Consider the following 72,089-nt stretch of genomic DNA (forward strand, 5'->3'; position numbering starts at 1 on the left):
CAAGTGGGAAATTTATTCAAGAGTACACTGATCAGTTCTACTAATTTGTCATTAGAACCAACCATGTAGAAGATGATAAGGAGAAGGTTTCTCATTATGTTAAAGGGTTAAGACAAAGAATTTTGGATAATATGAGTCTAGTTTGCATGACTAGTATTGAGGAGGCATACTAGTTCCCCCTAAGAGTTGAGGAGAAATTGAGCAAACATTTTGACAATAAGAATAGTGGAAGAGGTTGCAATGGAAGATCTAGCAGACGATCTTATGGAGGATGAAATGATGATTAGTAGTAAGAGGGAGTGGCTAGAAGTAGTAGTTAGAACCATAGGGAAAATAATACCAATCATTTCAATGATCAGAACAATAGAGATCAGAGAAGAAGATGTTTTGATGTGGAGCTTAATTAGATTGGGAGGTTTATTTGGTGTAGTTTTCTTCCCAAATTATTTTTGTGGGGGTTTGGGGATAGTACCCTCAAGATGGGGTCAAGGGGTAGTGCCCCTACAAGATTTGCTGTTATTTTATCTATTGCATGACTTATTCTAGCCCTAATTTTGTAAGTGGAAAAAACTTGTATAAAAAGGCTTATGGTTAGGGATTTCAAAATGTAATGGTGATATTGTAGCTTCTTGTGGTAATATTGAGTTGTAAGGGATTGCAGATTGTAACCACTAAATAATAGTAGTAATATTGGATTTGTTGTTGGTGGATGTAGCCTAGGGATTGGGTGAACCACGTTAAATCTTGGTGTCTTGTGTTCTTTTCTATGTAATCTATTATTTTTTGATATCAATTATATTTTCATGTAACTATTATTTATGTTTGAGTTTAATACTAACAAGTGGTATAAGATCTAGATGCTTGTCATTTTTCTTTTAACAATCCTCTACAGGAAGGTCTCATAGTCAAGTGGGAGTTGTTGAAAATTGGCTAATAGTGATATGTAATTATTTTCATTCATGGAAACACATGATGTATATGTTCATAGGAAACCTTAGAAATAAAGATACTTAGTGTTTTATAATCATAAAATTGCCTAAGTATAGAATTTGGTTTACAATAGTGTATTGTTTTGTTTATAACTTCTTGTTGACATCATATTATGACTAGAAAATTTAGATGAAGATAGTATACATGTTGGTGATTATCTATATAACCACAAAAGTTAGAACAAACTGTACATAATAGAGATAATCATGTTTGATACAAAACATGATAGCAAAATTGAAGGAAATAATTGTTTTATTTACAAAATAATTACCTGTCTAATTAGGGCCGACATTTTAGATGTTAACTCTAATCTTCAAAAATGGATTGTGGTCTTAGATGACCCTAAAACAATTTGTGAAAAGGCATGGTATTTATGCAAAAGACATCTTGCGATAAGAAGTGTAATTGTGATTTAAGTTGTGTGAATCTTGTGATGTGTGAACTTACTATGAAATCGAGATATGTGAAGTTCTATATGAGCTATTTGACAATCTGAGATTGAGCTAAAGATCAAAGATCAGTCAACAAAGAAGATAACAATACATTAATTTTTTGAGTAGTGAGCTCTTCTTGTAGTTGAAATTGCATGTTTGGGCAGTGGGATCTTCTTGCATCTACTATAACACAACTCCTACCTAGGTTGGTATCTCCTAACAAGTATTTAAAGTCTCCTAATAGGGACTCCTTATACTAAATTTTCTTATTGATTCCTAATAATGTCCATCCTCTAGCAAGGAACTTATATATTAGTATATTATCTAGTAGGTATCATCCTCACTAGGGTTTTCCTTTGGTCAAGGTTTCCCTAGTTAACAAGATATGCTGTTATGAGTTATCTTTGTGCATTGTTACTATTACTATTCAACATTACTTTATTGATTTTTTATGTATGGTTTAAAGTAATTAATAATATCCATATGGTGACTAAAGTTTTTAGATTACTAATTCACCCCCCCCCCCTTTTAAAAATCCCTGTTTCGAACAATTGGTATCAGAGCATAGTTACTTTGAAGAGGCTTAACAACTTAAGTAAGATCTCTATGGATATGGAATAGTTTATGAAGAACTTTGAAGAAGCTCTTGAACAAATTGATCTCCTTACTAAAGAAAGAGATAAGTTGAAGGATAGATATGAAGACTCTGAAGTATACATTGGTCAATTGAAGGAAAAGATTGAACATCTCAAATCCAAGCCTAGATCTACTGATTCTGGAACAAGTGATGATGATTATTCAAAGTTGAAGAAATAGTACAAGATATTGAAGCATGAATTGAAGATTACAAATTTGAAGTTGACTTTGAGAAATGATCCTAGCAAAGTTTAATCTCATTTGAAGAATGAAAATGCAAATCTGAGAGAAAGTTTGGCAAAGAAAACATCTGAGTTTGAAACATTGAAAGAAGTTCATGAAGAACTCCATAAGTACAATACTATTGTGAAAGGTGAATTAACACAGTGCAAGCAGTAGCTTGAGAAGCTTTATTCTAGTAGAGAAAAGCTTGATTATTTAATGTCAATATGGAGACCTACTTATGATAAGATTGGTCTTGGTTATCTAATTAACATGTCTATGAAGAAACCTAAGATTAGACCAGATTCAAAAGAAAAAGACAAATGGAAGAAACTTTGGAAATATAAGGAATGATGGAAAGAATGTCAGAAATGATAGAATGAACTCTAGAACTAATAGAGACAATGAGGAACATAGAAACATTGTTAGTGAACTTTGAGAAGAACTTAATAAAGCATTTGTAAAAGGAGTACTATCTCAAAAGAAAAGCTAGATGATTATGAGATAGGAAGATTGAAGTTAGTGGTTGAGTTTGATTCAACTAAGTTGAATTAAGCTTGTTAACAACATCAAAATTTGAGAACCTCATTCAGAGATTGAATTAGAGGTAGTGAAGTTGGTAAAAGATGTACACAATTATGTTTAGATGGTACCTAAGCTTGCTTGTAATTTGGATCTCATCTAAAAAATTTATGAAGAAATTTATAGTTACTTGTATTATAGAAAAGGTTAATTCTATAGCAGAAGATGAAAAGTATGTTTTTGCAGAGAATTTTGTGATGTGAAGTCTTGAGGTGGTTTTCCATGATGAAAGGAGGCTATAGTAAACCTTAGGTGACATATGAAGATCAAATATATGATCTTGAGTAGTTATTTGATTATAGAATGTAATTGACAACTCTTTCATAGTTGCAAAGTATGCAATTAATGCAAGTTCAAGTTGATGGAATAAATGGAGTACATAATTGATGGAAAAAAGATATGGAATTGGTTTTCAATCATGACATGACTATGAAGCCCAAATTTGAACATCTAAAGGAATTAGACTTGTTTCAATATCACTTCTACCATGAGTTAGACAGAGATGAGTGGACACAAATCATATTGAGAAGGATACATGATGGTAAATTATGGATGCAAGATAATGTAGTGAATATTTCTATCAATCTTCTTCATGAGGTAACTGATCTTTGTAAACAAGGAAGTGTACCTATAGGTGAGAAATTGGTCAAGAAGAAAGTTGAGAGCTACACTAAAGTAGTGTATAATGGAAAAGCTATGATGATCAACACCATCAAGCAAGATGATGTAATATTTTGAAGTAAAATTATTGCCTATTCTATTTGTGCAAGTTCTAAGATTGATGAAATTTTAGCACGATTCATCTATATAGCATATAAGATATGTGTAGAGAAAGAACAAGTGAATCTTAGTGAAATTCTAAGAATGAAACTCTTAGAAAACCTAGAAAAGATCAAGAGGACAAAGAATGATGTTTTTAGATTCTATATATTGATCAATCATATATCCTTTCATGTCCTTAAAAGATTTCCTTACTTATCAGTTACAAACATAATGAGTAGTGATAGATGCACAATGGTGACGATTATAGAAGTATGCATAAGGAATCCTACAGATAAGATATTAGATAGTGGCAACTTAATAATGAGGACATTTAAGAATGAAATGAAATAAAGATTCAAAATTTCACCCACAGTTGTTGACAAATTTAGGGAAGACATTTGTATTAAGGCTTAATGCAAATGATGAATCAAGGTATACTAAACATTAAACCTTTTCTAGTATTATTTGTAGAGACATCGTTGAAATAGAGCATTTCATATGCAACAGTGTCTGATGGTCAACCTAATTAATTGAAAAGAAAGTCTAAAAGATTGGTTGAAGGAGTGTCTACTAAGACAAAGAGAGTCAAACAACAGGCCATCAGACTAGGAAAAGACAAAAAGAATTTTTGATAATTAATTATAGTGATGAAGAAAAAGTGGAACAAGAAACCAAGCAAGTAGAAAAGGTAAATCCAACAAAGCAACTAGTAGGAAAATCTCAACAACCTTGGAAGCCAAAGATAGAGAGGATCAGTACAACCATTGCTAATAAAGGTAACTTTGTTTAGATGAAAAAGTTTTATGATTTGTATAACAATTTTGAGAAAGACGAGATTGATATATCTACTATGAGCTATACTGTATCAAATAGTCTAAAATTGAATGATCTTGAAAGCATTATTAACTATAAATTCTATGAGGGACTCATTTAGAAGAATGCTTCTATAAAAGATGAAGATCTAGAACTACATAAGTCTATGCTTAGAATTATTTGCAAGACTAATGATGAAGAAGAAATCAAAAGATCATTGAATAAATTTGCATCATATTTGAGGAATAAATTGAGACCATTTCTATTTACGATTGGTGAAAGGGTAAAATAATAAGTGAGACTATAGTAGAAATCAATAAAATGTTGATAGAGTCAAAGGAAACATCTCCTCCAACACCTAGAACATTGGAAGTGTCAATAAGCATTGACACCATACAAATTGATCAAACCAATGTTACCATTAATATTGATGATACCAATCTATTTGGTGGTTCTATGCCTAATGAACCAAACACCAAGGATATTGAGGACAAGTTGAGACAAATTGAAGAAGAGAAGAGGCTACTTGAAGAAGAGAAGAAAACAATAGAATAATACAAGTAGAAATTTCTTGAGAAAGAAAAGAAAAGAAAGGAAGAGGAACAAAAGAGAATAATTGTAGAAGAAGAAATAAGAAAGAAGACTCAGGAAGATAGAAGAAGAGATTGGAAAAGAAAAGAGAGATAAAGGAAAGAGAAAAGAAAGAAGAAGAAGAGAGAAGAGAAAAAGAAGCAATGAAGAAACAAAAGGAGGATGATACTTGTAAGAATTTTCCTAAGGGAAAAATTAGCCAAGATCAAGGAACTCAAGCACAAGCACAAAATTGACCAAAGTATGATTAGAATAATAATATGATATTCAATTGATGTAATATATATACACATTAAGAGTACTTGAATATAAAGGCTTCTAGAATTCTTCTAGAATGTCTAGGAGTTTGCAATATGATAAGCCTCACAACTAATCACATGTCCGCCAAGTGTGGATTATCCTCCATTAAGCATAGGAGTTAGTACAATGATGAGAGGATAAGCTTACAAAGGTGTGTCACATGAAATTAAGTTGTAGACACCATATGCTTAATTAAGAGTACAAATAACTGTGTTGTCAACATGACAACTTAGTTGATTATGCAGACTCCAGTATTGTAGACACCATGTGCTAAATTAGAGTTGCTTACTTCTATGTTGTCAACATGACAACTCATAAGAGTACACAAACTCCTAGGTTTTAAACTAATAAATAATAAAATAATGCATTGACCTAAGTAAACCTAAGCGTAATAAGTAAATACTTATTCAAACCAACACCCCCCTTATGTGCAACTTAGGGAAATGCACTTAAACTTATGAAAGCTAGGATGAAAATGCATGATGGGTCCCAGTTACTAGGCCATGTTAGATATCCATGTACAAAATGTAATGAAATCTCTCATAAAGTGGAGTAATATGGAAAACCTCATGGGAAAAACCCTCCCCCAAAAAGAGAGATGAAAAAAAAGATGCATGGATGGATGGAGTAATCAAGAACCCCCCATTATGACATACATCAAGTATATACAATAGAGAAGTATGAGAAGAACATAATCCCAAAAGAGGAAAAGGTCCCACCATAAGAGAGAAGAAGAAGAAGAAAAGAGAGAAGGTAGTCCCCCCCAAAATGTAGAATTTTGATTAGTGATAGATGCTCCAATGCAGAAATTGATCCATGATTGTTGAATAATGTTCCTCCCCTTTGGAAGAAACAATGTCAAAGGTACTTATGAGATGCTTCCCCAATGTGTAGAAAGAATCTTGATGATGAATGGTGTATCTTAAACCTTATCAACAATCCTTGTGTTAATATTAATTATCACCCCTTCCAATACTTCTGAAAAGAACAATCTTAGATCTAGCAAGGATGGATGTAGAACATATCCCAAAGAACCAACTATCTCCTCAAATGATAAAGAGACCTCTTGCAACTATTGTACATAAGGATCCACAAACATATCAACTTAGTAAGACTAATCATGTAGAGAATGGATAAGAGGGTCAGAGTGAGCCCTTACAACAACTGGAGATGGATCTTCTTCATCAAAGAGAAGATGTATATCATCAATGATGTCTCCCAAATCTGCTATGTATGACCGCAAAAAAACTTGAAATATTTGCTATGTAGTCATCCCCTAATGCTGGAATTGGAAGACAAGGTGTACCCAATAGTGTTCGATTACATGGACCTATCACTGTAGCAATGTATGCATTTGGAATTTTTTGCTGCTATGACCTTGTCCTATATCTATCAATAGGATCCCACATATCTAAATCTTATGAATCACTATCACTGTTGTCACTATTAGTTTCCACAATATATGAAGTATGGAGAGGATTAGAGGATAAGCTTGGTGCACTTTCCTCAAATTAAAAATTCCTCTCTATAAAAATATCATGAGTCTTAGGATCCATAAGTCTATATGCCTTAACACTATCTTCATATCTAATGCAAGTACAAGGCCTTGGTGGTGGTTCTTTGCATTCCCTTGAAGATATTGTGCCATGCTAGACAACCAAATATACTGAAATGTTTTACAACTAGTTTTTTACCACACCATTCCTCAAAAGGAGTCTTTCCATCTAGGACATAATGAGGAGACCTATTAAGTATGTGATTGGCACTGCTTATAGCTTCAAGTTCAAGTTATGGATCAAGAGACTTGGCTTGAATCATGCAACTTTCCATTGACTTAAGAGTTTGAATCTTCATTGTTCTAACATTTTTCTTTTGCAGACTAAATGCTACTAGATTTTGAAGATGAATACCCTCAAGTTCACAAAAGTCTTTAAGTCTCATGTTAGCATATTTTCTTTCATTGTCCATACAAAGAACCTTGATGGCTTTCCTTGATTACTTTTCAACACAACTCTTGAAGGCTAGAAACTTACCAAACACTTCATTCTTGTGATCAAGAAAGTAGACCCATGTGTAGCATGAAAAGTCATCAATGAAGGTGAGAATATAGAGACCCTTGCTAACTGATGTTATTGAAAAAGGACCTACTAGAACTATGTGAACCAATTCAAGAAAAAATGATGCTCTCCAAGAATGCCCTTTGTCATACTTTTCTTCAAGATGTATATCTATTGAATAATTTGAACATTCACCCTTAGAAAATTTTATCATAGGTAGACCTTTGACCATATTGTTTGAGAAAAGTTGATGAAGATAGTAGAAGGCAAGATGTCCATACCACTCATGCCATAATTTTCTTTGTGATTGAGATTCTGTCAACAAGGCATGCAAAGGTGACTTAGGCCCAAAGTGGGTGTTGACTATAGGTAGACCTTTGACCATATTGTTTGAGCAAAGTTGATGAAGATAGTAGAAGGAAACATGTCCATACCACTCATGCTGTAATTTTCTTTGTGATTGAGATTGTGTCAATAAGGCATGCGAACAAGACTTAGGCACAAAGTGGGTGTTGACTATAGGTAGACCTTTGACCATATTGTTTGAGAAAAGTTGATGAAGATAGTAGAAGGCAAGATGTCCATACCACCCATGCCATAATTTTCTTTGTGATTGAGATTGTGTCAACAAGGCATGTGAAGGAGACTTAGGCACAAAGTGGAAGAAGGAATAAAGCCTTTTGTCATGATTGAGTTTATTCACTACAACCAATGAATCATCTTTAAGATTTTGCACCATTACTGAATCAAGAAGGAACTCAACTTTATTGCCATCTCCATAGTGAGTGATTTGGTAGATTGAAAGGAGATTAGAGCTAAGGTTGGGAACATAGAGAATTTCTTTGAACTCTCCATTTTCCATCTCAACTTGTCCTTTCCCTTTAACCTCCATTTTTGTATTGCTACCTACAAAGATGTGAGTTACCTTAGACTACTTCAATGAAGAGAAGTCTCCTTTTGAAGAACCCATATGATATGAGCCACCTGAGTCAAGAATCCATTCCGCTAAAGAACTTGAACCAGTCATAAGTGCTTGCCCTTTTTCCTTTGAAGTGGATGGAATTGAATCCTTGGAAGCATTTGGCACATTTATTTTGTTCTTCCTAAGTAATTTTTCTAACTCATCTATTCACTTAGTCTTGCAATGAGTCTCATCATGATTTGGTTTCTTTCAATATGCACAAAATAGTTTTTCCTTCTTCTTGTTGTTTACATTCTTGTTGGAAGAAGAACTACCATGCTATGAGGAGGAAGATTGTTGTGTCTTTGATTGTGATTTTTGCTTCCACTGCTTTTTCTTGCTATTGGTAGAACTTTTTCCACTTTGATTTGATTGGTTCTAATTTCTAGCCACCAATGCCTTGGTCTTTGATGACTTGATAATTTTCATATCTATCAACTTTTATTGTTCCAACATTAACATTTTTGCAAATTCATCAAATGAAGGCTTAGTGAAGGCACTTCCCATGGTCAACACATGTAACTCAAAAAAAAAGATGCATACTCTAAAGGTAGCCTCTTAAAAATGTGATGAATCAATTGATCATCCTTCATGGGATTACCACAATCCTTAAGCAGTGCTCTCAACTCATGGCTTTGTTGATATAGTCTTGAATTGTGTCAAAATTCTTAGGATCTAATAGAACTAGGTCATTTTCAATCTAGAATCCCTTTTCCTCATCCACCTTACCATACAACCCTTAAAGTTTTTCCCAAGCACCCTTGGCTTCCTTTAAGTTGGAAATGTGGAAGAAGAGATCTCTATGAACACAACTTCTAATAATTCCTAAAGCCTAACTGTCTTTAATTTTCCAGTAAACTAGTGTTGTAGCATTAATGGGTTTGGTAATTGTATCATTAAAATATAGATTTAAACTTTTTTCCATTAATCTACTCCATACAATATCTTTCCATGTAGTATAATTATGTGAAGTTAGAAGTGGAGTTTTAGGTGAACCCATGATGCAAAAAAATAAAAGAGCACACAAGAGAGACACAAGAACACAAGACACACATCCCCACATTCACTCAATCAAAGAATCGCCCCCAAAAATGATGTTTTTGGTACTTTATATGTAGTGCATTTACAATAAGCCACTTGTCAAAATGGAAAAAGTGGACTTCTGATTTTGCTATTTATAGCTACCTTTTGAGGTTCAAATTTGACACTAAGCACTATAACTCATATGTACAACACTTTTGAAGAGTAATCAAAGCAATACAATGTAGAAAAGGACCTAATTCTGAAACTGATATTTTTGTCCACACAAGCCTATATTTTGATTGTATATTTGGAAAGTAGACAAACAATTAAGCACTTAAAAAAAAAGAACTTGAAAATGTGTCTAGATGAGCTTGTACAGAGCATTTTAAGTTGCAAAATGTAGGATTGGATAGGTATAGTCACCAAAAAGTTCAATTTCTAACAAATCCATGCACCAAAACTAGAAAAGAACAACACCACTAAAAAGTTTAGGAAATTGTACCCAAAATATAAAAAATTGCACCTAATTTTTGAGATATGGCCTCCCAAAGTTGAACTATCAAATCAAAATTGAATCTGGAGAGGGGTCTAGGTAACAAACTATGAGGTTAAATTTGATGGTCAAATGGTCATCATGGTAGTGTATTATGGGTTGCCAATGGCAGTCAAATGATCATCAATTTTAACATAGCAAAAAGATGACATCAACAAAAAATTGGTCTCCTAGCTAATGTGCTAGTATGGATGCTAATGTTAGCTGTATGACTAATGATATCATTAGTACAAACAAAGGTGATGTAGTGGTTGTGCTAGCAGCTATGGTGCTAATGTGGCTTAGCTTGTGTGTCACAAATGATGTGGCATTAGGTTGATGTGGTAGGTGAAATATTTTCTTGCTATAGATGTGGTGGGTCTATCCGCTAGCTTAGTTGGTTCTAAATGGTGTGCTCTACTGTCACTTACATGTCACGATAGAGGGCTCTATTGTGCTAGTGTGTGTTGATGTAAAGAATTTTAGTGACACTGACGGAAAGGTTCACATGCCAAATTTGTAATGCATAATCCATTGAAAAATGAAACATGATTGGTGTCCAAAATATAGTTAGTGATGAGAATGTGAATGGTGGACGAAGCTAGAATCACCGAGATGTCAATGTTGTCACTAGAGAGACTATGTGGTGGGAGGGTGAAAAGTTTGATGATAGAGGAGGCTCAGAGCTTAAAAAATGGTGGCCACAAAAGCCTTTGCTAGTGCTGGAGGGTGGGATCAATGACCCCACATGCAATGTGCAAATACCATTCAAGTGAGTTAAAAGTCAAAGCCTATGCTGACAATTCAAATGCAAGGTGCCCACTAAGTTTTTTGTATGGATCTGCCATTTTTTGGTGTGTGCCCAAATTGTGTGACACCATCAATTTGTGTTGAGCTACTACCACTGTATGTTGATGGAATATTTTGATAGTACAGAGTATATTCCCTATAGGGGCCATAGTTTAACCACTTGGTTCCTACAATTTTTTTCTCTACACGCCTAGTAGGCCAAAAAAAATTCAAAATACATTCCAAAAATGGAAGAATAATGTAGAGAAAATAAAATATTTATTTAAAAAATAAATTTGCACATCCATAAATGATCATACCGAATTTGCAAATTAGGCCATTGGGTGCTGATTTGCAAATTTTTTCCCTCAAATTCAACTATGGCCTAGGGTAGGCAAGTTTATAGTCAAATTTTATTGAATTGATGCTCTAGACATAATGGTGAGGTATGCTTTGGATCTAGACACTCCCAATGTTTGCAATACTCCAGATCTGGGTTGAGGTCCTCTAAGAGGTGAAGCAAAAAAAAGGTCTCCAATGGCTATGTGAAGAGAAATTCCATCAGCTTTGATACCATATAAGAATTTTCCTTAGCGAAAAATCACCCAAGATCAAGGAACTCAAGCACAAGCACATAACAGACCAAAGTATGATTAGAATAACAATATGATATTCAATTGATGTAATATACATACACACTAGAAGTGCTTGAATATAAAGGCCTCTAGAATTTCTAGGATTTTTCAATATGATAAGCCTCACAACTAAGCACATGTCCACCAAGTGTGGACTATCCTCCATTAAGCATAGGAGTTAGTGTGATGCTGAGAGGATAAGCTTACAAAGATGTGTCACATAAAATTATGTTGTAGACACCATGTGCTAAATTAGAGTTGCTTGCTTTTGTGTTGTCGACATGACAACTCATAAGAGTACACAAACTCCTAGGTGTCAAACTAATAAATCATAAAATAATGCATTGACCTAAGTAAACTTAAGTAAAGTGTAATAAGTAAATACTTATTTACACCAACAATACTAAACCATCTAGTTCCTCTACTCTACTCTCTTGCCAATTTATCTACTGATGATGATGATCGAATAGATATGATCTCATCCCTAACCAAGCTTATTAAGAAGAACATGAAACTGAAGAGTTTATAGAGAACTTTAATGGAAGTTATAGACAAACTACACAATACCTTGGCAATACAATACATAGAATCAAATCCTAAATAGAGGGCACAAGTAGTGCTAAAATCATTTGATGAAGAACTTACCAATTTTTTGAATGTTTTAGAGGCAAAGGCATGGATTTACCATGACACTAACTTGTTTACCACCATCTATCAGAATATCAAGAATGATTTGGTCAATCTTGATACTTGTATAAAGGAACTTCAAAAATGCCAACATGATGGAAAAAGTTTGTATATTAAGTGTACCCTATGATACAAACTGACTATATACATTGATAGTTAGATAGAAGTAAAGATGAGTGAGCTAGAGGATTTATTCAACCAGATCTAGCATCCATCTTTCAAAGTAGATGATTTTGAAGGACAAGTGACTAGTATTCACAGTGACATCAGAAAACTAGAACTTCAAAAGGAACATATTTTGAATAGGATATTAGATTTCAAAGAATCTATTGCTTTGAAATTATCTTTTGTTGCAAAATAGTTAGAGGAATGTGTCAAGGCCAAGGACACATATTCTAACTTTTTTTTATTCAGATCTTAATGTAGTTGAGATTGCATCATATGCTTTATGTGCAATACTCACCTTAGTTGAGTCTACCAAGGAAACATGGACTAAGGATATGGATAGTCTGAAGGCTAATTTTGATGATTGCATGAAGACCATATCAACATAAGGAAGGACAACATTTTTGGACAAAATCTTGACAATTTGACCTTTGCCATTGATGTCAAAGGGGGAGAGATACAATGTGAAAATTGTAAATTAGGTAAGGAGAAGATAATAGTGTAAATTATATTGTAAGGGGGAGCATATGTAAAGTTGAATAAGTTGTAATACATGAAATGTAAATATAAGTTTTTTATGTTAAGATTTTTTTTGTCACTTAGCCAATTTTCCCTATTTTTCTGCCATCAATGCCAAAGGAGGAGATTGTTGATAATTGGTTAATAGTGATATGTAATTGTTGTCATTTATAGAAACACATGATTTATATATTCATAGGAAACGTCAAAAATAAAGATACTTAGTGTTTGGTAATCAAAAAATTGTTTAAGTATATAATTTGGTTTACAATAGTGTATTGTTTTGTTTATAACTTGTTGCTTAGATCATATTATAACTAGAGAAGTTAGATGAAGATAATATACATGTTGGTGATAAAGTGTATAATCATAGAAGTTAGTACAAATTGTACAAAATAGAGATAATCATGTTTGAAGTGAAAGTGGATAGGGGAATTTAAGGAAAGAATTGTATTGCTTACAAAATAATTAAATGTCCAATTAGGGCTAACATCCTAGATGTTTAATCTAAGTTGGAAAAATGGATTGTGGTCTTAGCCAACCCAAAAATAATTTTTGGAAAGGCATGGTATTTATTCAAAGGACATCTTGTGATAAGAAGTGTAATTGTGATGTAGGTTGTGTGAATATTGTGATGTTCAAACTTTCTGTGAAAGTAATATATGCAAAGTTTTATATGAGCTATTTGGTGATCTGACATCAAGATGAGGATCAAAGATTAATCAAAGAAAAAGATAATAGTAAATTAATTTTTTGAGTAGTGAGCTCTTCTTGTACTTGAAATTGCATGTTTGGGCAATGGGCTCTTCTTGTGTCTACTATACCATAACTCCTAAAAAGGTTGGAATCTCCTAACCAGGATTCAAAGTCTCCTAACAAGAACCTTATACTAAATTTTCTCATTGAATCCTAATAGGGTCCATCCTCTAATAAGGAACTTATATACTAGTATATTATTTAGTGGGTATCATCCCCACCAGGGTTTTCCCTTTGCTAAGGTTTTCCTAATTTAAAAAAATGGTGTTATGAGTTATCTTTGTGCATTGTTACTCTTATTGTTCAAAATTAATTTATTTCTTTGTTATGTATGGTTTTAAGTATGTAATAATATCTAGTTGGTGACTAAAGTTTGTAGATTACTAATTCACCCCCACCCTCCCTATTTCTAATAGGAGTCTCACAATTGAGTGGGAGTGAAGGTAGATGAGGGTAAGCTAAAGGTAGAGAATTTTAATGGGAAGAAATTTCAGTTATGGAAGATACAAATGGAGGACTGTCTTTATCAGAAGGAGTTTTGGAAGTCACTGGAAGGAAAAATAAAGAAACAAGGAACTATGATAGATGAGGACTAGGATATTTTAGGCAAAAGGGTATTGGAAGAATTTGATTATGCTTAGAACCATTAGTGACATTTAATATTAGAAAAGAAAAGATGATGGAAGAGTTGATACAAACCCTAACAAAACTCTACAAAAAGCCCTCTGCTTCAAACAAGGTATTTGTTGTGGTCTCACAACACACACCCAATTTTTGGCTAGAAATTTGGACCCCATTCTTTATTTTTTGGCTTTTTGGATCCTTAATCTGGGTTTGAGTCTTTTCTAAGGTTTTTACCTAGTGTGCTTGATCAAATCTTGGTCCCAACTAGAAAACCTAGATTTTAGAAGTCAAATTATGAGAGCATATGTCTTCTTTGCAAAAGAAAAAAGGTGCACTAATGCTTCTCCCCAAGTGTGCTAGTGTGCCAAAGTACACAGTAAAGGGGAATCACCCTTGGTAATGCACAATAGCACAACACTAGGGGTGCTTAGGACTCTAGGTCTATATAACCTAGGGATCCCCCTCTCTCCCTCTATTTGCATTCTATGAGCTTTCACCACTGCAACATCGCACCCAATTAGGAGCATTTCCTCTACTTTTTCCCTACAAAAAACAAAAAAAAAAATTTAGAATCCAAATTTAAGGTTCCCAGTAGCACACCTAATTAGGTGTGCTATTGTGCACATTATTATTATTTTTTCTTTCAAAAACCTAAAACCAATAGAAACATTAAGACATTCAAAACAAAATAAAAAACACCATTTAAGGTGCACTACTGCAAACCCTTAAAAAAAAAACACCTTTTGCACCTAAGTTCAAATAGGGTGCATATCAGTGCACCCCACATTTTTAAATAATAGAAGGTACACCAAGCACACCTATCAGATTGGCCAGGTGCACCCTTTTTAGCAAAAAAGGGTTAAAATTCAAGTTTTGTAGTGTCTTTGAGTAACCATTATTTTTGGGTCTTGGTTGCATCATTATTAGGGTTTGATTTAATCATTTTTTCTTCAACTCCAAACTAATGGATATCATTTTTATGTAAATTCAATGGTTTCTTCATCATCCTCCCTCACCATAAAGATGGTTCTAAAGCTTGTAGTGTTCAAATTTTAAGGTGTTTCAACCAAGTCACATTTTCAAGATGACTATTCAAAAATTTAGGACACTAAACTAGGTCACATAGATTTGGGTGCATTCCTAACATTGTGAAATTAAACCATAAAAAGGTCTTCGATGATATCTTCCTTGATTTTCTTAGGACTTGTTAATGTAGCATCAAATTCAATTTTAGTGTAGTTCTTAGAATTGGTCATGACACTAGCATAGAAATATGTTCTCGAAGAAAAGGTTGTGAAGAGCATAACTAGAGAGATTGTCCTAGATCTCCAACCCAATAACATAGATAAGGTGTTCCATCTTCCAAGGGCAGATTAGTTTATAAAATTGACTTATCACCAAGCCAAGAAATGGTACAGGGAACATGTTGATGAAGATTTCAAAATTATTCAGTCGTCAAATCTCATCAAGAAGACTCCTCTAGGGTAGAAAGTAGGTAAAGTGCATATGACAAGAGGTTACATGAAAGAGGATATTGGATATTCGGTCATACTCTTGAGTAGAGTCATGGGCTTTCCAACATTGGAGCTTTTGAACATATGGATGGTACATTTCATTGAGACTATCAAGATGACAAAGATGCTGATTAATTGGGCTTCCATTCTCAGTGAGAACTTGGGTGAGCAGCTAGTGGTAGTGAAGAATATCTATAAATTTTACATGACATCATAGTTGGTGTACTTGTGAGCTGCAAGAGTGATGAATTATCTAGGTCTTTATAAAAAGGGTAACATGCAAGATGCAAATGCATGGCCCTACATAGTATATCCTTAGCTGGGGAAGGAGAAGCTTCTAGAGAAAAGCAAGGAATACATGATTGTAAATGATGCTTTTATATTTACAATAATCTGATTCATAGAGGGGGATTTTGTGAAGAGGATGTCAGAAGAGGCAACTACTAAGACATTAGAAGTTGGAGCCTACTACATCCAGTTCTAGAAATTTAGATATTTGAGGGTAGTATGTACAACTATCAACTCTAAGAATCTCCCTAGATATCCTAGTGAAAAACTCATTCTATTGTAGATCACTCAACAACTCTTGTCTACATGTGACAAAGTCAAGAAGCAACAAAAATATGTTGGATATGGGATATTACTATAGGACCTTTCAGCATGGTTCAAAGAGAAGACATTCCATCTTTTGAGTCTAAATGGGATTAGTTTCCCTTACAAGAATATAATTCTTCTAGACCCTATTTTGATAAAATTAGAAGAGTGCAACATATAGCTAGAAAGACATTTCAGAATGAGGATGTTAATGAGGATCATTGGGTGAACATAGTGGATGACTATGATATCTACAAAAGGGATTATTGTAGGATGAATCTGTATCTAGCAAAGAGTTCTTTGATGAGAAAAATTCCATTGAAGATCATGCAACAAGATACAGATGATCTTTTGAATCCTTTATTCAATAGGGATAGGATTGGTGACCAACCTATCACTAATGTCGAGATTGACAGAGAAGAGAACTTAAACATTAATCACAAGGTGAAACACATCATTAAATTGACAATGAATTGGATCAAGAGACCTTTCAAACTTGATCCAATTCCTGAGATGGTGGTCATCCATGCTCAAGCCCATCAAGCTAAATGTCGATGAGCTAAGGTCATAGTGCCTACATTAATAGCCCAATCACTAGTAAGACAAAAAATGGTGCATCAACTTGATAGACTAGTTGTGTATTGTTAAATTCAAAAGGGTAAAGGAAAGAGGAAGAGGATTTCTCCTCAATGGGCTAAACCAAAAATGGAAACAACTTAGGCACCTCCATATCTAGGAGAAGAAAGTATACAAGGTTTTGAGAATGTGAAAGCCATAGAAGCTCAAGATGAACCTCAAGTTTTTCAAATTGAATGAGGGCAAGGAGAAGCTAAAACTAAAGTTCAAGATGTCTATCTACCCCAACAAGAGGTACAAGCCTCCCCCTCCACTCCTAAGAAAAGAAAGATAAAGACTTTGGTAAAGAGGAGAAAAAAGGTCACTAGGAAAGATATTCCTTTCCCATTAGTCCCTAAACCTGTTCTAGAAGAAATAGAAAGAGAGGATGATGAGGAGGGAGAGGATAATCTACATGCAAATTGGAGGACTCATCTCACAAGAGCTACAATGTCAAAAAAGATAAGAAGCTATATAATCACATTGCAATCCATTCTTAAGCAACCCATTCAAAACATAACATCAGAAGATGAAATGCAATAGTGGATAGATAAGTAGGATGTTGAGGGAAATTATGTCTTTCAAATTTCATATTTTAATTTTGTGTTAGTGGGTAATCAATTGGTTAGGGATAAAATCTAAGATACTTTAGCCAATTAGCCTCAACAAGAGGATTGGAGTTAGCTACAATCCAAACCACAAGGACTTGAGGTAGCTCCATCATCCCTAGTGAAAGTCACATTTTCTATAGACAAGGGATTGGCTACCATTCTTCCTCCAAGTACTAAAGGAGAATAGGTTCATACAGAACAAGAGGAAGAACCACAATAAGCATCCATCAAGGAAGTGTTAGATGAAGAGAAAATAAGTGAATAGCCTTAGCTAACTTTTGAAGGCATAGAGGTAAGGACTATGGACTCTATTGACACAAGGAGTCCTAGTGTGGATCTTGTACAAAAGGAGAGGACTCTAGAAAGGGGAGATAAGGGAAAGCGTATAGTTGAGAAAACTCCTTCATCCTTGAAAGGAAAATCTCCAATGGAGCATATTCCAAGGTGGATAAGGAAAGAAGTAATAAGAAATAAGAAGCAACAATTCCCTATAGAGGAAGAGGATAGGATGAAACTAATTGAAGTCCTAAGGAGACCTAAATTACCACCAAAGGATTTAAGGGTATTAGCTTTTATCATGAGTGATTAGAACTAGGACTTATTTTCTCATGTGGCTATCCCTCCTTCACAAACAAATGTTGAATAATTGACTCCAAGGGATTACCAGATTAGGGATGTCATGCTTGGGAAACCTACCTTAGATAATGCTAAGTTGATGGTTACAACAAGAATTCAAAAAGTATTCAAGAGCTTGGAATATGATGGGGAAGAATTGATAACACTTTGGTATTAAAATGAGATCCTAAAAGGATATCAAAGAAAATTTGTTGGTTCCTTAGATCCTGCAAATCCTAAGGAAACCTTAAACATAACAATCAAGAGAAGAGAAAGGGGTACATGCCAATTAGATCCATTTTTGAAAGCTTGCAAGCAATGGTGAGAAAGTTTTGGGGAAAAAGGTGTACAGATTATACAAGGAAATTTGAAGCTGGTAAACCATATTCAAGATAATACGGATAGGCTAGTCACCATTTTGAATCAAGATATTGGTCTAATGGATGAAGTACATACCTGTGGCAAAGGTTTTCAGATATTATAGTTTATTAAAGGACAAAGATATAAAATGTTGATGGAAGTATATAAAGTTGAGGAGTTAGATAAAATAGATGATTGGATAGAGAAAATTGCCAATGGGAAAAAAGTAATAGAGACATTACACACGAAGATTCCCAAGCTCAAGGATCAAACCCAAGAGTGAATTTTGGAGGCAAAGAGGCATTATAGTGATGCATATTTAGACATTTTTGAGGATGATTCTAGGGAGAAGTTAATAACAATAGAGGTAGTAGTTGAGTAGTTTTGAAAAACTTTTGAAGAAGATGCTAATGATGATGACATTAGGAAAGCATTCAAGATAGAAAAAGTACTATTAGAATTAGATGTAATTCTTGGAGACTTTTTAGAGATGCATATCGAGTTGGGAAACTACAAGAAGAAAGTAAAAGAAAAATATCAAGCCTTAGATTTTATAGATGTGGCTCAAGTCACTGAGATTATCTAGAAATTCAAGGGAATATACCCAGACATAACTCTGGTATAAAGGGGAACAAAACCCATAAGCTAGAATTTCAATTTTGACACTTGGTGTCAAAATTTTGCATTTTTTGAACTTGCTTCCAAGGTGGATTGGTGTGCCAGGTATGCATGTGCACTTTTTCAATGGTGTTCTAGAAGATTTTGAAGATTTCAGAGGTGCATTGACAGTTCCAAAATTAGATCTTTCTATGCATTAGAAATGCATTCTAACAATAGTTTAACTTTGACAAATGCCTAGTGATGATGGAGCTTCTATTTTTGGCATTTCTAAACACTCCTACATCTATTGATGATTCTACTTTCTCGTTTTCTCATATTTTCTTTGTTTTAAGACATGTAAAGGCTCATGCATCCTTTTAATGATATAAACATGGATGAAGTACTACTAAGAACTAGTTAGAGAGTTGGTTTGTACATAAATAGATTTGTTTTATTAATTTAGAAGCATATGATTGCATAAATATGGATGAATTCCTACTAATCACTAGTTAGAGGGTCGATTTGTACATAAATAGATTTGTTTTATTAATTTAGAAGCATATGATTGCATAAAGATTTCTCTCACTCTCAACACAAATTGAGGAGATGATTTTCTATAAATTTAGGAATGTAATATGTATTCTAGGCCACCATTATTTTGATGCAATAATATATGCTATTGGTGCTCACATTTGGAGTGTAATGATTCTTGCCTAAGTGTGTTATATTTTTTGAATGTATGTTCATGAAGTGTAATTGAGCCAATAGTTTCATTATTTTGTTCTAGTTGTGTAATATTTTAATTTTGGTGTTTACTATGGGTCTACAAATTCTGTTGACGTACTTAGTTTGAGAAGAGATCACCATATTGTTCCTGCATAGCTTTTTGTCTTGCATGAGAAGACTTTTTGTAGCCTTGCAATTTGATGAAAAGTGAATCATCTTATAGTTATTGAATTCCAATCGATGATTGCATCGGAAGAATTAGGGAAGTGCTGATCCTATTTTCATTGGTTACCCATCAATTTTTTCAAAGGCTTAAATAAAAAATACGTTGTTTCCATGGTTTATGTCTGTTAGGATTTTACTTTCATGTTATTTCTTAAACTTCTTTTTACCCTATCTTTTTTATTTGTCTGACTAACCCCTTGGTTGAACTAGGAATTCATATAGTTACATTATTAGATTACATTCATCATAAAATAGAAAAATACAAAAAAATATTTATTTTTCTGTGTTTTATTCTTTTGAAATAGAAAGCAGATTTAGAATATTATCAAAATTGTTTAACAAATTAGCAAAGGCCTCCTAGTGAACACTCACATTTATCTTGAACTAAGTAGATTCTAGTAGGTCACGAGATCACCCAAAACCTTGGAGTTGATCTCAGATAAGCTTTTCAAGAGAGGAGTTTGAAAGGATTCCTACCATTAAGCATCGTGCAAACTGATAGCCAAATAGAAGTGGCACTAGAAGGAGGGCCCTTAACATTTAGAATAGAAGAAAAAAATTTGCAAACTTCAAAATTCTACATTTTTCTTACAAGTTCAATTTTATTTTTTGAACTTCCAAGGTGTGTAAGTGCGCAAGTGTGCTAGGTGTGCAAGTGCACTAGGTGCACTGATGCACTAAATTTTGAGGTGCATCTTATTATGTGAAAGTGTACTTCTACAAAGGTGTGCTTTTTCTAGAATTGATGCAAACTTGAGGATCCTGATCCAAAATCCCATTTTAGTGAGCTTTAAGATTTTCACCAAGTGCACATGATTTCCTCAAGCTTAGCCATTTTTGCAAGCCTCATAGTGACAAAAGGATACCTCAGATTCTACTACTTCCATTCAATATTTCATCATTTTCTTCACTTCCACCTTCACAATGACCACTTGTTATTCAACTAAACCCTTTGATAGCCTTTTTTGCAAATTTTGTAGACTCACCAATCAACTTGATAGATGTACTCAATGATCTTCCTAAGAATCATAAGAAGTTTTATCGAAGGTTCATCTATGGAGAGACATGAGCTGATGGAGATCACATTAAAGTATTCAAAGAAATTTGCAACCAAAAGTAGATTGGTAATGAGAATGTGGTTATTAATTTATTTCACTACTCTTTTGGGGAAGTTGCCTTTAATTGGTATGTTAATTTTCCACCTAGATGTATTAGAGATTGGGATACTTTCAAGAAATTGTTCTTGGAACAATTCAAGACCTTTATCAACCTAGCTGTGATACAACAATAATTCATATCAATAAAAAGTGACCTAACTAAGATGGTTTCACACTTCAACCATTGGTTTCACATGGAAAACCACAAGTTAGAAATACCATACACTATACCTGTTGAAGCTACTATTTAGATTTATTTGAATGCTATGGACCATCTCACTACTATTTTTCTAAGAAGACTTCTTGCAAAAAATATTGACACGTTGGATAAAGTCTTTGCAGAAGTGATTACTTTCACTAAGAAAACCAATCCTAATAGAGGATAATTGATGCTTCTAGCTCAAGCTATTACAAAAATGCCAACATATCCTATCAAAGCACCTATGATTCCTAGCCAATTCATGCCTATGAATCCAGTTCCATTACAGTTTGAACCTGCTCCACAAAACCTTGCTTTAACATATATAGGGTATGAAACTCCAAAAGTTGTTTTCTTTGAGAAAAAAGCAACAACTTCCACTGAGGAAGAAAATTGTTTTGCCTTTGAGTTTGGTCAAATGAAGAAGACCATGCCACAAATGAATAATGAGTTGATTTTCTTAAGGCTATCACAAGGAAAAAATAATAACTTTCAAAGAAATATTATTGGTCCTTACAACAAATATTATGGTCTAAACTATAACAATAATTTTAGTGGAAACAAAAATATTGGGAATAACAATGTGGGAAACAATAATGGAGGAAACAATTTCAATCCTTTTGATTGTAATAATGGCTACCAATGACAAAATTGACAATGGAACACTTGTCTGAACAATGGAAGCATTGTTGTAGACAAAAATAACAACAATGTTCAGTATGTGGATGTTAATTAGTATGATGATGGTCAAAATACATCAAAAAATGATGGTTCATATTACAATGGAAACCAAGAGATGAATTAGATTTCACAAGTGAATGACAATGTCCCCCCATATAATTCAATACTATGCTACTAGGATCTTACGATTCTGCATAGAACATATAGGTGGAACAATCATCCAATGAAGAATTCTCTTTTCTATTTAGTCAAGAACTAGACATTCACCTAAAGAGATATTTTTCTTTTGTAATGAAAATCAAATCACTTGCAATTTACAAAGTAGAAAAGAGCCTATGAAAAACAAAATTCCTCTACCACTACAACCAAATCCTCCTAATCTAAGAGTGAGTAATGATATGATACCAATTAGGCCATCATATGGAGGACAACAAAACTAGAGTCAAGGAAATGTGCCAACAATATTGAAGAATCCTGCTTGGTCTACTAGAAAGTATAGTGTAATGGAGGATTTGAAATGAACAAAGGCCAACATGTCCATGTTTGACATGTTACAAAACTATCCTCATCAAGAAGAGGCACTCATATATACTTTTGATCATACAAAATTACCCCATAATACAAATACTATCCCTTAAAAGACAATATCACAACAATTCAATGCTTCAAAGGCAATGCCAACTATGTTTAAAGACAAGGTTGAGGTGCCCTAATTTTTTCTTAACATCAAGTTCCATGGAAAGAATCTACATTATTACCTAATTGATTTACGATCATCTTGTAATGTTATGCCACTATCAATAGTACAAAGGTTTAGAGTCACTCCTCATCCCTCTAATTAGATAGTGATATAGTTGGATAAAACAAAGGTGAAAGTCATTAGGGTGTTGAAAAATGTTTGGATATAGTTGACAATTGACCCCTAAATTCAAGATGCCATCCATATACATGAGGTTGATATTCTAGAAATATACATATTACTTCTAAGAAGTGAATGGATGAAATGCTTAAGAAGATGGTTTTCTATAGATTTTACTCAATTTTAGTTACCGTGGAAAGGATTGAACAATTAAATCAAGATAGATGTAAAGCAAAACTTAAAAACAATGATTATAGAATATAATTCCCTAAATGAAGTAGCATTCTTACAATAAGATTTGGGCTCTTACAAAGCAATGGCATTTGACACAACTTCAACCAAAATATTAGATGAATAGAGTAAAACATCTAAGATTTCAATCCCAAAGGACGAGACCATAACACCGTTCATAGACAACATGGTAGCTAACTTATAGTGTTTAGGGGAAAAAGTTGAACCCAATATCCTACTTCTCCTAAGATTTTGTTGATTACATAAAGTCAACCATTCAGAGTTTGAATGTTCATTGTGCCAAAAAGAAATCAATAAGGTATTAACACAAATGATGGGAATAAAGAGTGATATCATTTCAAAAGATAAACCTATAGATAATAAAAGTCCTATAAACATATCCAAATCTATTAAAAAGGTTGAAGATGAGATTGAATATTGAAATGTATCATATAGTGATACCTCTTCAGATGGTGGAGGTTTGTTTTCTCCTCCACCAAGTACGATCAAATTTCAAAGAAGAAAATAGTATGTGAAGGGTCAAGGATGGGCTTTAGTAGTCATCCATCCTAAAGCCAAAAATGGATGAAATTATAGAGCTGATAGGAAAAATTCAGGACAAACAAGAAAAACATACAATTCCAATGTCAAGAAGTAATAATAAAAAATCATCAAGTAAACCCTACGAAAGACTATAGCGGATTTCCAAGAAATAATACTTTTATACCCAAGTGAAAGAAATTATAAGGATGAATAAGCATAAGGTTAGAAAGACCAAAGAAGTTCCAATTTGGACACTTCATTTCAATGGTTCCAAATGCAAATTAGGATCCAGTGCAAGTATTGAGTTGATCAACTCAAAAGGTAAGTCTTTCTATGCAACATATTGATTATAGTTTAGATGTACTAATAATTTTGTAGAGCATGAAGCATTGATCCAAGGACTTCTTTACTCATTGGATAAAGGAATCACAACTCTCATAGTCAAGGGAGATTCTTAGTTGGAGATACGAAAAGTAAAATCAGTATATTCCTGTAATGATAAGAGGTTGCTTGCTTATAGGAAAAGACTATGGGATTTAATGGATGGTTTTGAAGCTTTGAACATAAATTCAATCCCAAGAAGGAAAAACATGGTAGCAAATTCTCTTTCTATTTTAGCTATGGTAACAAAACTCAAAATATTTTTAGTTGAATTGGTTGCTACCTCATTTATCTTGGACAATATAAAAAACCTCCAAGTCTTTTAGGACGATCAACATATACTCAAATTTATCATGTGCAATGGCCACTTTAAAGGGCAAGAGATTGATGACACTCTAGATGATAATCTTGAGGATGGTGAACTTGAAGATGAAGATGGGATCCTAAACTTAAATACCAACACTATTGCTAAGGGAAAGGTTGAGTTGGAACACATTTTTGATCATGATGAATCAACACTTAACAAAATAATGGTCAAAGAAAAAGGGATCAAAGAATGTGACTCATACAACTTAGGTACTAATGAAGACCCTAGAATGGTAATGATCAGAAAGGTGAATGATTCACAAGAAAGGGAAGACATACTCAAATTACTTGCAGAGTATAAGGATGTCATTGCTTGGAGCTACAAAGAGCTAAAAACATAGGATCCCAAGATTATTATGCATGATATTCCATTGAAACTAGATGCCAAACCTTTTCAAATAAGGCAAAGACCTGTTAATCCTATTATTGAACTACTGATAATGAGGTAAGTTAAGAAGTTTCTTGATGCCAAGATCATCTTTCCCATTCACCATTCTATGTGGGTGGCTAATTTGGTTCCTATACAAAAAAAAGACTAGAGAGATTTTTCCTTTGTGTGGACTTTTGTAATTTGAACCTCGCATCTCAAAAGTACAACTACCCTTTTCCTTCACTAGATGAGGTTTTGCAAATTGTAAATGGTTCAAAGATGATGTCTTTCTTGGATAGATACTCGAGGTCTAATCAAGTAATGGTTGATGAAGAAGATAGGCTAATGATGACCTTCACAACTAAATGGGGAACTTTTTCTTATAGAAGAATTCCTTTTGGGCTAATTAATGTAGGGGCTACATTTCAATGTGCCATGGATGAAGCTTTTAAGGGATTGATAAACAAGAATATAGTCATCTACATGGATGATTTAATTGTCTTTTCAAACAACTGAAGCTATCATATTGTTGATTTAAGATAGGTATTCAATAGCTACAAAAAATAGGACATATCAGTCAATCCTAAGAAATGTTTTTTTGGGATTACTAAAGGAAAGCTCCTAGGTCATATCATCTCTGAAGCCAGAATCTCCATTGATGCTGATAGAATCAATGCTATTCTAAATGTATCACCTCCTCACAGTTCAAAAGAACTTAAGTCTTTCTTCACAAAGATAAATTTTTTGTGAAAATTCATAAGTGAATTTGTAGAGATTGTTCATCCTCTTCATGATTCACTCAAAAAGGGAGCTAAAAAATAAAATTCAATAGATGTCATATATACAACATATCACTCAATCCTAAGAAATTTTTTTTTGGGGTTACTAAAGGAAAGCTCCTAGGTCATATCATCTTTGAAGCTAGAATCTCCATTGATCCTAATAGAATCAAAGTTATTCTAAAGCTATGCAAAGATTGTTCATCCCCTTAATGATTTACTCAAAAAGGGAGCTAAAACAAAATGGGTTCTAGAGATTAAGAAATCATTTGAGGATATCAAAGTGGCCATTTCCATAGCCCTAGTACTAGTGAGCTCAAACTATGGACTACCTATTAAAATATACTCTTTTTCTTCAAAATACCCATGTGCTAGGATTTTAACATAGAAGAAGGAAAGGGAAGATGAAAGACCTATTGCCTTTATGAGTTGCACTCTAAAAAATGTTGAGTTAAACTATTCCAACTTTGACAAATAGTCTTTTTCTCTAATTAAAGTTGTAAAAAAATTTCACTATTATATATTGAGGAGCAAGGTATATGCAATTATGCATGATCTAGTGGTTAAGACATTATTGATGCAAAATGAACTTGGTGAAAGACAAGGGAAATGGATGGAAATAATTTAGGAATTTGATTTAGAGATTCAACCCATGAAGTTAGTAAGATGTCAAGGATTATAAAAAATGATAGCAAATAAACAAATTGAATATGAAAAGAAATTTAGATTTGACAGTGAAACAAATATGGAAGGTTAGAATAAGATTGTAGAAGAAGATTGTAGTATCTCAAGTTGATATCGACTAGGGTGTAATAATAGATGTGTGGTACCAAGATATTGTTTACTATCTTTTACAAAATCAATAGCTCAGTTGGATGAATATTTTATAGTGTAGGGGGCTCAAAATGAAGTGTAAATCCTACACGTTGCATGATAGAAAATTATACAAAAGGAACTATAAAGGAATTTACTTGAAATGTTTAGGACATGAAGAAGTAAAAGAAGTTTTGGAATAGTTTCATGATAAGTATGGAATAGGGCATGGTTTGGAAAAAGAAACAGCTCATATGATATTAAGATCAAGTTATTTCTAGCCCACTATATTCTAAGATACTTTTGGACATGTGCATAGTTGCCATATTTTTCAAATTAGTGCTAATAGAAAAAGACATCCTGCAATGCCATTACAACCAGTATTCGAGATACATCCCTTCACAAAATTTTGGGTGGATTTTATTGGCCCAATGAATCCACCATTATCAACTAGACATACTTTTATTCTCATAGTTACTAATTACTACACATGTTGGATAGAAGTAGAGATTTTAAAAAATTGTACGGCTAAGGTGGTTACAAATTTCTTGGAAGATCACATTGTTACTAGATTTGGGTTGCCATTCTCCCTAGTATGTGATAATGGATCAGCTTTTACATCAGTATTTCTAACTTAGTGAGCATGAGAAAATCAATTTATTATCAATTTCTCTTCAAATTATTATCCACAAGGAAATGGTGTGGTTGAATCTATGAACAAGAACTTGATTATAGTAATAAGATGTTTGTTGAAGGAGAATCCTAAAGATTGGCATACACAACTCAAATATGCTCTATAGATAGACCAAGGGTCAAGAATTCTTTGGGAACATCTCCATATCTTCTAGTCTATGGAAACATGCTAGTATTCTTGCTTAACCTCAAAATTTATATTATTGAAATTCATGTGTGGGTATGTTGAAGATGCTGATAGAGTACAAATTAGGTTGATGAATCTTTTAGAGATGGATGAAAAATGGATAGTTGCTTTCAAGCATATGGCAAAACATCAAGCTATCATCAAGAGGTGGTTCAACAAGAGGACCACGATAAAGTCTTTTAGAATATACAACCTTTTTCTACTCTAGAACAAGGAAAAAGAAAAGTTAGGAAACCAGAGTAAGTTTCAACGCTTGCGGATTGGTCCTTATCAGATTGCAAAAATTCTAGGAGAAAAAACTTTTAGGCTGAGTTTCTTAAAGGGGGAATTGGTTCCATTTTTCCAATTCTTGGAGCATTACTTTGAAACCTAAAAGAACAAAAAAAAAAAAAAAACTCTCTTTTCTGCAAGTGTGTTTCTTTTCAGTTGCATGTTTGCTTTCAGTTGTGTGTTTTTTATCAAAGTTGTGTTAGTCTAAGGGGTAGGTGCACTTGAGATTTTGTCTTGACATATCTTATTAACTATTCTTTTGGTTACATTTTTTTGAAAGAGGCATTTGTTTGTTTAAACATTTTTATGATTTTGTGTCTTATACCAACTGATGAATGGATGTTACTTGTAGTAATAGGGGACTTTGTGTCTTGAATTTAGAAATGCAGATCGATTGGTTCTCAACACTTTGTAAATTTTAAAGGTCAATTATCTTAGGTATTTTCAAACCAAGGTGGAAGGCAACAAGGGATAGTCCAAACCCTAATGGTTCAAACAAAAGGATCTTCTCGAATGAATTTCTAAGATCATTATTTGGCGTGAGAGTTTCTAAAAGTTCTTAAAAGAAGAACACAAGAGAAATGACACCAATGTCTTGGCCACATAGTCTAAACATGGTTAGCATATAGAAAAAAAAGAAAAAAGAAATAAAGGTGTTAAGAATGAAGGATTCTACAAAGTTTGAGAAAGGTAATCTAACTATAGGGATATGCATGCTAAATAAGCTATCTAGTATCAAAACCATTAATTTATCAAAGAATCAAATGGAAAAATTATGAGATATGTGAAGCAAGTATTCAAAATATTACCTAGAATTTCAAATGAAAAAAGTAACAACCCACTAAGAGCCCTCGAAACTAATTCTTTCATCTGGCTAGACAAAGAATTGATAAAAAACTACTGAGAGCATTCCTGACTAATGAATCAAATGGGGTGGAAGATTGTTTCCAAGTTGTTGATAACTTTTGAAAGATTACATTCTAAGATGTCAAAGGAAATGAATACACTGAACACACACTGAACTTAGAGATTTGAGATTTTGAGGTTTTGATTGAAAGTGACTCAAGATATGCTTGGAAATGTCTACGATTCAGTTGGTGTTTGATACATGCTAGAGGAATGTTTGCTAATAAAGAAATGCCTTTGCCAATTCTTCCTTTTGTCAAGGCTATTTTTTGTGGTCTCACAATACATGCCCCTTTTTACCTAGAAATGGGGATGCCATTCTTTATTTTTTGGCTTTTTGAATCCCTAGTCCATAGTTCGAGTCTTTTCTAAGGTTTTTGCCTAGTGTCCTCGATCAAATCTGGGTCCCAACTAGAAAACCCATATTTTGAAAGTCAAATTTTTAGAGCATATGTCCTTTTTGAAAAAGAAAAAGGTGCACCAATGCACCTCCCTAGGTGTGCTAGTGTGCCAAAGTACTTAGTAAAGGGGCATCACCCTTGGTGATGCACAATAGTATAGTACCAAGGGATGCTTAGGACCTCAAGTCTATATAACCAAGGGACCCCCCTCTCTCCCTCCATTTTCATTTTGCAATCTTTCACCACCATAGCACCGCATCTAATTAGGTGTTCCTCCTTTGCTTTTTCTCTACACAAAAACAAAAAACAATGTTTAGACTCCAACTTTCAGGTGCGTCATAGTGCACCTAAGTAGGTCACCTTTTTTTTTTTTACTTTAGAAAACCTAAAAAACATTATAAACCTTAACACATTCAAGAAAAAATTTTAAAATACCATTTAAGGTGCGTAGTAGTACAACTAATTAGGTGTGCTACTATGCACCCTTAAAAAAAAATAATACACCTTTTGTGGCTAAGTTCAAATAAGGTGCACATCAACATAGCTCACATTTTTAAATAATAGAAGGCACATAGGCACACCTATTAGGTATGCTAGGTGCACCTGTTTTTGTAAAAAAGGGTTGAAATTCATTCTAGTAACTAGTTTTTTTTCGGTCTTAGTCACATCATTATTAGGGTTTGATTTAATCATTTTTTCTTCAACTCCGAATGAATGGACATCATTTTTATCTAGATTTAATGGCTTCTCCATTTTTCTCCCTCACCAAAAAGATGGTTCCAAAGCTCATAGTGTTCAAGTTTCAAGGTGTTCTGACCAAGTCACATTTTTAAGATGACTATTCAAAATTTTGGGACACCGAACTCGGTCACATAGATTTGGGTGAATTCCTAACATTGTACAATAAACTAATGGAAAGGTCTCTAATGATATTCACCTTTATTCACTTAGGACTTATTAATGTAGCATCAAATCCAAGTGCAATCCTTAGAATTGGTCATGACACTAGTGAAGAAATATATTGTGGATATTAGTTTTCCACAATCCATCAAAATCTTTGTCGTATTATTTCTAGGCAGATTGTGTAACAATTTTTGTATCTTATGTTATACTATCTTAGCTAATAATTATATTATATATTTATTTATTTTTATTAGCATTATTACTATTATTATTTTCATATTTATTTTTAAATTATTTCTAATCTTATTCTTTTTCGTTTTCTACTTTCCAGGATACCCGCTGTATATATATATATATATACACATATATATATATATATACATATATATATATACATATATATACATATATATATATTATATGTATATGTATATATATATATATATACATATATATATATACATATATATATATATATACATATACATATATATATATATATGTATATATATATATATATATATATATGTATATATATGTATATATATATATATATATATATAATACCATTCATGTTATTTTTATCTTTATTTTAATTTTCATGAGTAAGTTTTTTATTTATTTTTGCTTAGTTCTCATATTTAGATCTATCTTTTCATTTTTCTTCCTATACCTCTGATCATTCCTTTATTCACCTTGATGCCAAACTTCAAACTCTCCTCGACTATTGTTCACCCACAACAACTCACCCTTCTTCACCTCCTTTTATCCACTTTGGGCCTGCAATATTACCACATTTCTCCTTTAGCTCTTTCATCCTAATTATGGATCATAGAGTGTGATTTGAAACATTTTAGATACAAAAATTATCACACAAACTGCCCATAAACAATACAGCAAACAAATATGTTCCCAAAGAGAGCATCATGAAGATCATAACTAGAGAGATCATCCTAGATCTCTAACCTAATAACATAGAAGAGGTGTTCCATCTTCCAAGGTGTTACATGAAAGAGGATATTAGATATTTGATTATAATCTTGAGTCGAGTCATGGGCTTGCCATCATTAGGGCATTTAAACATATGGATGGTACATTTAATTGAGACTATCGAGGTGACAAGGATGTTGATTGATTGGGCTTCTATTCTCAATGAGAACTTGGGTGAGTAGCTAGTGGTGGTGAAGAATAACCATAATTTTTACTTGACATAAAACTTGGTGTACTTGTTAGCTACAAGAGCAACAAATTATCCAAGGCTTTATAAGAAGGGTAGCATGCAAGATGAAAATGCATGGCCCCATATAGTATATCCTTAGCTAGTAAAGAAGACACTTCTAGAGCAAAGAAAGGAATACAGGATGCTAAATGATGCTTTTATATTCCTAATAATCTAGTTCATAGAGGGGGATTATGTGAATAGGATGTTAGAAGAGGCAGCTACTAAAATATTAAAAGTTGGAGCCTACTACATCTAGTTTAGAACATTTATATATTTAAGGGTAGTGGGTACAACTATCAACCCCAAAAAGCTCCCTAGGTATCCTAGTGACAAAATCATTCTACAGGAGATTGCTTGACATCTCTTGTCTGCATACGATAGAGTCAAAAAGCAATACAAAATATGTTGGATATGGCCTATTACTATAGGACCTTTTAGTGTGGTTCAAAGATAAGACATTCCATCTTTTAAGTCTGAATGGAATCAATATTCCTTAGAAGAATATAATTCTCCTTTTCCCTATTTTGATAACATTAGAAGAGTGCAACATCTAGTTGGTAGGACATTTCAGCATGAGGATATGATTGAGGATCACTGGATGAATGCAATGGATGACTATGATATCTACATAAGGGATTATTGTAGGATGACTCTATATCTAGCAGAGAGTGCTTTGAAGATAAAGATTCCATTGAAGATCATGCAACAAGATATAAAGGATCTTCTCAATCCTTTTTTCAATATGGACAAGATTGGTGACTGACCTATCATGAATTTTGAGATTGAAAAAGAAGAAAACTCAAACATTAATCACAGGGCAAGGCACATCATTAAATTGACAAAGGATTGGATCAAGAGACCTTTCAAACTTGATCCAATTCTTTACATAGTAGTCTTCCATTCTCAAGCCCACCCACCTAAAGGTTGAGGAGCTAAGGTCACAGTGCCTACATTTATAGCCCAGTCACTAGTAAGACCATAAATGGTGCATCAAATTGATAGACTAGTTGTGTATTACCAGGCTCAAAATTGTAAAGGAAGGAGGAAGAGAACTTATCCTCAATGGGCTGAGTGAGAAGAGGAAGTGACTTAGGCACCTCCACAACTAGGAGAAGAAAGTATACAATGATCTAAGAATGTAGAACTCACACAAGCTCAAGATGATCCTAAAGTGCCAACAACTAAACAAGACCAAGGAGAAGCTAAAACTAAAGTTTAAAATGTGTTGCTTCCCCAATAAGAGATATTGGCCTCCCCCTCTACTCCTAAGAAAAGAAAGATCAAGACTCAAATAAAGAGGAGACAAAAGGTCATTGGGAAAGTGATTCCTTTCCCATCAGTTTCCAAACCTATTCCATAAGAAAAAGAAGAAGAGGATGATGGGGGTGATAGGATAATCTACTTTTCAGCTAGAGGACTTATCTTGCAAGACCCATGGAGTTAGAAAGGAGAAGGAGCTCCACAATCACACCTCCATGTATTCATGAGAAACCCATTCAACTACAATATTAGAAGTTGAAATACAATAGTAGATAGATGAGTAGGATGTTGAGGGCACTGATGTCTTTTAGATGTTAGGTTTTGATTTTATTCTAGTGGGCACTAAATTGGTCAAGGATAAAATTAGAGATACTCTAGACAATCAACCTCAATAGGAGGATTGGAGTTAGTTGTCACCTGAACCATAAAGACTTGAGGTAGCTCCATCTTCCCTAGTACAAGTCATATTTTCTATAGACAAAGAATTGGCTACCCCTCTTCCTCTAAGCATTGAAGGAGAATAGGTTTAGGCAAAACAAGAGAAAGAGCCACAGTAAGCATCTACCGAGGAAGTTTTAGAGGATGGGTAGATAAGTGAATAGCCTCAACAAACTTCCCAAGGCATAGAGGTAAGGACTATAGACTCTATAAACATAGAGTCTCCTGACATAGATGTCATACAAAAGGAGAGAACTCTAGAAAGGGGAGATAAGGCAAAGAGTATATCTAAGCAAATACCTTCATCCTCAAAAGGTAAATCTCCAATTAAGCATACTCTAAGGTGGTTAAGGAAAGAAGTAATAAGAAATAAGAATCAGTGATTCACAATAGAGAAAGAGCATAGGATGGAATTAATTGAAGTCCTAAGGAGACTCAAATCACCACTAAAGGATGCAAGGGCATTAGCCTTTAACATGAGTGATCAAAACTAGGACTTATTTGCTCAAATGGCTATCCATCCTCTACAAACAAATTTTGAAGAACTGACTCCAAGGGATTACTAGATCAGAGAGGTCATGATTAGGAAACCTACCTTGCATACTACTAAGCCAATGGTTACAATAGGAACCAAAGAAGTGTTTAGGAGTTGAGAATAGGATGGGATAGAATTTGTAACACTTCGGCAAAAAATTGAGATCCTAAAAGGATATCAAGGTAAAGTTGTTGGTTTCTTAGATTCTACATATCTCAAGGAAACCTTGAACATGTACAAATTATACAAGGAAATATAAATCTACTTCACCATATGCAAGATAATATGGATAGGTTAGTCACTATTTTGAATCTAGATTTTGGTCTAATGGATGAAGTACATACCTAGGGCAAAGGTTTGCAGATATTATAGTCTATTAAAGGACAAAGATATCAAATGTTGATTGAAGTATATGAAGTTGAGGAGTTAGATAAAATAGATTATTGGATAGAGAAAATTGTCGATGGCAATAAAGTAATAGAGACATTACATGCAGAGATTCTCAAGCTCAAGGATCAAACCCAAGAGCGAATTTTGGAGGTAGAGAGGCATTATAGTGATGCATGTTTAGATGTTTTTGAGGATGATTTGAGGGAGAAGTTAATGCCAGTAGAGGTAGTAGTTGAGTAATTTTGAATTTTTTTTCAAGAAGCTACTAATGATGATGACATTAGGCAAGCATTTAGGACAAAAGAAGCACTATTAGAATTAGATGTAAATCTTGGAGATTTTGTGGAGACCCGTATTGAGGTGGGCAACTATAGCTTGAAAGTAAAAGAAAAATATTAAGCCTTGGATTTTCTTGATGTACCTAAAGTCAGTAAGATTATCAAAAAATTCAAGGGAAAATACCTAAACATAGCTCTGGTATAAAGGGGAACAAAACCCAAAAGCCAAAATTTCAATTTTGACACTTGGTGAAATTTTGTATTTTTTGAACCTACTTCCAGGTGCACTAGTGCACAAGTGCACTTTTTTAGTGGTGTTCTGAAAGATTTTGAAGAATTTAGAGGTGCACCAATAGTTAACTAATAGTTCTAAAATTAGAGCTTTCCATGCATTAGAAAAGCATTCTAACAGTAGTTTGACTCTGACAGACACCTAGTAAAGATGGAGCTTCTATTTTTTGCACTTCTAGACAATCCTACATTGGTTGATGGCTCTCTCTTTCTTATTTTCTCATATTTTCTTTGGTTTAAGAAATGTAAACTCTCATGCATCCATTTAATGATATAAATATGGATGTTTTCCTACTAAGCACCAGTTAGAGAGTCAGTTTGTACATAAATAGATTTTTTTTATTAACTTAGAAGCATATGATTGAAAATATAATATATATTCTAGGATACCATTATTTTGATGCAATAATATATGCTATAGGTGCTCACATTTGGAGTGTAGTGATTCTTGCCTGAGTGTGTTATATTTTTTGAATGTATGTTCATGAAGTGTAATTGAGCCAATAGTTTTATTGTAATGTCCTAGTTGTGTGATCTTTTGATTCTAATGTTTGCTACAAGTCTACAAATTTTGTTGACATACTTAGTTCAAGAAGAGATCATCATATTGTTCCTACATAGCTTTTCATCTTGCATGAATGCACTTTTTGTGGCCTTGTGATTTGATGAAAAGTGAAACATCCTATGGTTATTGAATTCCAATCGACAATTAAATCAGTAGAATTAGGGAAGTGCTACTCCTATTTTCATTGGTTACCCACCAATCTTTTCAAAGGCTTAACTTGTAGACATGTTGTTTTCAAGGTTTATGTCTCTAAGGATTTTACTTTCATGTTATTTCTTAAACTTCTTGTTACCCTATCTTTGTTATTTTCTTGACTAACCCCTTGGTTAAATTAGGAATTCATACAACTAAATTATTAGATTGTATTCATCATAACACAAAAATGCAATAATACATTTTTTTGTGTGTTTTATTCTTTTGAAACAACAAGTAGATTCAAAATCTTATTTGAATTATTTAATGAAGTAGAAAAGGCCCACTCATGAACACTGGCATTTATTTTCAATTGAGTGGATTCCAATAGGTCATAAGATCACTCAGAACCCTAGAGGTTAACCCCAATTATCTTTTCAAAAGAGGAGTTTGGAAGGATTCCTACTATTAAGCATCGTGTAAAATGACAACCCAACAATATTTTTCATGAAGCGTTTATTTAATATGAAGATGACAAAAGGTGGATCTATTGTAGATCATCTAAATAAGTTTAATACTATTACTAGTCAGTTATATTCTATGGGTATTAATTTTGATAAAGAAATTAGGGCTCTCTTGATTTTGTGTTCTTTGCCTAAAAGTTGGAATGACTTGGTAATAGCTATGATTAATAATGTTTTTGGATCTAACACCCTAAAATTTGATGATGTGATTGATGTCATTCTGAGTGAGGAAGCTCATAGGAAAATCTCAAGTGGATCTACCTCAGGAAGTGCTTTTAATGCACAAAGTAGTGGCAGAACAACCAAGAGAGGAAATAATTATGAAGGTTAGTGGAAATCAAGAGGAAAGTGAAAGGGGAAGAGGTCTCAATCCAAAGGACCAAGAGATTGTTGGTAGTATGGTAGACCAAGGCATAAGAAGAAAGATTTTTGGACTTGAAAGAAAAATGAAGGATATAAAATAGAAGGGAACAAGGAGGAAAATGTGGTAAGTAAAAAATCCAAAGAGGATACTTTGCTTCTTTATTTAGAAAGTATTGATGATTCATGGGTTTTAGATTTTGGTGCTTCATTTCATGCTACACTTCATAGAGTTTATTTTATTGATTATGTCCAAGGGAATTTTGGGCTCATTTATTTGGGGGATAATGAACCCTGTCAGATTGTTGGAAAGGGAAAAGTTAAGATTAAGTTGCAGAATGGAAATCATTGGCTACTACATGAGGTTAGACATGTTCTAAGGCTGAGTAGGAATTTAATTTTAGTAGTGAAACTTGGTGATGAGGGTTGTGTAGTTACTTTTAATCATAAAAATTGAAAGGTTTTAAATGGTTCCCTTGTAGTAGCAAAAGGTGTGAAAGTAGGCACCTTATATCTTTGTATAGGTCATATTATTCCTTCTACTTTGATTGTTTCATAGAAGAATGAATGTTCAAGAATAATTGTTGTAGTTGAGCAAGGAGAACAAAAAATTATTGTAGATTTTGATACAAAACTATGGCATAATTGACTTGGACACATGAGTGAGAAATGTATAAAAGTACTTTATTCAAAGAAAGTTTTACTAGGTTTCAAATGTGTTAATATCGATTTTTACGAAAGCTATGTGTATGGAAAACAAAAGATAACGAGTTTTGTGAAGATTAGTAAGGAAAAGAAAAGTGAGAGATTAGAGCTTGTGCATATAGATGTATGGGAACTAGATCAGGTATCTTCCCTTGGTGGCTCTCATTATTATGTTACATTTATTGATGATGAAGCTACAAAAGGATGGTTTTATTTCCTTAGAAAAAAATCTAATGTATTTCAAACTTTTAAGAAATGGAAATGCTTGGTTGAAAATGAAACTAGAAAGAAATTAAAATGTATTACATTTGATAATTGTGGTGAGTATTAGAGTCATGAATTTGAAAATTATTTCTCCACTAATGGTATTTATAGACAAAAAGCTAGTATTCATAGATAGAAAGCTATTACAAGGACTCATAGGAAAATGGAGTGGTTGAGTACATGAACATGACTATAATGGAGTGTGCAAGAAGCATGAGGTTTCATGTAGGGTTGCCATTAAACATGTGGATAGAGGCTATTAATAATGTTGTATACTTGATTAATAGAGGTCCTTCTACTCCTTTGGGTTGTGGTCTTCTAGAGGAAGCATGGACTGGTAAGAAGGTGAGTTATTGTTTTCTCAAAACCTTTGGTTTTGAGGCATTTTCTCGTATAGATTCTGAAAATAGAACTAAGATGGAAGCTAAGTCAAAGAAATATGTATTTTTTGGATATGTCATTGATGAATTTGGTTATAGGCTTTAGGATTTTCAAAATCATAAAATTGTAAGAAGTAGGGATGTCATATTCTGTGAGAAAATGTTGTACAAAGATCTATTGTAGTAGCATAAGAAGAAAGAAGATAATTATGTAGTGTTGGATGATACTCCAAAAGATGATGTTCCAAAAATTTCTCATGATGTGAAACTATTGAGATATGATTGAAAAGATCATTGATAAGAGAGATTGTTAATATGGAGATTGTTGAAGAAGATTGTGTTTCAATCATTATTTTGTCACTAATCTCAAACCTTCTATTTTCTAGTAAGACAATTGCTTGTAAGATTCAAGTACTATCACTTAGTTGAGTGATGAAGAGGATTTGATCAATAAGAGGTAACAATAGCACCTGTAGGAAAGGTTGAGTTATGATTATGTAATGAAGTACAAGGATTAGTTAAGATAGTAATGACATGATGTATTGATGATCTACTTAAGGTTACAAAATGGCTGGCTACACTTAAAAAGTTTAGAAGAACAAGTTAAATAAAGTTTGTTTTCCAAGATTGATCAAGTGGATAGTAGGTGCCAAGCAAAGTCAATACAAGCCAAGCAAAAAATCAGTTGGAGCTAAGTGAAAGAAAATTCTAGTGGATGCCAAGCAAAATAGTTGATGTCGAGTAGAGTTTAGTTGATACCAAGCATCAATAAACTTTAGTTGATGTTGAGCAATGTAGTAGTGTCGAGCATTAGATGATTAATAATGTCAAGCTATTGCATTATGTTAAAGATTGAAGATTTTCCAAATCTAAGCTGATAAGTTTGTTTTCTTGAAACTTGTGAATTAGGAGAAAGATAAGGTTGATGAGCTCGTGACAAAATTTAATATAAGCCATTTTTAGGAAAATTATAATGGATTATAGGAGAAGTTTCTAGAAAAGACAAGATATGGATTAGATATATTGTATCCTACCTAATCCATCCAAAACCCTAATTTGGACAATGGATAATGAGTGGGACAATATTCTAATTTCCTATTTATAGGAATCTCTAGTCATAAAGCAAAGGAGGTTGGTTTCATGTGCAAGAACCTAAGGAGGAGAAGGAATAAAGAGTTTTTCTTTATCAAGTGACCCAAGAGAAGACTCTATAATGTCATGTTAACCGAGAAGGTTAAAGAAGATGAATGCTTGAAGGGTGAACAAGCTATTAGAGATGCAAAGTATGAAGGCCAAGTATAATTGAGGATTGAATAGAGATCTATAATCTGCAAGAGAAGTTGTAAGTTGTATCAGATCAAAGTTCTACTGTTACTCTCTAACAATTGTATTAGTCTAGGGTAAATCCTTTAGATTAATGTTGACCTAAGAGTCATTTGAAAATCCTTTAACTGGGTGGAATTCCAAGTAAATAGCCTAAAGCCCTCTAACAAGGCTCACTTCTAATAGGATGATTGAAATCCCTTAATCAAGTCACATTTAATAGTGTGTATTGTAACCTTTAATAGGGTTGGTCTTTCACAGGGCATCACTTCAAATGAGTGAAAAGGAGTAGCATGTTACTAGTAGATTTTTCCAAATTGGGTTTCCACATAAATGATTATATCAAATATGATGATGAATGTGTTGTATTTCCTACTTTACATTTTTGCAAATTGATTTGATAGTAAGATACAAGTTTTATTAAATACATAATGAATGCATGCATGGGTATGAATGTTTTATAGGTTCATTGAGTTGTGAAAAGTTTTATTTACACATCTGGACCTTGGATAACTGATTTACCCACTCTCTTAGTTATTCTAAAGTTATTCCAAAAAGTTGGTATCAGAGCCATTTGCTCAAGAGGACTAGTTTTAAGGGATTAGAAGCACAAAGATCGAGACATCTAAAAGAGAAGTACCCAAGCTCAATAGAGATAAATTTCTTATATGGAAAATTTTTATGAAGCTACACCTTGGAGGATTTGGAGATCATGCACAATCTACCATTATAGTGGAACATGTTGATCCAGTTGGAGTCTTAACTGATGAAGATATGAAGAATAAGAAAGAGCACAATTAGGTGATGTTAGATATTGCCTTCACTCTGAGCTATGCCAAATTTGATGATATCAAAGGCTCTAACACTACAAAGAAAATGTGAGATGCCATACACACCATCTATGGAGGAGACAAAAATGTTTAAAAGCCTTATCTGAGAGCCTCAGAGGTAAGTTTGATGATATGAGAATAGAAGAAGGTGAAAATAGTGCTCAATATTTTGCTAGGATAAAAGAAGCTGTTAGTGCAACAAGTAGAGCTACTAGTCATATAGATGATGATATTGTGTTAAGTAAAGTCTTGAGAAGATTACTACCTATTTATGCTATTAGAGTTTCTACAATTTAAAAATTGAGATGTATTCTTGGGGATTATCTAACCCTTGAAGGATTGGTAGGTAGACTTACTGCTTTTGAGCTATCTAACATTGATAATTACAAACCTAAGAGCCTTGAATCTACATTCAAAGAAAAGTTGTCATTGAAGGACTTTGATAAGTGAAGTAAAAGAAAAAGAAGAAAAGAAAGATAAGATATGTATCTAGTGACAGTGATAAAGATGAGGAAGATGCTGAACAATTGGAAGCACTACTGGAAAGAAGATTTCATAGAGGTAAAGGCAAGTTCAAAGGTAAGTTACCCATCATTTGTTTCAATTGTAATGAGGTTGGTCATATTGCTACAAGATATACATAGAAGAAAAACTAAAGAGATGGGAACACATACAAAAATAGAAGAGAAGATGACAAAAAAGATTACTAAGACAAAGGAAAGAAGTCATGCTACATTGCTGAAGAAGAAAGTAGGGATGATTTTGATGAACATGATGATGAAGTGGTATATGTTATAATAAAAGATGAATCTAATGAAGATAAGGCAACTATAATTGTGACTTGTGTGAACAAAAATGATAGATGGATCATTGGTAGTGGATGCTTACATCACATGAATGGAGATAGAAGTAAGTTCATTACCTTAACTTGTTATGCTGGAAATAGTGTAAGATTTGGTAATGGTGCATAATGTTTGATAAAAGGAAAAGGTTCTATCAAACTCGTGGACAAGATTTCATGTGATAATGGTTACTATGTTGAATGACTAAATTATAACTTAGTAAGTGTGTCACAATTAAATAATCTGGGATGCAAGGTGAATTTGTAAATAAAACTGCCAAGATATATGACACAAATGGAAAATTGATTAGAAAAGGTGATCAAACTAGAAGTAATCTATTCTATCTTGATATCGAGTATGATACTTGTTTTATTGCAAAATTTGATGGTGTATGGATTTGGCACAAGAGATTATGCCATTTTGATTTTGATAACTTGATTAGTATCAATAACATGAAGAAAGTTAAAGGTTTTCCCAAGTTGAAGAAACCTAATAATGTAGTGTACAAACAATGTTAGCTAGGCAAAATGATCAAGTCAAGCTTTAAGAGTAAAGCTTATACCTCTAAAGAAACACTAGAGATTGTTCATACTGACTTGTGTCGACCAATTGAAGTGCAATGCTATAGAGGAGATAATTACATAATGCTAATTTTTGATGGTTACTCTAGGATGATGATAATTATGTTTTTGAAATAAAAATTTGATGCTTTTCAAATGTTTAAGTGGTACTTGGCCAGAATTGAGAAAGAAATAGGTAAAAGTTTGAAATGCTTGAGATCAGACAGAAGAGGAGAATTCACTTCAAATGAATTTTAGATGTTCTGTAATGATAGAGAAATCAAAAAATAAATATCTTCCCCTAGGACCCCTCCACAAAATGGAATTACTAAAAGGAGAAACAAGTCAGTAATGGACTATGCTAGAACACTTATGATGGAGAAAAATGTTACTCTAAAATACTAGAAGAGAAAATGTAAGTACTACTATATACAACTTGAACTATGTGCAAATCAAGAAAGGTACTCATTCAAAACCTTTTGAACTATGGTATGGATGTCCACCATGTGTAATACACTTTAAGGTATTTGGAAGTAAGTGTTACATTCTTAAAGATGTTAGGAATGAAAAGCTTGATGCAAAAAGTGAAGAAGGTATATGCCTTGGATGCTTCACAAGAAGTAAAGCTTATAAGTGTTTAAATACTAACACTAAGAAAATTGTGGAAAGTGAAAATGTGAATTTTAATGAATTTATAGAGGTTAATGAGACTAAACCTATGAAAGAAGTAGAAGAATAAAAATCATTTGCATACTTTTATGAATGAATGCTTGCTGAAGAAGATGTTGCAAATCCAGTTACATATCAACAACAAGTATCAGTAATTACTGAGTCAAATCTTGTAAATGTTGAGTTGCATTCAAGAACCAAGTTACATTCAAATGCCAAGTTATAGATTGAAGAAGATGCACATTCTAAATTTGAGATTAGTACACATGAAAGAGATGATACGATACCTAGAAGAGATGTACATAGTGATTTTGAAGCTGAAAGAAAAGATGTAGAAATAAGAGTTGAGCCAAGATTGTCTAAATATGTCAAAAGACATCATGCTACTAATCAAATCATTGGAGATAAAAATGATAGGCCAATTACAAGAAATAGATGAGAAGTGAATCATGTTTGATAAGAATGAAGGATCCCAAAATAGTAAAAGATGCATTAGAAGATGTGGACTGGTACAAAGCCATGGAAGAAGAAATTGAATAAATAGAGAATAAAAAAACATGGAGTCTAATTCCCAGACTAGAAGACAAAAATGTGATTAGCACCAAATGGGTATTCAGAAACAAGCTAGATGAGAATGGCGAAGTCACAAGAAACAAAGAAAAATTAGTTTGCAAGGTATATGTACAAGAAGAAGGAATTGACTATGGGGAGACATTTTCCCCTATTGCAAGATTGAAAGGAGTACAAACTCTACTTGCTTATGCTACAATAATAAATACCACACACACTAGTGAATGTTAGAAAGTCAACAAGGCTAAGTAGAACCATAGAAATATTTTTCTCCATCCTTGCATTCTATTTTACTTGCTAATATTGGTGAACCTAAATGTTATGATGAAGCTATGCAGGTGGATACAAATATTCAGTGAGAGTTTGTAATTAAAGAAGAAATGAACTGTTTTCTAAAAAATATGACATGGGATTTATGCAATTTTTCTGTAGGTGAAAGGGCCTTACAAAATAAATGAGTTTATAAGTTAAAAGAAGAGGATGCAGGTACAAAAATATTTAAAGTCAGGTTAGTTGTAAAAGGATTTGCATAGAGAAAAGTAATTGATTTTGATGAGATATTCTCTACTATTGTTAAAATGACTTCTATTAACACTATTTAAAATATTGTGGCTACTAAAGATTTGCATTTGGAGTAGCTTGATGTTAAAACAACCTTTATTTATGTTGATTTGGATGAAGAAATATATATGGCATAGTCACAAGGATTTGAGGTTAAAGGTAAGGAGAACTTAGTTTGTAGATTGAACAAAAGATTATGTGGATTGAAGCAAGCACCTCAGCAATGGTATCTGAAATTTGACAGGTTTATGCATAAGCATGGATACAATAGGTGTTATTTAGATCATTGTGTTTATTTTAAAAAGTTAGATGATAAAAACTACATTATTTCATGTTTATATGTTGATGATATTCTTTTAGCTAGGTCTAACATGGATCACATTAAGGGGTTAAAGGAATAGTTAGCACATTCATTTGCTATGAAGGATTTGGGGGCAGCAAAACAAATCCTTGGTATGAAGATTTGTAGAGATATGAAGCACATGAAATTGACATTATCTTACTAGGCTAGATATTATACATGCAATGGGAGTTGTTAGTAGGTATATGAGTCATCCAGGAATTGAGTATTGGAATGCAATTAAATGGATTCTTAGATATTTGAGAGGAATGTCTAGTAAGTGTTTACATTTTGGGGGCTCTACTATTGATTTATAGGGATATGTGAACTCAGATTTGGCATGATACTAGGTAGAGTACTCTAGGTTATGTATTTACTATTGATGGGGCAGCCATGAGGTAGGCTTCTCGATGGTAGAAGGTTGATACTTTATCCACTATAGAGGCATTCAAGGAGATAATATGGCTTCAATTCTTCATGGAAGAGTTGGCACATCCATAGAGGGATAACTATTTGTTCACAAATAGGTAGAGTACCATTCATCTTGCAAAGAATTTAGCTTTGTATTCAAAAACAAAAAACATATAGTTGCAGTGCCATTTCATTTAGTCCATTTTGGATGATGGATAGTTTAAGTTGGAGAAGATACATATAGATGATAATCTAGTAGATATATTTACCAAGTTAGTAAAAAGGAAGAAGCTGGATTTCTCTTTAGCTTTAGTTAGTCTTCTAGACTGAATACAATATAAGGACAATAGAGTCCAGGGTGGTTTGATATATTCTAGTAGGAGCTATAGGTTTAGCAATGCTATGATTAGTCTACAAGTGGGAGGTTATTGTTGTGGAGTCTAATTAGTCTCCAAGTGGGAGATTGTTGTGATGTGGAGCCTAATTAGACTTGAAAGTTTATTGGGCATGACTTTCTCCCCATATTATTTCTATAGGGGTTTAGGGGTGGTGCCCCCAAGATGGGGTCAAGGGGTAGCACCCTAGGTGCTCTCCCTATCATAGTACAAGGTGGGGTTGAGGGCCAACGCCCCTGTGGGGGTTTTTGGAAGTAATGATCAGACCAAAATTTGCCTTTACTTTATAATGTTTAAGATACTTTGTTGATACTCTATTTATTTTTGTTAAAAAATTTGCAGACCTATGTTTACCGAACCTATGATAAACCTATGGGGTAGAACCTATGCCATCTTTTGCTAATATTATACATAGTATGCAATATTTCATATAGTTATTAGAATGCATGTTCTTATATTTGAATTTAATTGGATAAATGTTTATTTGAAAACATGTTTTGTGTTATAACTAACCTATTAATGAAGACTAAAAGATTATTGGAGGAATTCAAAAGCTAAGCATCAACAACATTTAAGGAGAAGAGAACGCCAAGGAGCAATCATAGTGGAGGAAGTTGTAATGGTTCTCAAAGACATGGTAGCAAGTAAGGAGGAACTATGAAGATGCATTGAATTTTTTACATTTACTCTATGGCGAGTAGATGTTCAGACTTTATTATTCTTGCCTTAAGCCATTATTCCTTCTTCCCACCTTCAATTGTTATCTTTCTATTTTCTCTCTTGCGGATTTTAAGCTAGCTCATTTAATTTTCTATTATGGAATAAATGTTGATTTCCTATATATGTAAGAATTGACTCAAGTGTGAAGAAATTTTTGGAACTAGTTAGAAGAAATAGTTTAAGAGAACATACTATTAACTTTTACAGTTGTGTTTTTACAGTTCTGTGTTATGTACTGAATTTTCGAAATCTAATGAAATAGTTTTTGGCTTCTATCTTGTGTTAGTAGGTTAGAGAATCCAACCAAGGGGGCACACTTGGGAGATGGATTAGATTAGGATAGAATTTATTTATTTCCAAGCATTCTTAGTTTCATAATTAGAAGTTGTGAGTTCCTTCTTGTAGCATCGCACTTTGTGAACGTTCCTACAGCATATGCGAGAATAGTTTTAGTGGATGAGCCAAGTTGGAATATTTGTTATCTTTTTATTGTATTTCCAGTACTCATAGAGTTAAGTGTGTTAGTTTCCTATAGCAATAGTGTAAGTTCTTTTTCTTTCATTTTTACTTTCTTGCAGCATAATGATGCAGAGCCACACCTTGGAAAACTCAGGAGGAATCTGTCACTCAACTGAGTTGCATCAAGGGGCATCTACAACGTTCAGGATCACACACTAAAATCCAAAATCATAATGTATTAATTGAGTTTCTTCATACACATTAAAAATGCATATACTCTCTAAATCCATTCTATATACTTTTCCATCCACTTAATCCATTAAACAAAAGTTTTAAAACAAATTGCCCAGAAAATACATTCGTGCTGCCTCCTAGATAGACCTGCACTCAGACATGAATAACTTTTGAACCAAAATATATTTACTCAATCCAACCATTGAGATTTGGAATAACTAGGTTTCAAACAACATATAAAAATTTGAGAGAAATTTAATGGTTCAAACTTGAGATATTGACTACGCATCAGAGTACATTTTTCTGCAAAATATTGCTTCTTGCTGTTTCTAGATAGACTTGCACTCAGACATGAATAACATTTGAACCAGATCAAAACTCTTCGATCGCTTTGGTGAAGATGGGTGTAATTAGGCCTATAACAACATATCCAAAGCTCATCAAAATGCAACAATGCATTTGGGAGATATTACAAACGCATTGAGACTGATTTTTGCAAACATACCGAATTCAACCCAAAAATAAAAACTTGTCTTCTTCCCCTCTCCTCCTCTCTAAAAAATGACTCCCTAAATAAGGAATATGAAATGTCCCTATCCAAGAATAGGAGACTATTTCAAAAATTATGAATATTCCTGCTGCCAACTATCTGTCCTTTTTTAGGATATGATTAGATTTTTAAATCATTGCACACTACTAACTCCACTAAAACAAACACACATGTTCCTAAGTGGCTATATTTGGAGAGTTTTTCATTTCACTCCTCCATTTATGTCACCACATCAGAGGACATTATTTTAAAACATAAAACTCTAAATTCACACACACAAACATTTCAAAATTTAGATTTTAAAATCAAAACTTTCTGATATTTGCTTTGTACCCTGCATTTTAGTCATGTTGCAAGTTGTCTTCCTGTCGCCACCAAACTTCCTATCGCAGACGTGCTCCTGCACCATACTCCCAAATTTCAAAAGTTTCCAAGTCCCTTGGAAACACCTACAAAAAAATGCATTAGAAAAATATATGTATCCCTTCATCTTGACTTTTGGTTTGTACTTTTCCTCCATTAGAAAACTTGGCCTTTCTTGAACTTGTATCATTTGAATTTTCTCTTTCTCTTTCATCTTTACCTTTGGTTTGTTTTCCATTAGTAAGATAAAAATTATTTGCTGTTCACTATGCATCCACTTCATCATATTCTGAATTTTTATGGCTGCTACATACACTTGTAACTTCATCACATTCTGAATTTTTATTATTGCTATATACACTTGAATTTTTATTCTGAAATTTATGTCCCAAAAATAATTTGTTGCCCTGTCATAAATATATCCAGCCTCATCTTCTTTGTCCATAACATCATCTGATACCTCTTCTTTGGAAACTTCTTCATGCTGAGTCTCCATACTACCACCATTGCTTTGCCATTCTCCCATGATGGCTGTAAACTCTTCCCATAAATCAGATTCTTCTTCAGAACTTGCTGCTACACAATCTTTATCTCCATCCTCATGCCATTGCTCTTGACATTTCACTACATCATGCATTTTGAAGGCTTCATTATTTTCCTCCAAACTCTCTTTCGTAGGAGTACCTTTCAGCATTGTACTCATCTCTATTTTCAAAGGACACATTATTGTTCCAACCATAACTTTATCACACTCAAATCCCATAGGACTTTCCTCTTTATTCTTCTCATCAACATTTACTTGCTGCAATTTATCTTCTTTCTACTCTTCAGGTTCTTTCCCTTCCAAAGGACAACTTACATCTATCATTGTTGAGATTTTTGTATCAACTTCACATACATCTACACTCTTTATGGCTGCCTTCTCTATAGTTTCATTTGCCTCTACCAAAACTTCTTTCACTTCCTCTTTCACTTCATCATGCATTGGAAATGCTATCCTATCAATAAGACCTATACTTCTTGATTCCTTCCATGTTCTATCATCCTTCAATGGAAATGAAAGCATCTTCTTCCCATTCTTGTTAACGATATATGTGTTTTTTCTACAATCATTTATGGTTGACCTATCATATTGCCATGCTCTTCCCAAAATCAAGTGACAATCTTTTAAAGGCATAATATCACATTCAATGGTATCAAAATATGGTCCAATGTTAAAAGAAATATATGACTTTTCGAAGACATCAATCCACTGTTCATCTCCTAACCCATAAGCTCTATAAGATAAATCATGAGGTGCTCTTGGAAGATTCAATTTCTCAACCATTTCTACTGAGATTATATTTTCAAAGGAACCACTGTCAACTATAACTTTGCATACCTTATTCTTGCACTTGCACTTTGTTCGAAATATAGAATGTCTTTGGCTATAGCTTTGTCTTTTTGCTTCTTCTTCTTCCATTATGATGTAGAGCTACACTTTGGAAACCTGTCATGGATATACTCAACTCGAAGGGTTGCTTCAAAGGCTCAAACTCATCAATCTGGAAACCTTCACAAAGGCTCTGATACCAAAAATGATGCAGAGCCACACCTTGGAAAAGTCAGGAGGAATCAGTCACTCAACTGAGTTGCATCAAGGGGCATCTACAACTTTCAGGATCACACACTAAAATCCAACATCACAATGTATTAATTGAGTTTCTTCATACACATTAAAAATTCATATACTCTCTAAATCCATTCTATATACTTTTCCATCCACTTAATCCATTAAACAAAAGTTTTAAAACAAATTGCCCAGAAAATACATTCTTGCTGCCTCCTAGATAGACCTGCACTCAGACATGAATAACTTTCGAACCAAAACAGATTTAATCAATCCAACCATTGAGATTTGGCATAACTAGGTTTCAAAAAACATATAAAAATTTGAGAGAAATCTAATGGTTCAAACTTGGGATATTGACCACGCATCAGAGTATAGTTTTCTGCAAAATATTGCTTCTTGCTGTCTCTAGATAGACTTGCACTCAGACATGAATAACTTTTGAACCAGATCAAAACTCTTCGATTGCTCTGGTGAAGATGGGCGTAATTAGGCCTATAACAACATATCCAAAGCTCATCAAAATCCAATGGTGCATTTGGGAGATATTACAAACACACTGAGACTAATTTTTGCAAACATACCGAATTCAACCCAAAAATAAAAACTTGTCTTCTTCCCCTCTCCTCCTCTCTAAAAACTGACTCCCTAAATAAGGAATATGAAACGTCCCTATCCAAGAATAGGAGACTATTTAAAAAATTATGAATATTCCTGCTGCCAACTATCTGTCCTTTTTAAGGATATGATTAGATTCTTAAATCATTGCACACTACTAACTCCACTAAAACAAACACACATGGTCCTAAGTGGCTATATTTGGAGAGTTTATCATTTCACTCCTCCATTTATGCCACCACATCATAGGACATTATTTTAAAACATAAAACTCTAAACTCACACACACAAACATTTCAAAATTTAGATTTTAAAATCAAAACTTTCTGATATTTGCTTTGTACCCTGCATTTTAGTCATATTGCAAGTTGTGTTCCTGTCGCCACCAAACTTCCTATTGTAGACGTGCTCCTGCACCACATAACCTTAGTGACTCATTAAGAGACCTAGTGCACATACTATGCCAACCATTTCAAGTATATTTCCTTGGGTTGATAAGACTAAATTCACCTCATAGTGAGAGATATAGTCCTTAGTTTGAATATATTATTCCTGAGTAAGGCCTAGTGCATGACTACGATACACCTATTGTGAGGCGGGTCACTTTTGGCACTGTTGCCATGGATGGTGTCAAGCTAGGAGCATTTTTTGAGTCATAGTTCCTAGATAAAGTTTTTAATCAAGCAATCCCTAGTTTGAAGTTTCTTCCACTAGTGTGAAAACTTTAATTGCATGCATCAAAGAGGAAGATGACAAGACGAATATGGCAGATTTCTTCCACAAGGATCTATTAATTTTAATAAATAAGTTGAAGAAGAAGAAGAAGTTGAGTTACCTTTTGAAGACACAAGCTCTATTTTTTCCATAGTATCATCATCAAGAATTGAACCAATAGATATATCTGGTCTTCACTGAAGTATTGACCAGTTTTCTTGATAACACTGCTCTGAATCCACTAGTTGTTAATCATCTACTACCCAATGTTCCTTTTCAGTAGTAACATCATAATTTGATACCTCCAGTCATGGCACAACCTACTTTTCCATTTCCTCTTCCAAGTCTTGTAACCAATGCTAATGTTAAGAACATACCTCCCACTACTCTTCCAAAGTTCTATGGCCTTGCAACTGAAGACCCTGATACTTTCTTGTTTGAATTTGATATCCTTGTTTGTAGTTTTGACTACAAAACTGATTCCTATAAGCTTAAATTGTTTCCAACAACATTGAAAGAATCAGCTCTATGTTGGTTTATGGGCTTAGGGGCTAATGTAGTAGGAAGTTGGAATGAGATGCACGCTTTATTTCTGGATTAATATAAAGAATATTGCAAAGCACCTAATTCAAGAGGGGATGATATATTTAGGATATCATAGGAGGAAGAAACATTGGAAGATTATGTTTCATGTTTCTTATACACATTGGAAAAGAACCCTCAGCATACATTTTTTGAAGATTCACAAAAGCTAGTCTTTCTAAGAGGTGTGAATGATGACTGTCTAGAAGCATTGGACTTGATAGTTGGTGGTGACATGTATTGAGTTTCCTGGGATGATCTCAAGAAGATTTGTCAGAACTATTCAAGGTCAACCATGAAGAAAGGCTGAGGACCCTATTCCATAGTCACCAAAGGAATCACTCAAGGCATTTCAAAGCTCGAGATATCCAACCTATTGTTAGATCTCAAACATGATATTATCAATGATGTAACTACATAGTTGGACATGATGACTACAAAAAAGAAGCAAGTTGAAACTGAGTTACAATTAGCTAAATACTATCCTCATTTCTAGAAGCAAAAGAAGGATTGCCAATGTAAACTGGTCGCAAGCATGGAGAACCAACATCTTCCAACTGAATATGTCAAGATAGATGGAGATGATGAGCAAGTATTCTTTGTTACTCAATGCCGACCATGGGCCTAATTTCAAGGTATTCCTCAGGAACCCATGAAAAGTTCAAGTTCATATCATAATCAATGACAAAATTATAATTCCCAAGGTCCTCCACAAAATTACCCCAATTGGAACAATGCTGGGAAAAACAATCAACAATAATCCCAAAGGCCTCAGAATTCTCAACCACCTTGGCCCAACCAATAGAGTAACCAATGAAAAAACCAACAGAACTATTGGAAAAACTAGCAAAACCAATGGCAACCACCCCAAGGGAATTGGTAGTCTACGAACCAATGGAAGGGATCTCAACAATGGCCTAACCAAAATACTGGTGCTCCATAATTACCCCCTCTAGTTCAACAACCTACTTTAATGCCAACACCTACAAATCCTGGACCTCAAAAGAAAACATAATTACCTATACAACCTCAGCCAAATTTGAATAGCCAACAACCATAGCAGCCTATGTATAGTGCTAATACTCAACAATATCCTACTTACACCTTGAATGTTGCTGATATACATTTGAGATCTGGTACAACTTTACTAGTACCTAAATTGCCTCTTATAACTGAAATAGCAGATTCTCCTATAGCATCAAAACCTTCAGTTACTGAACCTATTGCCTTACCTAATGTCACCATGTCAATACTAGTTCAACCAATAGGAGAACCTCCTTTTCCAGAAAAATTAATACAAAAGAAACCTGAACAAACTAAGGAACAACCTTTTGACATCATTGATCAGTTGAAAAATATGCATGTCCAAATACCTCTATTTCAAGCCATTAAGGATGTTCTAGTTTATGGAAAAGCTATTAGAGAAGCCTTCTTGAAGAAGCCTAGAAGGAAGAAGAAGGACCCCACCATAGTCCATGTTGTGGGATAATTGGCTGATATCAAGCTAGGAAAAGTGATTACACCAAAATACTCTGATCTAGGAAGTCCAGTAGTGAATGTCAGTATAAATGGTCAGTTTGTTAGAAATGCTTGAATAGACCTCAAAGTTTCTGTAAATGTGATGACCAAGGATACTATGAAGAAGTTGAAAATAGAAGGACTAAAGGATACACCAACAATTCTGCAACTTGCAGATAGCTCCACTGTCACCCCTAATGGGATGATAGAAAACATAGTTGTAACCTTAGATTCTCTGGAATACCCTATAGACTTCATGATTTTGTCCCCTAAAGTCAATCTATCTAGTTATCCTATCATCATAGGTAGACCATGGTTAGCCATAGCCAATGCAAACATAAGTTGTAGATTAAGGAATATGACCATATCAAATGGCCAAGCACCAAAGTAATTTGATTTATATCCTCCAGCACAACCATTACTAGATTTGAGTACATCTATTTGGCCAGATTTAGGAGATGAAGAAGAAGAGTTAAATTATATAGTATAACTCATGATGTTGCATAGATAGTCTTTTTTAAAATTGTAAGAGGAAGATTCAGTACTTTAGAATATCCTCACTAACACTTGTGTGGTAGAAAAAGATGTATCTGAAAGTTCTATGTTGGAATTAATCACATATGAAGAGTGTGATAAGAATTGTACTTTTCTTAAAGAAATCAAAATTCTTTATCCACTTTTAATTTTTGAATTAGAAGCAAGTCCAATCTTTGAAGCTACTATGATAGACTCCACTACTACTATTGAATTGAGTATAGGTCATAATCTCCATGTTAATCCTAAATTAACACCCACACAGATGGAATAGTTAAAAGGATTGCTTCAAAGGCATGAAAAGGCCTTTGCATGGGATTATAGTGATATGAAAGGGTTCAGTCCTAAAGTATGCACTCATAGGATGTACATCAATGAAGGTTTTCTACCACTCCGTCAACCCCAGAGAAGGATAAATCCAAGCCTTAGAGAGATAGTTAAAACTGAATTGCAAAAATTACTTGATGCTAGTTTTATTTATGCTATATCTGATAGTAGATGGGTGTTACCCATGGTTATAGTTCCTAAAAAGGAAGGAAAATGGAGAATTTGTGTAGATTACAGAGAATTGAACAAGTCTAGTAAAAAGGATCACTTTCCTTTACCATTCATTGATCAAGTTTGGACACACTAGCTCGAAAGAAGTATTTCTCTTTCTAGATGGTTATAGTGGTTATAATCAAATCAGTATTACTCCTGAAGATCAAGACAAAACCACATTTACATGTCCATGTGGTAATTTTTCATATTTTGTTTTATCATTTGGTCTCTACAATGCTCCTAGAAAATTTTAACGAGTAGTTGTTAGCATCTTTGATGATATATCACATGATTGTATGGAAATCTACATGGATGACTTCACAACATTTGGAGTCACTTTTGAAGAAGTAATGGTGAATCTTGAAAAGGTTTTGGTAAGATGTCAAGAACATAATTTGGTACTTAACAATGAAAATTATTTCATTCTCATGCAAAAGGGCATGGTACTTGGTCATTTCATATCCACTGCAGGAATACAAGTGGACCCAGCTAAGATAGAGGTAATTCAAACATTGCCCATACCTACAAAATCAAAAGATGTAAGATCCTTTCTAGGTCATGTTGGATATTATAGACATTTCATAAAATATTTTAGTAAAATAGCTAGTCCTTTGTATAAGTTACTCACAAAAGAAGCTAAATTTAGTTGGACATCTGAATGTGATGAAGCCTTCCTGCAACTTAAGAAACTTCTGACCACAACCCTAGTTTTACAAGGCCCTAATAGGAATTTACCTGTTCAAATATATACAAATGCCTCTGATTATGCCATAGGTGCAGTCCTAGCATAAAAGTCCCAAAATCTTGAAAATGCCATCTATTATATTAGTAAGAGCCTTCATGGACTAGAGCTAAACTACATTATGAATAAAAAAGAATTGCTAGCAGTAGTTTATGCCCTCAAATTTTTTTGGCATTGCATAACTGGCTATTCCATATTTGTTCATATTGATCATACAACAATTAAATATCTCATGAACAAACTTGCTATAACAGGTAGGTTAGCAAGATGGTTACTATTGTTGCAAGAATTTGATGTAACTATTGTTGATAAGCTTGGAAAAGCCAATGTTGTAGCTAATTATTTATCAAGAATCCATCATGATGATGATCACACTACTTTGGTAGATGATACATTTCCAGATGAACATTTGTTTCATATTGCTATTCAAACTCCATGGTATGTAGAAATTGCTAACTACATTGCAACCAATAAAATACTAGCATGTTTTCTTACAAGAAAAAGAAGCTACTCGTAGAGAAAAGTTTTCATTTCTCCTAGATAGATAATCTTTTGTTCTACACTAGACCTGATCAAGTTATGAGAGGATGTGTGAGAGAAGATGAGACATATGACATTCTGCATGCATGTCATAATGAACCATGTGGACGACACTTCGCAGCAAAAATAATAGCTTTCAAAATCTTGACAACTAGTTATTATTGGCCTACACTTCATCAGGATGCAGTCAAATATACAAAGAGATGTGACAAGTATCAAAGGATGGGCTGACCAACTAGAATAGGTGAAATGCCTCTTAATCTTCAAATGGCATTAACACCATTTGACAAATGGGGAATGGACTTCATTGGTCTAATTGATCCTCTATCTAATGGGAAGTCCTATATTCTAGTGGGTACTGACTACTTAACAAAATGGGTTGAAGTGAAGGCTATGAAGCATGCCCATGATGAAAAGGTTGCTAAATTCCTATATGAAGAGATTTTTACTCACTATGGTGTACCCAAAGAGCTAGTCATTGATCAAGGTGCACCATTTACCCCTAATATGATCTCAGAACTGATGAAACAACATAACATCAAGCATCAAAAATCTAGTCCTTATCATCCACAAGCTAATGGACAAGTAGAGGTTACAAATTGGGAGTTGGAAAATATTCTAACAAAACAATCCATTTGCACCATCAAGATTAGACCAGCAGATTACAAGAAGATGTTTGGGCTTATAGAACAACTTGGAAGACTATTGCATGATTCACACCATTTGAGCTTCTATATGGAAAGGTGGCAATGCTTCCAATTGAATTTTGACATAAAACTCTAAGAACAACTTTGGTATTGGATATTGAACTTCGTGTAGCACAAAGAGAATGTCTTCTGCATCTTAACTCTTTGGATGAGATGCACAAAGCTACTTTGGAACATACTAAACTGGTACAAAAACAAAGGAAAAAATTGTATGATTCTCATATCATCAATAAAAAAAATTCAAGTTGGTGATTGGGCATTATTATATGATTCCTAATTCAAGGACATTCCAGGGAAGTTCCAAACAAGATGGCAAGGACCATATGGAATTAGTCATGTTTTTTATAATGGAACTATTCAACTAACTACCATTGATCTGGTACCTTTCAAATTGTTAGTCAATGGTCATAGATTGAAATTTTACAAATAGCCACAAACAAAAGTGGATTTCCTATAGTAGTTCCAATAGTTGGATTCAAATACAACTCAAGTAACTCTTCATGTAGTTGAAGGTGTCAACCTTTTGACTGTTGCTCTTCAACATTAGTTTTTTTTGTGTGCATGCTCATAATAATGACTTTATGTTCGCATAAAGTTCATTTAGTCTATTCATTTTTTCTTTCCACCTCATCTCTTTACCTTCCACCCATCCACCTCATCTCATTTCTTTATCTTCCATCCACCCACTCTCCACGTCATTAAATTTCCCATGTTTTCAATAAAATTATGTGAAATGTTGAGGGATGCTACCATTGATATTATTTTCACCACCTTTTGGTACATGTGACAATCAGATTGATAGGTATAACATTTTTAAATTATATTTCATTTATAGTCCATAGATTTTGTTAATTATATTTTAAACCTACATAATCTATATAATAGTGGTGTTATGCCAGTCCCTTACCCATACTAGGTCTAACAAGTGAGGACACTTGTCTAAATTTAGCAGGTGGTAGGGAAGTTCATAATATCCAAAGGCATGTCTATTTATCTATGATGATTTTCTAAATCTTTGCATTACCCTTCATTAATGAAAATTTATTGTCATAAGTATGCAAAGTGAGGTGTTGTCCTCCCTATTTTTGAATGATTTTTTGTGTCGAGTTGTGAAGTGACCTATGTTTAAATTTATTTTTTTCATCATTTGAACCCTATTTTTAGATGATTCTCACACAAATTTATGATTTACCTTCTTTCAAAGCTTAATTATTGTGTATAACAATTTGTTATGACAATTAATTTCTTCCTAAAACAAAGAAGTGTGATGAGTTTGAAGAATAATGTAGTAGTTTGAAGCTTGAATTGAAAAAGGGAGAAAATAGAGTAAACAAAGGAAGTGTTAAGGAAATGGGTGGGTAGTTACAAAGGAGAGAGCTAGTAGAGGAAACTATGTTGCTCGCAAATGTAGAAGCTATAAAAAGGTTTAATGCATGTCGATGGTTAGGGTATTTCTTGAGCTTAATTACATATGATGAAGAGGCGGCTGTAGAATTTACCAGGACATTCTACTAGGGAGAAGCTTCTATTTGGGGCTTAATAGTAGTTGCAATAAAGGAGCACATCATTAAGGTAACTGGGTTACCTATCATTAGAGAACACTACCATAGCATGCATGACACTAGGTTAGTGAGAGCTCAATTTACTAGTCCATCTGACCCTCAATTGGATGTCACAAAACAAGGTTGCAAGAGGTTGTCAGTACCGCAACCATACGATGAATTAATGATGCACATTATCAGGTATTTTACATGCGAAGCTAGATTTTCATACCTGCATGCACAACATTTTGAGCTACTTAGTTGTGTAAGGCATAATCTTGCTATGAATATTCCAAATTTCTAGTATAATATGCTTTGCATTAGTGTGGAGGAGACTCAAAAAGGAAAAGAGAATTCTATTATCCCTTAATTTAGGATGAAATTGTACAACTTAAAACCCTATAACCCCAAGCTAGCCCTAGTGAATAACATAGTGAGAGAAATGTAGCCCCCACTAGTGAGCTTGCTGAACAAAACATTCAAGAGGTTGAAACTGAAAAGACTCAAGGAAATGAATAAGAAACTACCCTTGTTCAAGAAAATATGCCTCCACCTACACAAGAAATTACTAAACCTGCTACTAACAAAGCTAAGAGGAAATAAGAACTCCTAGAAGAATTTTTTTTTTAGCAAGAACCAAGCCTTACAATTGTAAAACAAAGGAGAACAAAGAAAGGTCCTATTCTAACTACTCCTGCAATAGAAACACCCAAGGGGGAAAGTAGGCTAAAGATTGTAACATAAGAAGAAACCCCTATAAGGAAAAGCCCTAGAATGAGAGGACAAGTTTCTAAGGATCCTATCCTATTTAAAACATCCACTAGGGAATCCCTTGTGTAGATTTTTTTTGATCATTCTCCTCCTCAATCTGAGATTACAAGCACTCCTGATAATCTTATTGAAGAGTGTAGGGAATAAATTAAGGAAAATCTAGATGATACCCTAGTAGACTTACCAAGCACTTCTAGCTATAGGGATGAGAAAACTCCTAAATATGTTGATCCAAATACTGCCTTAGTTACAAATGGATCATTAGTTTAGAAAAACATCTATGGAAATAACAAAGAAAGGGGAAAAGGGATCATGAAGAAGACAATAGAGCTATCACACTACAAAAACTCCTCTTTCAATTACATGTATAGTATTTATTTGTTGAGTCATTGTGGAAAGAAGAAAAGAGAAAGATGAATAAGATTATAGTATCTCAAAATGAGGAAATTGTAGTATTAAAGGAACAACTAGAAAGCCAAAAATAACAAATGAACCATGCTCTTAAGCTAGCTGACTAGGCCCTTTTTTGTAGGCTACCACCTAGAGTTTATGCTCTCTATTTGAAAGAGAAATTTCTTTTGTTTCAATTAATGTTAACCCTCAAGAATGTGAATGCAGAGTTTAAATCAGCACAAGAATTTTATGGACTATATCAAACTCTGCCACCATGACAACAAAACTTATTGTGTGAATTATATGTTCATAACTTTGTTATTCCTTCAAGGAATAAATGGAATCCCTTGCTTTACATATGAGATGCACACCTAAAAGTCCTCATGTCATGGATGCCCAATGAAGTGAATTATGATAGGTAGTTGAATAACTATAGGGATGAGGAAAGAACAAAACTCTTACCTTTAAGAGCAAAAAGTAGTAGGCTAGATGAAATTCTTAGGGATTGGTTCACATTGACCTATGGAAAGAAGAATCTAGAAGTGAGGAAGAAGATCTTTGCTACCAGAACTAAGGTTTATGTTGAATATGAAAATTTTCCCTACTTTGCATTTCAGAGAGCCATAACTGGTTCTTGGAGTAGGTGGGCTAGACTACTTGAATCTCTTAAGAAATTAGAACCAAACAACACTATTAACTTGGAAGAAGCACTTCACAAACTTCCAAAATATTTAGAATTAGGGAAGGAACCTAGACCAGAGTTGTGGTGTCCCTTAACAATGTAGCCTCCAATGTTCTTGTGGCCCTTGTATGACATTAATGTTGATAGACTTGAAAAGTTGGAGGAAGATAATAGGAGAGAAGTGTGGTAGAGAACCAAAGGATTTTACTATACTTTTAAGAGAAACAGAAAGGGAAGAACAAAAATTGGAGAGTTAAGGTCACTAACAAGGAAGTGCAATGCTTGAGGACAAGCATTAGTTTGGTAGGGGGCAGATGATGAGCTCAAAATTTGCCTTTATTTTATGATGTTTAAGATACTTTGTTGATACTCTATTTATTTTTGTTAAAACCTTTGTGGACCTATATTTACCAAATCTATGATAAACCAATAGGGTAGAAACTATGGTATCTTTTGCTAGTATTATACATAGTATGTAGTATTTCATATAGTTATCAGAATGTGTGTTCTTATATTTGAATTTAATTTGATAAATGTTTATTTGTAAACATGTTTTCTCTTATAACTAACCTATTAATGAAGATTGAAAGATGATTGGAGGAATTCAAAAGCTAAGCATCAACAACATTTAAGGAGAAGAGAACGCCAAGGAGCAACCATAGTGGAGGAAGTTGTAATGGTTCCAGAAGACATAACAGTGAGTAAGAAGGAACTATGAAGATGCATTGCCTTCTCTACATTTACTCTATGGCAAGCAGATGTTTAGACTTTATTATTCCTACCTTAAGCCATTATTTCCTCTTCCTACCTTCAATTGTTATCTTCCTATTTTCTCTTTTGTGGATTTTAAGCTAGGTCATTTAATTTTTTGTTATGGAATAAATGCTGATTTCCTATATATGTAAGAATTGACTCAAGTGTGAAGAAGTTTTTGGAACCAGTTAGAAGAAATATTTTAAGAGAATAGACTGCTAACTTTTACAGTTGTGTTTTTATAGTTCTGTGTAATGTAATGAATTTCTAAAATCTAATGAAATAGTTTTTGGCTTCTATCTTGCGTTAGTAGTTTAAATAAGATGACCAAGGGGGACCACTTGGGAGGTGGATTAGATTAGGATAGAATAGATTATTTCCAAGCATTCTTAGTTTCATAATTAGAAGTTGTGAGTTCTTTCTTGTAGCATCACAATTTGTGAATGTTCCTACAACATATGTGAGAACAATTTTAGTGGATGAGCCAAATTGGAATATTTTTTATCTTTTTATTTTATTTCTAGTATTCATAGAGTTAAGTGTGTTAGTTTCTTGTAGCATAAGCTTAGTGACTCATTAAGAGAACTAGTGCACATACTATGTCGACCATTTCAAGTATATGTCCCTGGGTTAAAAAGATTAAATGCACCTCACAGTGGGAGAAATAGTCCTTAGTTTTAATATATTATTCCTGAGCAAGGCCTAGTGCATGACTATGATACACCTATTGTAAGGTGGGCCAGGTAGACCCTTGAAGCCAAAAATGACTTTATATTGTAAAAAGCATTGATCTTAATTTTGTAAGTGGCAAAAAGTTATATAAAAAGGCTTAGGGTTAGGGATTTCAAAATGTAATGGTGATATTGTAGCTTCATGTGTTGTATTGAGATGTAAAGGATTGTGGATTGAAATCACTAGATAATAATAATAATGGACTTGTTGTTGGTGATGGACACAGCATAGGGATTGGGAGTACCATGTTAAATCTTGGTGTCTTGTGTTCTCTTCTATGTGATCTATTATTTTTTGATATTGGTTATATTTGGATATAATTATTATTTCTAAGGTTAATCCTAACAAAAGAGGTAGAGGACAAGGATCTAGAAGAGGAGGCTTCTATGGGAAACATTTTCACTACAGAGAAGAAGGTCATAGAGTATTTGAATGTTCCTAGTGCCAAGGAAGGATAGATTAAAGATAGAAGGCCATACCAAATTTGTACATGTGTGATGAAGATGCTAGATCATCACACTTTAAAGATGCTAAGAAAGGAGATGTCCTAGTTAATGGAAGAGTCTTGTTGAGTGCTGAGAATGAACCTAATCAAAGTCAGATTTTGCTTCACACCACGTTCAAATGTGAAGATAAGAGTTGTGATGTGATCATTAATGGTGGAAGTGCTAAAAATTTAGTGTGAGAAATGATGGTCACAAAGTTGATGTTGAAGAGTCAGAAACACCCCCATCCATACCATATTACTTGGGTGCAAGATGACCACAAGGTCATGGTTAGTGAGCAATACTTAGTGAAGTTCAAGATTAGAAGCTACTAGGATGAGGTACTATGTGATACCATACCTATAGACATATGTCATATGGAAATTTGATAGACATTTTATACATGATGGGCAAGAAAATCCCTATTCTTTGATAAAGGATGGTATGAAACATAAGTTGAAGCCATTAAAGGAGAAAGAAGGAAAGGTATGTAATGCTGCTAAAATATGTTTTATTGATGGAAAGGAGATTCTCCAAGGAATAAAGCATGAGGATACATGTTTTCTATAATTCCAAAAGATAGTAAAGAAGAAGTAGAGGAGGTACCTAAAAAAGTTGAAAATATGTTGGGGAGAGTTTTCTGATATTGTGTCAAATAATGTACCTAATGGATTACCTCTAATGAGCAAGATCAATCACCAGATGGATTTGAGTCTAGGAGCTAGTTTGCTAAACAAGGTAGTGCACAAAATGACACAAACAAAAAGCGAAGAGTTGAACATGCAAGTTCATGAGTTGTTGCAAAAGGGGTTAATTCAAGAGAGTCTAAGTCCATTTTCTATACCAGTAGTATTAGCACCAAAGTAGAATGCAGAATGGAGGATGTGCACAAATTTTCATGCGATTAACAAGATCAAAATCAAGTATAGATTTCCATTGCTAAGGATGGATGATATTATGGACTGTTTGAGTGGGATTAGGTATTTCACAAAGGTAGATCTAAAGAGTGGATACCATCTAATTCATATCAAAGTAGGTGATGAGTGGAAGACTACGTTCAAGATAAGGGAAGGATTTTATGAGTGGTTAGTCATTCGTTTTGGGCTAACCAATACACTGAGCACTTTTATGTGGCTCATGAATGAGGTACTGAAAGAGTTTCTGGGTAAGTTTTTCATTACTTACCTAGATAATATTTTGATCTTTAGTAACACATTGGAGGATCATTTGATGCATATCTAGAAGGTGTTTGATAAGTTGAGGCAAGAAAAGTAGCTAATAAACCTGAAGAAGGAGTTGGTGTACCTTAGATTTGTAGTCTCAATAAAAGGTTTGGAAATAGACCCAGAGAAAGTGAAGGCTATCATTGAATGGCCTACTCCAAAGAGTGCTATAGAGGTAAGATATTTTCGTGGACTGGCTATTTTTTATAAAAATTTCATAAGAGGTTTTAGTAGTATTTTTGGACCCTTGACTAAAACAATGAGAGGGAATATGAAAGAATCAAGGTGGACTATAGGAGCATATAAGAGTTATAATCTTTTGAAATAGAAAGTTATAGACCAACCTATTTTAACACTTCTAGATTTTAACAATGTGTTTCAAGTAGATTGTGAAGCTATTGGTACTACAATAAGAGCTATTTTGAGGCAAGAAGGTAGACCTATTGCTTATTTCAGTGAGAAATTGAATGATGCAAAAAATAAAAAAATGTTTATGATCAGGAATTTTATGCTATAGTTTAGACATTAAATAAGTGGAGATACTATCTTCTTCCTAAGGAAAATTAAATTAAAGGCATTTCAAGTGGGTTGATTTTTTGCAAAGTTATACATTTGTTTTCAAACACAAGATTGGGAAGTCTAACAAACTTGCAGATGATCTTAGTAGAAGACAAATTTTGCTAGCAGAAATGTAGATTGAGGTGGTTGGGTTCAAGAAAGTCAATAATTTGTATCCAGAGGATCCTAATTTTGGTGAAGCATGGAAGGCTTGTATAGAAGCTATTTCTCTTGACATGAAAAAGTGGTTGGAATTCATAATCTACGATGGTATGTTATTCAAAGGAAGTTAGTTGTGCATTCTAAGAAGTACAATGAGAGAGAATATAATAAAGGAGAAGCATAGTAGAGGATAAGCTAAATTTTTTGGGAGAGATATAACCATTTCTTTGGTTGCTAAAAATTATTACTGGCCATAGTTATATCAAGATGTGAAAAATTTTGTATAGAGTTGCAAAGTATGTCAGATGGAAAAAGGAGTGAAGTAGAATATAGGGTTATATCAGTCATTGCCTATACTAGAGAAGTTGTTGAAGGATGTCAACATGGATTTATTCTTGAATTACTGAGGACACAGTGTAGGCATGCTTCTATTTTGTGGTGGTTGATAGGTTTTCAAAGATGAAAATTTTCATTCCTTGCAAGAAGTCTAGTGATGTTGTGTTGAAAATAATTGATCAATTGTATACTGTCTTTGATGCTACAACAAATTTCATATATTTACTAGTTAGTGTATTTCAAGCTCATTTAGGTGATGAAGATAGCTTCCTCTATTTGTTAAACATTCCAATGTTTTTCAAGTTTAGAAGATAGTGTATACTGAGTTCACTAGGGTGCTGAAAAGAAGTCAACAAAAGATGAGAGTTAATCAAGCTAACTTGGTTAAAAAAGAAGAGTTGAATGGAACCAGTGCTAATCAAGCTCACTTAGTTACCAAAGGAAGTTTGTGAAGATGCAGTGATAACCAAGTTCACTTGTTAACATAGGAAAATCATTTCTAAGTTAGTGCCTACTAAGCAAGATTGACTAATGAAGGACTTTCTTGTTTTGGCATATTGAGTTTAATGGATTTTTTTGTGGGTTCTAGTCAAATGAGGAGATGAATATTAATTATTCTAAGATGTATTCAAGATAACTTGATAATGTTTATGATATATGTATAAGGTCAAGTTGAGTATTGAATAAGAGTGTAAGTGGATAAATGAATAAATGATTCTTAGAGGAAGCAAATTAGAAAGATAAGAAAAATACCCTTGAGGAGCTGCAAAGATACATTAGATCAGGAAGGATCAAGTACTTGAGCTAGAGTTGAGATCTAAAATCAGTAATATAGTTGCATCATAAATCAAGTCATATCATTGTTACACTCTAACCATTATGTTAGTTAACTAAATCTCTTAATAGAGTTGGCTTAATAGCTATTTGTAAATCCTTTAACAAGGTTGCGTTCCTAGATTGAAGTGTCTAAAGACCTCTAACAAGGCCACTCCTAATAGGGTGATTAAATCCTCTAATAGGGTCACACATAATAGTGTATTTTTTAACCTTTAATAGGGTTGACTCCTAATAGGGCTCACTTCAAAATACTGAAAATAGAAACTAGTTGCAATTGGTGGTTTTTCTGAAATTGGGTTACCACATTAAATCTTGGTATCAATTGTGTTCATGTAATTTCTTTAATGTGTATGCAACTAAGTTGATTAAGGTTAATCATAGATAGTATCCTAAGTTATGAATTTTTAGTATTTTCCAAGTAATAGCTATTATTTTAGTGGTTATTGAGTTACAACATATTTCTAGTGTTAACCAAGTGCCTATGTGTTAACTGAGTAACAACAGTTTCAACAGAGTTTATGTTTTGTATTGACATCTAAGGGATCTAGAATTTATTTTTGTGGTAACTGATTCACCCCTCCCTTCTTAGTTACTCTTCTTATATTTACAAAAATTGGTATCAGAGGTTTTGGTGCTTACAAAGAAGGTTCCAAGGACCTAAGCTAAAAATCAGATGTCTTACAGAAGGGAGATCCCCAAGTTGAACAGAGATAACTTCAATGCATGACAAGAACTTATGAAGTTACATTTGGTAACCATCAGTGATTTAGATCTGAAATATTTTAATGCTAAGTATATGACATCTACTAGAACCATGATTGTTGAAGAAATTACAGAGAAGAAGAATCATAATGTTATGATGATTAATATTGCTTCAACTCTCAACTATGTCAAGTTTGATTAAGTCAAAGATTGTGGTACTACTTATGAGATATGGATCAAGCTAAAAGCCATCTATGGAGGAGATGATAATGTATGAAGAGCCAAAGTTAAATTTCTTAAAGGAAAATTTGATCAAATAAAGATGAGAGAATATGAGAACATTGCAAAGTATAGTGATAGAATCAAAGCTAGTGTTTATGCAATCAAAGCCTTTGGAGGAAATATTGAAGATGAGATAGCGCTAAGTAAGTTTCTTAGAACACTTATTCCTATATATGCAATCAAAGTTTTAGAAATTCAAGAGATGAGATGCAATCCAAAGAATGATATAATATTATATGTAGTAGTTGGAATATTGACAAAATTTCAGTTAGATAACTATGATAATTATGTTCCTAGTTCTAGTGATCTTGAGTCTACATTTGAAGCCAAGTTGTCACTCAAAGAGAAAGCCAAAAATTCTAAAGACAAGCAATCTAAAAGTGAAGAGGAAGATAGTTTTGGCAATGATCTTGAAGCCATAGAAGCATTAATTGCAAGAAGGTATCCCAAAGGCAAAGGAAAGTACAAAGGTAAAATTCCTTTAATCTATTTTTCTTGTGAAGAAGTTGGTCACATTTCTACAAGGTGTCCAAATAGAGAAGAAAAATATGAAAAGAAGGACAATAAGTACAAAAGAAAGAAGGATTTTAAAAGCTATAAGGACTACAAAGACAAAGGTAAGAAGTAATTTTTTATAGCTAAATATTTAGGTAGTAGTGAAGATGATGAAATGTTATATATTGCTGTAAAAGATGAATATGATAATGAAGAAGATAAAATGACATGTATTTCTCATGTTAGAAAAAATGATACATGGATTATTGATAGTGGTTGTTTACATAATATGACTAGTGAAAAAAAAAAGTTTGAACATATGGAACACTATGATGGTGGAAGTGCAAGATTTGCAAATAATGAAACATGTTGCATAAAGGGAAAAGGTTGTATCTCACTAACCAATGAACTTAAATGTGATAATTCTTATTGGGTTGAACAATTGAAGCATAATCTACTGAGTGTGGTATAGTTGAATAACATTGGATTTGAGGTAGAATTCATGAATGAGAAGGCTAGTCTAATAAATGGAAAAGGAAATCTATTTGTCCAATAACCAAACAAAAGGTAAATTATTCTACCTATATCTTAGTGAGAGTTCATGCTTCATTGCCCAAGTAGAAGAAAGTTTTTTATGTCATAAGAGGTTGTGTCATGTGAACTTTGATAATCTGATCAAGATAAGAAAAAACAAAAGAGTGAGAGGCATTCCTAGTTTGAGGAAACTTGATATGGGCCTATAAAAAAGTTGTCAAATTGGTATGATCGGCAAGAAAAGTTTCAAAGGAAAGAACTATCATTCTAAAGAAGTTTTGGAGCTAGTTCATACAGACATTTGTCGACCTATTGGAATTAAGAGTTACAATGAAGATAAGTACTTTATTATTTTTGTTGATAATTATTCTAGAATGATGATTGCAATATATCTAAGAGATAAGTTTGAATATTTTCAAAAGTTAAAGTGGTATCTGGCAAGAGTAGAGAAGGAAACAAGAAATAAGCTAAAATGTTTGGGATTAGATAGAGGAGGTGAATTCATTTCTAATGAGATCAATGAATTCTAAACTAAAAGAGGAATCAAAAGACAAGCATCAATCCCTAATACACCACAACACAATGGTATAGTAGAAAGAAGGAATAAATCAATCATGGACTGTGCAAGAACCTTGATGATAGGAAAGATTGTTGCAATCAATACTAGAAGGAAGAAATCAATACAATAGTGCATGCCTTGAATAGAGCATAGCTGAAAACATACTCAAATCAAAATCCTTATGAAATATGGTATGTCTATTAATCTAATGTAACTTACTTCAAAGTATTTGGTAGCAAATGTTTTTATTCTGAAAGAGACTAAGAAATGTAAAATTGATGTCAAAGGTGATGAAGGAATATTCTTAGGATACTCTAGCAGAAGTAAAGCATATAAATGTTTGAATTTGAATACTCATAAGATCATAGAAAGATCACATGTGAGAATAATGAGTTTGTGAGAGCAGTAAAGAACTTGAAGATTGCATAAAGTTTATCTACTTTGAACAAGATACATTGCCAAATATAATTAGAAGTCAGCAGACTTTACCTCTCAAATCGCCAAAATATCTAGAAGCTACCAAATTGTAGCAAGTGCAACCCAAGTCATAGTCTAAAGGACCCGAGTCATAGTTAGAGGCTACCAAGTTGCAACTAGTGTAACTTGAGTTTGAATATGAAGTACTTGAGTCACAAACAATGAGACTTGAGCATGATGAAGAAAATAATGGTGATACAAGTGGAAAAAGTTCTAAATCCAAAGTACCTCTATTAGCAAGATATATTAGAAGGTACCCCATACCTAATCAAATCATTATGGACAATTCATATGGTACAGTGACAAGGAATAAACTAAATCGTACACATTTGCATATTGAATTTGAACCTAGATTAGTGAAAGATGCTTTGGATAAGAAAGTTAAATTAAAGTAATGAATAAAGATATAGAACATATAGAAAGGAATAAGAACCAAACTCTATTAGAAATATGGATTATTGAGAGGGGGGTGAGTTATTAATCTATAAACTTTAGTTACCAACTGGATATTATCTCTTTCTTTAAACCATGCATAACAAAACAATAAAATAATGTTGAACAGTATTAGTAACCATGCACAAAGATTACTCATAACACCATATTTAGTTAACTAGGGAAACTTTGGCCAAGGGAAAATCCTCGTGGGGATGATACCCACTAGATAATATACTAATATATAAGTTCCTTTTTAGGAGTTGATGTAGGAAAAGGATGAATAGTGCTATAGTAACTTGACACCAACTAAGTGCTACAATAACTTGGCACCAACTTGTAGAATGAACAAAAATGAGTAGGATAACAAGGCAACCCAAGATGCTCTTGCATCAGACAACCAGGGTTGAAAGAAATTATTCTCCTAAATCATTGAGATATCATAATCTAAGTTGAATCCAACTCAGATTGAGAAATCCATGAAGCATCTTTAATAGGCATGTTCTTCCACTTGACCAAATATTCATAGTAATCTTTTCCTCTTGTGCTCTTGCAACCTCTCTAATCTAATATCTATTCAACTTCTTCAATTTGCTTCTTAGGATAATTTTGATATAACAACTTCATCATTTGACTCATGATATTTATACAAATAAGAAATATTGAATATAGGAGATATATCAATGTCATCAGGTAACTCAATTTCATAAGCATTACCATTGTCAAACTTCTTCAAGATCTTATAAGGTCCAAATTTCTTCATATTTAGCTTAATGTATGTTCTAACTAGGAATCTTCCTTTCTCCAGATGAACCATCATTTCATAACCAACTTGAAAATCAAGGTGCCTTCTAGACTAATCAACATTTTCCTTATACTTTTGATTACTTTGTTCTAACCTCAACTTCACTTCCTTATGCAAAGAATCCATAAAATCAAAAAATTCTTCTCCTATAGTGCTTATCTTTTCTTCACTAGCAACATCTCTCAAATTTGATATACCTCTAGGATGTATTCTAGTAACAATCTGAAAAGGTGTCTTCTTTGTGCTCCTATTTACAGAATTGTTATAGGAAAATTCAGCTTGTACCAATAACATATCCCAATCACTTGGCTTATTCCCAACTAAACATCTCAGCAAATTACGCAAGCTTCTATTCACAACCTCTATCTATTCATCTGTCTATGGATGGACTGCACAACTAAACTTTAGCTCAATACCCATGCTCTTCCAAAAGTCTTCCAAAAATAACCAACAAACTTACTATCTCTATCAGAAATAATACTTCTTGGTAATTATACAATCTCACAATCTCTTTAAAGAAAAGTTTAGCAACATGCTCAACATTTGATGTCTTATTACATGGTATGAAATGAACCATCTTAGAAAATCTGTCCACTACAAAAAATATGAAATCATACCCCTTCACTATCCTAGATTCCATAACAAAATCCATATTGATGTCAGTCCAAGGTTTCTCAGGAACAATAATAGGTGTATATAAACTAGTATTTTGACTTATTCCTTTTACAATTTGACAAACTCCACAACTCTTTACAAATTTTTGAACATCCTTATACATTTGTAGCCAATAATACTTCTCTTTTAGCAAACTCCATGTCTTATCAATTCCAAAATGTCCAGCCAATCCACTTCTATGATTTTCCTTAATTAGATTCAACCTCATAGAACTTCTAGGAATACACAAATGAATGCCTTTGAACAACATACCTTCTTGAATGAAATACTCATCATACTTACTTATGTGATCTATCAGATTTGGTCTTTGCACTCTCTCCACACCTCAGAAAAGTTAGGATCAGCATCATACAACTCTTTCATTTCATCAAAAGTAAGAACTTTGACCTTCATTTCAGTCAACATAGGACATCTTCTACTCAATGCATCAACAACTCTATTAGTAACTCAACTCTTATTCTTAATAAAAAATGTGAAACTCTAAAAGTACTCAACCCACTTCATATGTCTTTGATTCAATTTATGTTGACTTCCCAAGTATTGTAGAGCTTTATGATCAGTATACAACACAAACTCCTTAGGAATCAAATAATGTCTCCACTTCTTCAATGCTTGAAAAATGGCATAAAATTCTTGATCATACATAGAATACTTCATTTTAGCATCATTCAACTTTTCACTAAAGAAAGCAACGAGTTTACCTTCTTGACTTAATACAACTCCTATTGCATTAACACTCACATCACATTCAATTTGAAATACTTTGTTAAAATTAGGAAAATCCAATATAGGTAATTCAACAAACTTTTGTTTCAAATTCTCAAAACTCTTATTAGCTCCATGTGTCCACTTGAATTCCTTTTTATCTCCCTATATTGTCTCAGTCATGGCATTACAAATAGCACTAAAATTCTTTATAAACTTTCTATAAAAGCTAGCAAAACCATGAGATGATCTTACCTCACCCACATTCTCATATGTAGGTCATTCCAAAATTACTTTAACCTTCTTAGGATCCATCTTCAATCCATCAATTGAAATCACAACTCCCAAATACACAATCTCCTCTTGCATAAAAAAACACTTTTTCATATTAATCCGCAACTTTTCCTCTTTCAACCTCTACAATACTTGTCTAATATGCTCAAGATGTTCTTCCTTAGTCTTACTGAATATCTAAATATCATCAAAATAAACAATCACAAACTTACCCAAAGATATTTTTAGAACTTCATTCATCAACCTCATGAAAGTACTAGGTGCATTAGTCAAACCAAAAAACATAACCAACCATTCATATAAACCATCTTTTGTCTTGAAAGTAGTCTTCCATTCATCAACTTCTCTGATTCTAATCTAATGATAGCCACTCTTCAAATCAATCTTTGTAAAATACTTTTCTCCACTCAAACAATCCATTATGTCATCCATCCTCGGCATAGAAAACCTATATTTCACTGTGATCTTGTTGATAGCTCTAGAATCAATACACATTCTCCATTCTCCATTCTTTTTAGGTGCTAATACAATAGGTACAACACATGGACTCAAGCTTTCTTTGATGAAAACCTTTCTATAAAAACTCATGCACTTGTTTGTTAAGCTCTTCATTCTCTATAGGTGTCAATCTATATGGTGCTTTGTTTGGAAAACTATCTCTAGGAATTAGAATCATACAATGACTTATAATTCTTATTGGAGGTAAACCATCAAGAATATCATCAGCAATAATGACTTTATACTCATTCAAAATTTTTATAATTTCTACTGGTACTCAACTATCACTATCTACAATCACTTGGTCATTACTAGCTTCTACTACTTGATCCTTACTACCAACACTTGTTCCTCTAGGAATTATACGAAAACAAACTTGATTATTCTTTACTTCATTTTCAAATTGCTTTCCATTAACCATGCAAAATGTATTGTATTACAACTGACCTCATCTGGACTTTCAATCAAAGGCAACAATGTTTGTTTCTTCCCATTTACCCAAAGAGTATATTGATTCAATCTTCAATTATGTACAACATATCTATCATATTGCCAAGGTCCACTCAACAAAATATGACAACAATCCATGGGCATAATATCATACAAAATTTCATCAAAGTAATGTCCAATCTTGCACTTCACAAGGCATTGCTCACTTACCAATATCTTATGCTCAACTTTGATCCATGAAACATGATAGGGTTTAGGATACTTTATCCTCTACAATTGCAACTTTGTAACCAACTCCTCTGATGCCAAATTTGTAGAACTTCCACTATCAATGATCACTTTGCAGCATTTTCCAACCATCTTATGTCTTGTCTTGAAAAGACTTCTCCTTAAAATAGGTTTCTCATCACTTCCCTTAGTGTATAAGGTTTTTCTCACCATCAAATTTTCTCTAGCCTCAGGTCCACTTGGTGAACCCTCATCATCTCCTTGAATCAAAATATTTCTATTACCTTTCCCCCACTTTCAAAGGATCTACATTCAAAAGATCTATGTACCTATTTACCACATTTGAAATAATTACCATGAAATCCACCTCTAGAATAAGAATTACCTCTTCCTTGGTAAGAATTAGTGCCTCAATAAGAATTACCACTGTTCATTTGGTCTTGCCTTTTCCATCATTCTTCCATTAAAATTTTCCTTTATCTTGCACAAAATTGTTAGATCTACCAACTTCACTATAAGATCTACCTCTGAATATCTAGAATCTACCACCTCTACCTCTTTGTCTTTGTTCATGCTTCTTTGCCAAGATCTCCTCAGCTTTAAAGGCATATTGATATGCTTCTTCTACACTTTCCAACTTCACAAAACTTATTTCATCTTGAATTCTAGATCTCAATTCATTTATGTATATTGTATTTCTCTCAACATCATCATCCACATGTCTAGATCTGATGTCCAATCTATAGAATTCCTTGGTATACTCTTTCACAGTCATGTCCTTTTGTTTCAAATTTTGCATCTTTCTCAACAAGCTAACTTGGTAATTAGTAGGAAGGAATTTGTTCTTTACATTTTTCACCATCTTTGACTAAGTTCTAATCTTCTCAGTTCCTCTCCTTCATTTATTATTTTGCAAGTGCTCCCACCATAGTGATGCATGACCTTTCAACCTAGTGATTGAAATCTTCACCTTTCTATTATCAGGAGAGTTTACATACTCAAAGAGCTTCTACATATTAGAGATCCAATCTAGGACAACATTGGTATCCAATTTTCCATCATAAGGAACAACTTCTACAATAGGCTTTGAATTTTCCCTAGACAACACTCACAACAATCTTTCCTCGTCTTGATCTTCTTTAGGTTCTAGATTATGGTTTGGTGCTACTGCTTCATCATCACTTACATCATCAAGATGTGCTCCTCTCCTCTAGGCTATCTCCACAACATCTATTCTAATTCTAATTTATCTTAACTGATTCAATATAGAACTATCAACATTATTTCCTTTACCACAAACTATCTTTACAAATCAAGTTCTTGAAAGATTGTAACCCTCTACAAGTTATAGGTCAAATCTCTAGATCTACAACCTTACAACCAAATCTAAATTAGGGTTCTACATTATCTAATCTCCACAAGGATGAACCTAAAGATCTAATACCAACTAACACAAGCAAAGGATGAATAGATAGGGCCAAAAGCTTACATAGCTATCCAAACCACCTTGTAAGAGTTAACACAATGGAAGCAAACACAAGGAACAACAACCAAAGGAGGAAGAAGAGTGAAATAATTTTACTAATTCCTCAAAACATCTTCATACATGCCCTAATGTAAGGCCTTCTGTGTTATGACCAATTAAAAATACATTCACATTCAAGATCCAACTACAAATTCACACTTTAGTTCTACTCTACCATCTACTAGCAAAAACTTGCCTAACTCTAAGCCTAAATACTCTATATATACTTTCCAAAATGGCTTATAGATTATTCTAGAACATTACATAAGAGGAAGGCTAACCGAACAATGGTTTGGACACATCCCAAGAAAAGATCTTAGCATAAATATTGTGATCAAAATAAATCTTACAAGTTGGCTTGCAGAAATCACATCCAAATGATGACATTCAGCATACATTGAGTAACTTGGCACATGAAGAGTCAGTTAGCATACATTGTGACACTTAGCACATGAAGTGTCACTTGACGCACACTAAGTAACTTAGCACATGAAGGAGTGCTACAGTAACTCAGCACTGACTAAGTGCTATAGTAACTCGGCATATGAAGGAGTGCTATAGTAACTCGACACCAACTAAGTGCTATAGTAACTCGGCATCAAGTAAGTGCTATAGTTAATCAGCACCAACTAAGTATTATAGTAACTCAACACATGAAGGAGTGCTATAGTAACTCAGTACCAATTGAGTGCTACAGTAACTCGACACCAACTTGTACAATGAAAAGAAATGAGTAGAATAACAAGGAAACCAAGGATGCTCTTACATTAGGAGTCAATGAGAAAATTTAATATAAATATTCCCTATTAGGAAACTTTGAATCCCTATTAGGAGATTCCAACCCTATTAGGAGTTGTAGTATAGTAGATGCAAGATGAGCCCATTGCCCAAACATTCACTTCCAATTACAAGACAATCTCACTACCAAAATAAGTAATCAAACTTTTGGAGGATAGGTACTATAACTTCTTCCTTGACTAATCTCTAATTTTTAGCTCAATCT

This window comes from Cupressus sempervirens, chromosome 11, assembly GCF_028749045.1.
Source record: "Cupressus sempervirens isolate cs-2001-9-10 chromosome 11, ASM2874904v1, whole genome shotgun sequence".
In the NCBI taxonomy this organism is placed as follows: domain Eukaryota; kingdom Viridiplantae; phylum Streptophyta; class Pinopsida; order Cupressales; family Cupressaceae; genus Cupressus; species Cupressus sempervirens.